The following is a 72,089-nucleotide window of genomic DNA, read 5'->3' on the forward strand; positions in this document are numbered from 1 at the left end:
ACATAGCTTTTGTTGTTCTTTATTATTGCCTACACAGTATTCTTCATGAAATGATTCAACAGAATGAACCCAAACCGTGTGTGTGTGTGTGTGTGTGTGTAAAATGGTCCCAAAAGAATAGATGATGGAAATGAAGAGGTTCAAGAATTGGTCCTTGTCATCCCCCCCCCAAAAAATGGATAAATAAAAGAGTAAACAGTCAAATTTGGAAGAGCCCAGCTCTGTGCCACAAATGACTTGCTGTGTAACAATGAAGCCCAAGGAGCCCCTAAAATCTAGAATTGTGGAACTTCTTTCCCTTTAGAATCCAAGAAAGATGGTTTGAGCCTCTACCTATATATAGGGTGAAATCTAGCAGCCAATGTGGTACATTTTCCAAGGAGGTACTCACATTCCCCGCTGTATCTGCTTTTCTATGGAACTTTCCATCAGTCTGCTGACCAGCTTGGATCCTGAGCATTGCTCTCAATCACTAGTGCTGAAACCACCTCCCACACCCCTCTGCCCTATGGTCATCTCCCCCAACCTGGTTGTTTTCCCACAACCCTCCCCCACCCCAGCTGTGTGGAGCAGGCTTTACTGACAGCTGGCTAGCTGGTAAAGGGGAAAGAGTTATAGCACAGCACAGCAAATGAAACCACTAAACACAACTTCTACCACAGGAAGTTTCTCCTTGATGTTCTTACCTGGGGTTCAGCAAGCAGGATTGGATAGGCCTATAAGTACTGCTCTAGGCTGACATCCGGGCTCCACCACTCACTAGCTATGGAACCTCATAATCCTCGTAATCCTCCCTGGGTCTACTGGTGGACTGTCTCCTAAGATTTTTGTGAGAATTAAATAAGATAATCTGTACAATCAGGCATCCATATGGCTGGTGTAGAGTGATTGCTCAATAAATGATAGCAGATAAGAGAATTGTTTGGGGTTATGTGCCCAAATTCCCCTTTCTCGACCTCTGATTAATAACCCTGCTGCATTGAAAACACACACACACACACACACACAGCAGAATCTTCAAGAATGAGTCTGGGCATTATTAGTTTCTTAAATTTCCTAGATGATTATAATATGTAGCCAGGTTGAAAATCATTGCTACAGACTCTTCAGTTCCACTTTTGGCTTTCCTAGACTACGAGTCACCTTTCTCCGGGCCTGGAAGAGAAATCCAAAATTTCCCATTTCCTCCCATTCTATTATAAGCTTATTGTTTTAACTCTCTCTGTCTTGCTCTTGCCCATCTAGGAAGTTCCCAGAGGGGCTTGGCTTTCTCACCATCAAAATATTCTTCTAGGTGAATATTCTATGGCCATAAAAATCAGGAGATTACATTTAGTTATTGTTTTTAAATGACCTTTTTTTTCACAATAGAAGTATTAGAGTTGTCTCCAAATTGGGTTATAGTATAAGTCACTGTATGTGTCCTTCCAGAGTGGAGCTCAAGGATTCAACCATAGGACACAAGAAGCTGAAAGCCACTAGAGCAAAACATGGCAATATGTTCAGAGTTCTTATAAAATATTCCTGCAGATCTTAAGGGGGTTTCATCCTTGCCTCCGTGCTAGAATCACCTGATGAGCTTTAAAACTGCCCCAAGCTGAGGGCCACCCCCAGAGATTCTAATTTCACGGGTCTGGGTGCCAGATGACTCCAGTGAGTAGCCACTGACTTCTGTGGTCTGCTTTTATCACTCTACTTTCCTCTCCTACCCCCAATCACTGAGTTATTTCTGTTTCCCAAACTGTCTCATTAAAAGAATTACCTATGCTTCTTAAAAATAGATTCCTGAGCCCCACTCCACGTTTACTGAATCAGATCTTCTTGCAAAATTTTTTGACAGATTCTTAGGTGAGTCTAACAGGCAAATGTGAGAAACATTACTTTAATCAAGTTATTTATTTTCCTTTATAAAATTTTAAAAATTGTACATATTTATGGAGAATAGGAAGATGCTGTTTAATCATCAAATCAGAATAATTAGTGTTTCCATCTCCTTAAGGCTTTATAATTTTGTTGGGAACCTTCACACTCCTGTATTCTAGTTCTTTATGAAATATACACTAAATCATTGCAAATTATAGTCACCCTCCTGTGCTGTACACACTAGAACTTATTTCTCTTATCTGTTTTTCACTATTTCCCAATCCCTCTCTATTTCTTCTTCCCCTACCCTTCCTATTCTCCAGTGACCACTATTCTATTTTCTAGTTCTATGAAATCAATAATACAAGTCAATTCATTTTCAGTTAAGATTAATTTATTTATTTAATAAATAATGAGTACAATGTGTGCCCTATATTATTTTAGGTGCTAGGACTACAGCAGAGAACAAGACAAAGTTCATGTTGAACTTTCATTATATCCTCATGTTGAGGATATAATGTCTAGGAGAAAACAAGAAATTTAATTTCAGATTGTGCAAGTACTGAATGACACTTATGAATAACAAATATAGTTTTACAGATATTAATAGGCTTTTGCTAGTCCAGACCAAAAATGATTCAGTACACCCCAGCCTACGACATGTGCTGGTGATATTTACAACTAAAGAAATGGAAGTGACATACAGAAAACAAAAGTGAGGTACAGCTAGATTGGTCACAAACTTGGCATTGGCCTTATTTGAACAAGGTTCAACAGCTGGCTGCCTATGATTGACTGAAACTCAGCTGCTGTGATTGGCTGACACTCAGCTTTCCATTACAAAGGCAAATTCCCAGTTTGTTTACATACTTACTTAAGTTGCAGTTATTTTTTTACCTAAGGACTCAACTCACGGAGGCCTCTTCAGGCCGAGCTTACTTTGATCTACTGTGTCATCAAGACTGTACAACATGGGCTGGAGATATAGTGTAGTGGTAGAGCACTTGCCTAAGAAGTGTGAGGCCTTTTGATCCCCAGCACAGCAAACAAACAAATAAACAAACAAACAAAACCCTATGTCAAAATAAGCCCAAAAAGTGATGGGTACGGGGGTTATTTTTAAAAGGGTAGCCAGGGAGGTCTAGTTCTGAGAAGCTGCATCTGAACGGAGAACTGGGTGATTTAAAAAAAAAAGAAAGAAAAAAATTGCTTACAAATTCCATTGCAACCATACTTATATAATTTTATTCTATATGGCTCATGTCTCCTAAATTAGATGGGATTTTCTTAAGGTCAGGGTCTGTCTTATATTTTTGTATTCTCCCATAGCAACCAGTGTAGTGCTTTGCACAAGCAAGAACTCAGTGACTCATACTAAAACACATTTCAACCTTAAATATAAGCATCTCTAAAGACTCGGCCAACAAAGGATCCAGCAAGTTACCTGCTTGCTAAGAAAAAGAAAATCCAGGAAAACAATGAGATACTCAGCCCCAAGGCTAGACTTTCTACTTGCCTCCAGTTATAGCAGATTCTTATCAGAAAGTCTTCAAGATATGCCAAGACTGGTCATCTGGAGAGTGACTCCATTCTGGTGAGATCAGGCACTGAACTCAGTACCAATTTCTGCTGGCTTACCATCCTGTGATGTAATTTCCTTTCTTTTGTCTTCCCCTACTTCTTACCAATGTCTTTGTGGACCTTCACCCCTATTTCTTAAAGGTAATCACCCCTATTTCTTAAAAGTTCTGCAGAAGGCCACTGGATCCTATGAAATCTCTTAAGGATAAAAGAAGAGTCTTCAATATACTGAAAAATTCTCAGAAGGTTTGGTGAAACCAGTTCAGGTCATCTAGGGAGGGTTTTTTACATTTCCAGTTGGGGACTCCTCTATCACTTTTAGGGAGGCTTTCCATTTCTTATAGCAATCCCTTTTCTTCGAATGCTTTCTCTGCATTAAAAACATTTTACAGTCAGAACTGGAAGGCCCACCCAGAAGATAACATCATGGTAGGGGAAATTCCTGAACAAGGAATATCCAGAGCAGTGTGTTTCAAACTAGCTGTACAACTGATTTGTTCTCTGATCTGGACAAGTTACATGATCCCTTTGAGCTTTTGGATCCATGATTATAAGATATGATGTTCCTTTCTCTGATAATATTAAAGTTACCAAAAGGAGAGAGCACTTTATTTTCTACTTTTTGTGGTTTTGGGGATCCAGCCCAGGGCCACACACATGCTGTGCAAGTGCTCTACCACTAAGCTACACTCTCAGTCCTGAGGGAACTTTAAAGCATGCTGATTACTTTATAGCATAATATTATCACATAAAAGTAATTCATCATGCTCTCGTGCTTGGTATGGTAGATATTTACATTCCTTTGGCCTCTCATTTCAGCATGAAACTTCAGAAGTAAGATTCTGCCAGACGCACATTCCCCCTTAGAGCGGTGCTTTTAATAGCCCTTCTTGCTTATCTTTGCTTTTCTTACTTTCTCCCCCTTCCCCCTGTACTTTGCTCACCCCCACCTTAGAGAAGTCCCCTAGTGGCATCCCCAGTGACTGTTCTGTTGGCTGAATTCCTCAAGCACTGCTGCCTTTTGGCCCATAGATTGTCATTTGGCCTCAGTCCATTGGCTCTAAGCATCTTCTGAGTTATTTATGTTCTGAACAAGGCCTACCTCTGCAACTGGAGTTTCCTTGAAGGCAGGGGTTGTGATTTACACCTCTTTGCATCCTCAGTTCAGGCAATGTATTTTCATTAACCATGACTTTTAAGGTTGATACGTATTAGTGTTCCCCCAAAATTCACATCTACCTGGAGCCTGCTAATGTGATTTTACTGCAGATATGATCAAGTTAAGATGAGGTCATGTTTAGGATGGGCCCTAAATCCAATGACTGGTATCCTTAAAGAAGAGAGAAATTTGGGGGCTGGGGCCGTAGCTCAGTGGTAGAGCACTCGCCTGGCATGTGTGGGACTCCAAGTTCAATCCTCAGCACCACATAAAAATAAAATAGTAAAATAAAGATGTTGTGCCCAACTATAAAAAAAATAAAAAGGAGAGAAATTTGGAGACGGAGAATTTCAGGAAAGAAGGCCATGGAACAGATCTGGAGTGATACTGCTGCAAGCCAAGGACTGTCAAGGATTGCAGGGAGCCAGGAAGAGGCAGAGGGGGGTTCTCCACTAGAGCCTTCAGAGGAGTCACAGCCTGCCAACAAATAAATTTCTGTTTAAATTTATTTTAATTTAAATTTAATTTATTTAATTTAAATTAAATAAATTTTTGTTTAGTCGCCTGATTTGTGGTAATTTGTTAGTGTAGTTCTAGGAAAGTAGTATAGGAATGCTGAGTACAGCAAACCTGCTTCAAGCATGGCAGACGCACAATTCAGCCTTTGGTGACCTACTTTCAGAAGCCCTGAGGAAGAGGTTGGGCCAAGGTTTCTAGGGAAGGAGGGGAGTAATTGAAGGCAATGAATGGAGAGGAGAGGAAAAGAGCTGGGTATGGTCTGTGTTTGAAACAATCCAAAATGAAGTACATGAACTCTAAGTTGAAGATGTTTTTAAGGTCCCATCACAGAAGTGGTTTACTCTAAGACAAATAGTTGATCTGAGAATTGAAGATAGGAGAGAAATTAAGTGAATAGCTATTCACTTTGTGATAATTTAAAATAATAAAACTGACCTACTTGGGAGGCAGTATGTGTGTGTTTCCTAGAATGCCTTGCTTGAGATAATTGAAGCTGATGATGGCTGATGATCCTTTCCAACCCGGGAGGCCTGGGTTCCCCCTCTATGGTTAAGAGCAGGATTACCATTCAGACCACCTCAGTTCTGAGTTCTGGCTCTGTCACTTACTGGCAAGTTATTTCTTCCCACTTGCCTCCATCTCTTCATTTGTAAAATCAGAATAAAAATAGCACATATACCCCATATAAAGCTTGAGATTGAAAGATTTAATCTGCATAAGTGGCTGCAAACAGCACACAGGATGGATAAATAGAAGCTTTGGTGGTTAGCAGCAGCAGCGGCGGCGGCGGCGGCGGCGGCGGGGCGGGGGCATCACCATCCTGTGCAGAGGAAGGAGACTCAGGAAAGGTAAATCATGTGAACTTTAATCGCTCCGCCAGAAAGAAAAGATCCCACTAGGAAAGAGAGGAGAGCTGGCTGTTTGCTTCAAAGCCTGCAAAATGGGTATAAAAACACTTGCACCCTGAGCAGGGTAACGTTTTTATCAGTCTCTGTTGATATGGGCAGACTCCAGGTACTGGGAGTAAAGGTTGGAATCCTACTTGAGGCTCTCTCTTTGGGAGTCGCTGGGTCCTGGGTCCTAGGTTCTGTCTGGCTCCCCACCAACAAGCCAGTATACTGCCGGCTTTCAGTCAATAACAAATGATGGAGAAAGAAATAAGCCAACTGGGATGGTCTAGCTTGCTGCGAGAGATTCCTTAAGCGCAGGAACAGCAAACACAACTAGCGCTTAACTTTACAGTTAGCATACTTGCAAAAACCCGCTACGAAGGACCCCTGAGACAGATCCTGCCAATTGGTTTAGTAGGGGTGTGCCTTCTTTAATGCAATTATTTAGTGAGCGGGAGTGGGGGCGGATATCGCGCCCTGAGGACTCGCCACCCTCAACCCGGCTTGAGGATAGAGGAAGTCTATTGGGCATGTAGGCACTGATTGAAAAACAACTTTGTAGCTTATTTATTGAGCAAAAGGCTCCACCTTCCCACGCTGCCGATAATACTCTGCCAGGCTGCGTAGGACATTCCTAGTCTTACCCATGAGAACAACGTGCCGACTGCCGCGGCTGGACGATTCCTGCAGTGCCCGGAGCCTCCCGGAGCCTGGCGTTCGCGGGGGAGCCGAGAGTCGCAGATGTGAGTCTGCTTTGTCACCGCCCTCTGAGCGACTTTGGGCAAGTCGCTTAGCTTTCCTGATCTCGGATTTCTTGTCTGCTTAATGCAGGGAAGGAACCAAACCTGGATGACGCTAGGGCAGCGGCAGAGAGCCGGGTGGCTCGGCCTGGGTGCGGCGAGCGCCTGCCGGAGCGGAGCGCGCAGCGGAACTTCTGTCCCAAGCGTGGCGCGGCGCGGCGCGGCGCAGGGACCCCGGAGTGCAGGGCGGGGAACTCCCTCTGCGGGAGCGCAGCGGCGGCGCTCCTCCTTTCTCTACACGTCACGGGGACTGCTCCGCGTTCTCCCATCCCGGGCCGAGGGAAAGCAACTGCCTGGCAGGGCGTGTGGCCGAGGTGGCGACCAAGGCGGAGGTCGCGAGTGGGCCGCCCCAACTCCCACCGGGTTGGCCTCCGCAGCTGCGGGGCCCCTCATTCGGGGCTCCCTGGGTCCCTTGCGTAAGTCGACTTGGCCACGCAGGCAAGAGAGGAACGCCCGGGGTTGGGGGTATCCCGTGGTGGTAGGCGCCGTGCCCCTTTTTCAGCCGCTGGGTGGCCGGGACACCTCGACCCTCTCCTCGCGACTTTCACTTTCCCCGAGGGAAAACTTGGGCGCCAAGTCCTTCTCGGGGATGGGGGTGGGGACGTCTGCCCGGGAGGGCCTCCTCGGGATCCCGGACTGAGCCCCCACTTGGCTTAACGCCAGGAGCCAGAGGGTCCCCAAAGGAAACTGGCGGGCTCGCAGAGTCGCGGGGCAAGCGGGCGACCCCGGTGTACACTTAGACGATGCCGCAACTCCAAGGCTCCGCGCGGCACCCTAGCCCGCGGCAGGACGCTGCAAAGTTCCCTGAGGCCCGCGCTGGGAAAGGGCAGCGGACGCGACTGGGCGCGGAGTAGGTCCTAGGAGACGGCCCGCGGCCGCAGCGCGCAGAGCCGAGCCGCGGGCGCGAGGGTACCGTTTTCCCAGTTCGCCCCGAGGGGTGAGAACACGCTTGTAACCCCGGATTTGCCTTAAGCCAGGATCCCTCTGTTTCGGCCCTTGCGGAGAGAGATCCATACGCGAGGAGCGTGAAGGAGTTGCTCCTGCAGCTTCTCTAAAGCCAAGGGGATTGGGGCGGAGGGGGTTCTCTTAAGTGTTCTTTGCGGGGTAGAGCTGCGGCCCGCGCTTCCCGGGCCGGGCCCTCCGCAAGGACAAGCTTCTGGCTTTTTAAGGTCAAGTTTTCCTGCCGCAGAGCCGGCGGGGATCATCCCCCTTCTAAATGCCGGTGCCTTCCCAGCCGGCTGGGAACCTGCAGAGATCTAAGCGGAGTTGACTTTACCGTCTTTACGTGGGCGGTGCGAGTGGGTGGGTATTGTTTTGTAAATGTTAGGAGCTAAGCTTTCCGGAGTGGAGATGCTGTGGGAAACTAGAAAACATCCTTTTGCTGACTAAACGGAGGGGTGATGTTAGCCCTGGAGCACACCCCCAACCCCTTTTTTCTTACCTTTAGAATTAAAGAGCAACAGACCAGAAGATTAAGGGAGTTGGGGATACTATTAATTCGTTTAGATCTCTCATGTGATTTGGAAGACATAGAAATCACCCTTTTTGATCTTACTTGCATAAAACATGCCCTTATTATTAAGCCATCTTTTAGCATGACATTCTAGAAACACAGTTCATTTTGGCAGCTATGGTTGATAGTGTCTTGAGGAAGAAAAATCTTTGAAAGTGAATTATTGCTAAGAACTGTTCCTATGTTGCACTTTCTAAGGATCCAATTCTGTGTGAACAATGACCAATTAAGATGTTGTTGAATTATCTTTCACTTGTATTAGGAGAGAAGGAATAGCCAAAGAATGGGATTGTGTGGCACCGAATTTTCACTCAGGAAAACTACAAGGAGAGTGTCCTTGAGAGACAAGTTTTTTACTCTTTTCTTTGGAAAGCAAGGTATATAGTGGTTTGCTAAATGTCACATCCGCACCGAGATAGATAGGGGTGAATGACATAATTGGGCAGTAAGTCAGAGGTGGTGCTGGATGGCTGAGGGGAGAGTGGTGAGAGAACCTGATGAAGCCAGGAGAGACCAGGCTGGCATCCGGTAGGGGTGGGGGTGGATGGTGGGTGGAGTCTTAGGACAGTTTCCCGTCTGAAAGTGTTCTAAAGAGATATGAATTCAGAACCCAACTCTGCTGCATGAGGAATGTATTTGAGGAACCCCTAAATAAACAGGGCTGAGTCAGGGTCTGAAAGGGTGAGGTGGAGGCAGGGATGACATAGTGACTAGACTCAAGACCAATTCTGAAATGATTTGGAAACAATTTTATGGAAGGTGTGAGTGTGGGGAGACTCCCTCTAAGCTTGGGTGCTGTTGTTTTCAGAAGCAGGGGGCACTGTTGGAGGAGCAGGTGCCAGGAGAAAAGCCAAGCGTGGTTTTGTTGGGTCTGAGCAGCTTTTCAAGGTTCCTGAATAGCAATGCTTCTCAAGAGGCAGGATGGAGCGGGCCCTGGCTGACTCTCCAAAACTGGTTGTCACCTGTGTCAGGAGTGGTGTTTGAAGCCTGGGGTGGGCAAGAGGGATGCTGACTGAGGACTGGCAGCTGCTCCCAGAGAGGTGAGACAGAGGGATGGCTTTTTTAAGATGAAGGAAACTTACACATATTTAAATGTGAATGGGCTGTAGCAAGTTGGAAGAAGTTGAACATACGGACTATCTGGAACCCTTGCCCCTTGAAGTATTAGGTAAAAAGCAATTTGATTGGGATGATATTTTAATATCAAGCTCACATAACATAAAGTGTCAGTGTCTTACAACATATGAAATATGTTTGAGCAATTTGAATTTTTACCTTCTAGATCATGCAGATTTAATGTTTAAGGGAAACACAGATGGTGTTCACACAACAGAGCTGCAGCATGGGTAGGAGCAAGGCCCCTGGAGCCAGACTTGGCCCTGTCACTCCATAGCTTGTAACCTGGCATAAGTTTCTTGGCCTGTCTGTCTCAGCTTCCAGGTCTCTGAAGTGGCAGACTTGTAAGGACCCCTGAGAGGTATATGCTGTGTACCTCCTTGTGGACAGATAAAAATTGCATAGGTGTCTCATCCATGCACAATATGTGCATCATGCCTGGCACATAGCAAGGTTTCAGTAAGCCCTGGTGCTACTGGCTTCGTTATGATGATGTCATTTCTGTGATGTCATATCTATCATTTCTAGACATAAAATTTCAGACCTGGAGAATTTTGAAACTTGGCCAAGACCATAGAGTCAAGAGTAGCAAGTTAAGACCAGGATCTCTTTGGCCTGACTCACAGGCAGGGGCACCATCCACCTAGCGTGTCAACAAGTGCCAGGTACTGGATCTGGTTCAAGATCAACTATAATAGGAGGATCCAGTCACTGCTCGCCAGAGTGCAGTGGAGCAAAGCAGACATCAGTGGCAACACTTACAGACTACCCAAGCAATTTAGAAATGTGTGTTTGGTATTAATTTGCATTGCTTTGCATGTCATCTTACATATGCATTTCCATATGCTGGTAAATTTCCCCAGTAGGAGCAAAGGCTGAAGTTTCAAGTATAGGAGAGAAAAGAAAATTAACCACGAATCAAATGCAGCTGTTTCACTCTTAATAGCCTCCTGGGAATGGTGGGCTTGGTGCTTTTAGGAAAAGTATTGGATCTGTGTTTACTGTTTTAGAAGATAGGGGAAGCCAGATATCATTTGATAAAAGCAGGTATATCTTAACATGTTGGGGAGCTTGATCTTCCAAACAAAACAGAAAAATACAAGAAAAGTAAAAGATGACCAGAGAAAACTTTCATATAAAAATGCCAGAAAATGAAGCAGAAGCAGAAAAAGAAGGCTTTATGAAGCCAAACTAATAAGAAACACTAAGGGTCAGCAGGTAATGGTTGAATTTCTGCTAAGCAGTATGAAAGTTTAGAACATAACTACAAGTATTTGAGCCTTTAAAACCAATCAATTCTCCCTAATTTGGACTTATTGGGAAATGGGCCATTGTATCTTAGTAAAATCTCATGAATGCAGAATATCCATAACCAAAGAAACAAAGTATGATTCTCTTACTTAGAGCAATGGTTCTTAAAGTGTGGTCCCTGGGCCAGCTAGCTGCAAAGTAGCACCTGAGGACTTATTAGAAATGTAGGTTCTGACCACTCAAATCTGCTGAAAGGAACCTCTGGAGTTGGGACCCAGCAATGTGTGTTTTAATAAGTTCTTTAGCTATTTGGAGCAGCAGTCATGCCTGGTTCTTTTTTTTTTTTTTTCACTTTTTCAGCTGTAACCTTAACTTTTCTTGTGTTGTGATCACCAGCTTCTTGCTGTGCCACTTGACTTCCATGCTTTGCTGATCTGGGAGATGGGAGATGGTTGAACGGAGACTCAAACCCATTGCTCAGCGCATCTGCTCAGAGCAGAGTACAGCAGGGTGGCTGATCCCTTCCCTTCCTTGGTCCAAGTCCTACCTGATGGGAGATGCTTTCTAAGATCCCTTCCTTTCAGCCTTAGCATTCTGCAGCTCTGTAGTCCCCAAGCTGTCCAGGGCCAAGAAGGTTTTGTTTCACTGCCTTTTTCTTCCTTTGGCAGCCTCATACCAAACAAACTGTGACTCATACCGAATGTACAGTCAGCCAAAACACTGAACCATCCTCTACAGATGCTCCTGTGAAGCCACATTTGTCCATCTAGTAGGCGTGCAGTTAATTTTCTGGACCTGGGAGTTTATCTCTTAAATTTCATCTTACTAGATCCAAGTCTGACACAATCTGTTTGGGTTCTATTTCTGTCCAATTCCCATATAAACTGATGTCCTCTTCTCCCTTGGACACTGAGATCCTGGCCAAAGAATTAATGATGATGTGAGTGTCTTTATTAGTAGCCACCTCATACCTAATGAGGCTCAAAACCATGGAAGCTTTTGCAGTCCTATGGGGACAGCACTGGAAGAATAATAGCTGTGTGCACCGGTGCCCGCCTGTAATCCTAGCAGCTTGGGAGGCTGAGGCAGGAGGATCATGAGTTCAAAGCCAGCCTCAACAACTTAGCAAGGCACTAAGCACTCAGTGAGACCCTGACTCTAAATAAAATATTAAAAAGAGGCTGGGGATATGGCTCAGTACGATTCTCTTACTTAGAGCAATGGTTCTTAAAGTGTGGTGATATGGCTGGGGATATGGCTCAGCACCCCTGGGTTCCATCCCCAGTACCAAAAAAAAGAAAGAATAGTCACAGTCCTGGCATCATTCCCATTTGAATTACTGTTGTTCTAAAGTACTCCCTCAGATGGTTTCCCTTTTTAGGCCCTTGTTCTGTAACTTCATTCCTGGTGTCTGTCACAGCACAGCCATCATGAGCATATTGTAAGTGAACTTGGAGATGGCTTCACGATCCCTGTATAAACCATCAGTTTGGAGTTTTATTTATTTATTTATTTTAAAATATTTAATTTTTAGTTGTAGTTGGACACAATACCTTTATTTTATTTATTTATTTTCATGTGGTGCTGAGGATCAAACCCAGGGCCTCGCACATGCTAGGCAAGCACTGTGTCGCTGAGCCACAACCCCAGCCCCTTGGAGTTTTATTTTTGTTTTTGATTTGTTTTGTAGGTGACATAGAGGTGAGTTTCAGCTTATTTATAGTCAGATTTAAAAGAATTCAGAAATCTAGGAAGCAAAAATTGTGCCTTTCTTTGTTTTACCTTAGCAGAAATTGTGCCTTTCTTTGTTTTACCTTCTAGAACTTGACTTTTATGCTAAAGTCTAGATTTAATCAAAAGACTCAAGTTTATCTGATTATTTTTTTAATCTACAATTTTGCTGATACAAAATTTTGCCCTAAGGAGCTGGAGATGTAGCTCAGTTGGTAGAGTGCTTGCTCACTTCACACGCACAAGGCCCTGGGTTCAATCCCCAGCACCACCAAAAAAAAAAAAATAGCCTTTAGAGGAACACAGTGACATAATATAATGACATAAGAGAAGTTTTAAAAGGCAAAAATCAGAACAACTTCATGGGGGCACTGCCTCATCATGGTTCTTATTCAGACCCCACCAGGCCTCCACCACATTAAAATTCTCACCTTAAGCCAAACTTCAGATTCCCCATATCTCAGCTTGTTTTCCTCCTGCAAGACACTACCAGGCCTCTTTTTTGGGGGGAGGGATAGAGCTGTTGTGCTGGTCCTTGAGCATGTTAAGCACATGCTCTACCACTGAGCTACACCCCCCACACACCAAACCTACTTGGATGACATGATCTCCCTTACCATGATAAACCAAACCAACCCCCCCAAAAGTGCCTGTAGATAGTAAAGTTCTCTGTAAACTCGAATCTCCCTTGTAAGGGAGACAGAATTTCCACTTGACCCTCTTAGGGTATTTTGTGTACCTGAGAATTAAGTTGACATAAGAAAGACCAATAGAGAAAAGCATACAAATGTATGAATCTTACATGACAGCAGAACCCTCATAAGGAAGTGAAGATCCAGAGACAGATGAATACTTACATTGTGAATTGGACAAAGAGTAATAAAATGAGACAAGGCCAGGGGCTGAAGCTCAATGTGGACTGGGTGGAGAAGTGACCAGCAAGGTAAGGTGAGTTTAACAGTAGTGCACATTTTCCTGAAAGGGCCTCAACTTTCTGTCCTCCTTGATAGAAATGATACTTGCTCATTTTGTACAGGAATTTCATCTCTTGCTTTTAAAAGAAAAAGTACAAAGCAGATGATCTTGCCCCTCTGCTTTTCAGGGGCCTTAAGTCAATATAGCATTATGTCAGAATGCCATATTTGAGGGCAGCATAGTCTTAACCCCTTCACTCTGTACTTTATGCTCTTTGGTTGCTTTTTATTCTCTCCTGTCATCTCTTGTTGGTTTTCTAGCTTTTGTTTCCTACTCTAGTTAGGGGGAAATAAACACGGTTGTCCCTTTAAGGAAGGGCTTCTGAGTTGTTCTCAGGCCTGTCCAATGAACCTTCAGCCCTGGTGGGTTTGACCTGTTGGCCCATTTCTTCTCTGGTTGTCTACAAGACCCAGCCAGCCAAGGACAGAGCAGCTGGTGCAGACAGCCACTGAGGATGGGCAGTTCTGCTGGGACAAGGAAGAACAACACCTAGCATAGCTCCTGTGCTCACTGAGGTTCCTTTTCCTTCTCCTCCTGTGTCACTGCAGCATATTTGGATATCTGTGTGTTTGCATTGACACCCCCATGTTCCATCTTAGAACATGGGGATGGCTGGCTCTGTGCAGCCCTCAGTAGCATCATCATCAAAAGATGAGACCGAGGGGCTGAGGATGTGGCTCAAGTGGTAGCGTGCTCGCCTAGCATGCGTGAGGCACTGGGTTCGATTCTCAGCACCACATAAAAACAAAATAAAGATATTGTGTCCACCTAAAACTAAAAAATAAATATTAAAAAAAAAGATTAGACCAAAAATGCACTAAGAGAAGGGTAGGGAGATTGTGGAGCTGAAGGATGTGGGACGAAGAAGAGATCCCAAGGAGAGAGGAACATGGAGTCAGCACCACGGCGAGAAGAACACGGAATAAAAGAGATGTTTCCAAGAACAGCTAGTGACTTGTGCTTTCAGAGAACTGTCTCTATATGAACAAATTCAAACAGAACAGAACAACTGGGATTTCTTTGGGTTGTGTTATCAGATCACCTAAGACCTCACTGTTATTTCTCCGTATTCCTCGAGGCAGGAGTTACTAATTGTATTCTCGCTTGAATCTAACACAGTACCTCCCTGGCCCACAATAAAGATTTGCTGGATGGGTGGACAGCCAATAGAAGGGAGACAGAAATAGGATTCATAAGAATATAAAAGGGGCTGGGGTATAGCTCAGTGATAGAGCACTTGCCTGATGTGGGAGGCCCTGGGTTTGATCCACAGCACTGGGAAGGTGGGGGATATATTACTCCAAAGAAGTGAAGGCAGAGATTTGAACAGATATTTGTATATCCACCTTCATAGCAGCATTATTCACAATAGCCAAAAGGTGAAAGCAATACAGGTGTCCACTGGCAGAAATGGATGCCCAAAATGTGGTTTATACATACAATGGAATATTATTCAGTCTTAAAAAGGGAGGGAAATTTTGGCATAGCTACAACACAAACGAGCCTTGAAGACTCATATATTTACTGTAATAAACCAGTCAAACATTGGACAAATACCATGTGACTCCTAGTAAATGAATTCCTAGGATGGTTCAATCCATGCAGGCAGAAAGTGGAATGGTGGCTGCCAAGGGCTAGAGAGGCATGAGCCAATGTTGGACAGGTACAGAAGTTCACTGGAAAAGATGAAAATGTGTGGATGGTTGGTGCTTATAGTTATGGAACATTTGTGCTTAATACCACAGGGTCCTTAACACTTAAAAATGGTTAAAGTAATCACTGCACTCTCCATGCATGTATGGAAATATCACACTGAACCCCATTAACCTATACAATTAATATGCATTAATAAATATTTCTTTAAAAATGGCTAAAGCGGAGCCAGGCACACCTATAAAATCAGCTACTCAAGAAGCTGAAACAAAGATTTCAAGTTTGAGGCGAGCCTAAGCAACTATTGAAACCCTGTCTCAAAACAAGAAATAATAATAAAAGGTGGAGCTCAGTGGTAGAGCTCTTGCCTAATGTGTGAAGCCCTGGGTTCCATCCTGGCACCACAAAAAAAGGCAAAAGTTCAAATGATAAATTTGGTTACATGTTTTATCACCATAATACAAAAAAAGAATACTTTTATGATCAACTAATTTATAAGTTTGGAACAATAAAAGTCATTTTTATAACCAAGAAGTGAAAATATAGATTAGAGAGCAAAGATGGCAATGACTCTAGACTTAGAACTGTGCCATCAAAAATATGTTGCCTGAATCCTGGTACTGAGAGGGACTTTCAAAAGGTTTTAATCTTGTCCACTCCTCATTATCCCCATAATTCCCTCTTAAAAGGCCTGGGGTTGTGGCTCAGCAGTAGAGCGCTCACCTAGCACGTGCGGTGGTTGACCCTGGGTTTGATCCTCAGCACCACAAAAAAAATAAAATAAAATAAATGAATAAAATAAAGATATTATGTCCAATTACAAACAAAAAATAAATATTCAAAAAAAAAAAAACTTTCTACTTTGAAAAAGTTCAAGCCTGCAGACAAGTTGTTTGTCCATCTGATTTCCTCCTCCTCCACCACAAGAAGTACGAAAGTTTTTGATGTGGCTTCAGCCCCAGTCTGCCTGATGGAACTCCATGGCTGTGGCCTCTCGGAGATGGTTTCTGGGTACAGGAGTGGGCGAGGCATGTTGAGCGTGAAGCCTGTGCTGGTTTGCGGAACAGCACCTGGTCCATGATACCCAGCTGGTTCCAATGCCTTTGATCCTGACCATCACGCAGCTCTGTGCTAGTCTGGTTTTTCTGCCAGAACATACCCAGCTCATTAGCTTGTTTAGTCATCCCAGTAACCACGTGAGTTGGTGCCCTGGTTGCTGTCACAGACAGAGACTAACTGGATCCATGGCATCTTGTTAATGGCAGACTTATTAATGTATGCAAAGGCTGAGCAGGAGGGTAAAACAGGAAGGTGAGTGTGTGGTGGTGAGAAGAGGCATGGAGTCAGGAAGAAGGGGTGCAAGGGAACATTCAGGAAATGGCTCAGAACTACTCCAGATTTTGGAGTATGTCTTGGATAGCTATATGATACTGACAACTTGGGAGGAAAAAAAAAAAAAACTAGTCCTAAAGTCTCCCTTACATAAGAAGCTCTCTAGAAGACACCCCACCTGCAAGGTGACCTTTGGAGATGATGTGACCTGGGACCAGAAACTTTACACAGAGGAGGTTTGCCATACCCTGAAGGGGCTTAACTGAGCATGGTGAGCCGACTGCAGTCTTTGCCAACTTCAGAGTTAATTTGGTAAATCTTGCAGACTGCCTTCCTTCAGATGTTTACCTAAAGCCTCCATCTGCCTCCAAATATAAATGGATGAGAAGTTCAGCATATTTGAGGCATATTTTTGCACTTGGCTATATACAGGATTATACTGTTGTACAAGTAGATACTTTAATCTGGTTTAAATTTAATTTTGCTCTTGGGTGTGTGAATGTGGTTAAGCATTACCCTTTCCCTGGGGCCATCTTTCAAAGTGCAAGTTGCCTAAACATAGAAGTGTTCATTTTTCTCATGTAGCAAGAATTCAGAGTGGGTGTTTGCTGCTGCCTATTCAGTGGCTTGAGGATTTGGGGACTGAGATCTCCAACAGTCTTTTGGTCTGAACCTCCTGGTTCCAAGATGGCTGCTACAACTCTCACCATCATGTTAGAGTTCTACCAGAAAAATGAAAGAGGGGGAGGAGGGGACAAAAATAGCATGCTTCCCACTTGAAAATCAAGCTCCTTTTAATAAAAACTATCTCAGATATCCCACATGATATTTCACTGATAGCTCCTCTACAGTGGAAGTTGAGGAAGAAACCTTTCACAGAGACATGCTTCTGCCACCAACAATGTAGCTCTCTTTGTAAAGAGAAAGGGGAGGACAGATGTTGGAGGGTCACTGGTGGTCCACCAGAGTCATACCTGCAGCTCTATTTCTGAACTCTATTTCACTAGTCTGTTCTGGCACTGGCCTGCACTGTTTTAAAGGCACCATCCATTAGAAAATCTGAGGTCTGGTGTTCCTTCTGCTTTCTGTGTAGCTGGTATGTACGCTGGCTGCTTAGTAAGCTAAGCAGTCACTGTGCTTGTTTATTCTGATCCCCTGCCTATTGAGACCCCGTTGTCAAGATGGGAACCACTGCTGGAATGCATCCTTGGAGGAGGTGCCAGATGCAGAGAGAGCTTCCTGCAGGCATTTCTAGATTGGACTTTCGGTAAGACAAAAATCACGGCTTTTGAAATTCCTATTTTTAGCAGAGTATTCCCAAGCAACTACAGATTTTTACTTCTTCTACCCCTTTCAGTTAATTTTGAATTCCTGGGTCTTAATTTTATTGTGTCTATATGCACACAAGTTTCTGAGGGCAGTATACACGTGTTAAACCAAGAAGCACAGACCTTTGGCTGAATGAGGAAGCCAAACCCAGAGTCACTGATCCTGAGGCTTTTTGTTAAGTTTGGAAGCATATTGGAGTCTCCAGCTGCACAGTGAAGTCTCCGCCATATTGGCAGAACCCAAACACAAACAAGCTGATGGGAAATGGAGTGTGTCTAATCCATTCACCAGCAGCTTGGCCTGGCCTCAAGCCATTCCTGACCTTGATACTGTTGATTCACGTTTATTCCTCTGCTGCCTCTGAATGTAGTGTTGAGGACATGAGATATATTACTCTAAAGGCACAGGTAGAAACCAGGTACCCGTGCCTTTTCAGCCGACTGCAGAGCCTTTGAGGAATTAATTTTGGCCAGGACAAAATACAGAGTTGGCCACATAAATGCTTTCACAGGTTTCTTTGGGGGGGGGGGGTTGGGAATCAAGCCCATAGACTCTGGGTAGGGAAAGTTACTTTATGTCTAATATAATAAACATCCATTTTAAAAAACAGATGTATTTTTTAATTCAGTTTTTCTCCTTTATTGGAGAAGAAGCCAAAACATTCTCAACCCACAATTTAAATTTAGAACACATAACATGTATTTTGGTTTTATGTTGTGCCCAAACTAACTGAAATGAGAAGGGTAGAGAAGGAAACCCTAGAAGGAATGAAACCTCTGTTTCATAAAGCTTGAGAAGCAAAGATCTAATCAATAAATTATCTCCTTTTTGATAACCCTTTATGCCTAAAAATGGGTAAACGTTGAATGTAAGCTCTCTTCATCAAGCTAAAATCTGAAAGCATAGGTGAAAGGAAAGTGACCACAACACTCGGAGCAACCAAAAGATCTTTATTGCAGCAGTGCAACAAAGAGAAAGGAAACAAGGAAAGAGAGAGAGAGAAAAGAGAAGAGATGAACAGGGAGAGAGCAAGAGCAAGAGAGAGACAGAGAGCGCGTGTAAGAAAGATAAAGAGCAGGAGAGAGAGAGAGCAAGAGAGAGAGCAAGAGAGAGAGGGAGAAAGGAAAAGCAAGAGAGAAAGCGCAAGAGAGAGAGGGGCCTGGCAGGAGGGAGTTTTTATAGCCCAAATCTAATGGGGCCTCTGGGTCTGCAAGCTGCCTTGTTGGCCCAAGGGGGGGTTAAGTGTTCAGCCTTAAGCAGGGTTGAATGTTCAGACTTGAGGCAAACAGGTGATAAAGGACCAGATAGAGGGGGGTTTGAGTGCGTGGGCTATCTTGCATCCAACATCTGTTCAGCCTGCCCAGCAGACAACAGAGTTCAGCCTGCTCTGCACCCAACAATAGGTATTTTTGAAATCTACCCTTCTTATTAAAAAAAAAAAAATCTCTATAGAGAAAAATTCAATGTTTTGCTCCACAATGAAGGTCACAAATTATTACAAAGTAAAAATGTTTCATTGGTTTCATTATCTCATTTTAGACTTCCGGCTAAAAGCCCTGACGGATAGTACGTTTTGTGTATTGGAATTGCTGCCAAATCCTTACTACTGCTTTGCTGGTTACAGGGTTCTTAGCTGTCCATGTGGCTTTGCCAGCTAAGATACACTAGCAGCTTTTGATGTTTGCCCTGTGGACAGATGAGATAGAGCCCAGAATCAAGTCGTTCTCTTCTAACCGGTGTGACTGTAAAAAGGCAATTGAACTTGGCACTTTCTTGCTAGGCTTTCGCAGCCTAGATTTCTTACAACCATGAGGGACCAACAGCTGGTCAACATGTCCTGATGTGGGTTGCTCATATCCCATGTAAACCTACACTCTGTGACTCTCCTCCAACCTGAGAGGTTCCAGTGAAGTTACAAGCAGGAAGCATTATAATCTAAAGAGGCAGGTAACAGTGACTTTCAGAACCACTATTCTTATCAAAGCCTCTGTTTCACAGTCTTGCAGATGAAGTAGTCCTTTATCCAAGGAAGGTCATGACCGTAGTCTTGGTTCTTGCAAACTGAAGCAAACTGCCTAAACAGAAAGCTATCAAATGAGACATGTTGTACAGGGACCTCAGACAGAGGCCCCCTTGGATGAGAGCCAGCCGGGAAAGTTTTACAGGACCTCTGATTTTTGGCAATGGAAGACTGCAAAAGCCCTGATGGGAAGTATGTTTTATATATTTGCATTGTTGCAAAATCCTTGCTACTGCTTTGCTGGTTATAGGGTCATTAAGATAACAGCAAACAGGGATCCACAATGAGCCATTACAGTTTTGCCACATCTGTAGAATTCCCCCCAAAAGATGTTGAACTTGGGGAGAAGCTCATAGCTTCTGCAATGCAGTGTTACAAACGCTCTTTAAGCTCTGCATAGAATGGGTTATCATTTAAAATTCTTTTGTTATAAGTCTTCCAAAAAATATTGAACATACTGGGGGAAAAAAACCACAACTCATGGTTAACTAGAAAACTATCTTCGTGACTCTCAAAATCCAAGACAGGTATATCTACATCATTCTGAAAATCCAATGAACAATTTTGAAACTTCAGTAAAAACCTTTGACAAAAAGGAATGTTGTCAAATAGTGAAAAACAATAATTAGAAGGTCAGCATAGAGGAATAATAAATGTTTTCGAAAAATAAAATGAACAACATGTTGACTCCTTTTTAGTTTTTCCGAGAAAACTTTCCTCTCACAGAGGTTTTCATACCTACTTAGTAGACAAATTTGTGGACCAAAATTGTCTTTTTTTCCTAAGTTCTTCACATGCACTGTATCATAGGACCTCTGTAATAGCACTATTAGATTGAAAAGCCATTCTCCCATTTCACACATGGGAATTAAAGACTTGCCCAAGATTAATGGTTTGCTGGGGTCGCTTGAGGAGTTTTGGATGGTAGAGCCCGGACTAGAATTCAGGTCTTCATTTGTTCCAGTGAGGAACTAACCCTGTGCCAGAATAGATAATGAGGTTGGAGTAGTGAGCAAGGCCTTCAAGGAACTTACGTGCCTGCGTGGCAATGGATAATAAAGAAGTAAAAATATGTCAAGTGCTTAGAAGAAAACCAGGAGTATGATAGACAGGAGAGTGATTTGGGTAGAGTGATCATCAGAGAGGACCTAAGGAAGACATTTCTCCTGAAACTTGAAGGTCCAGGGGGAACTGGTCTAGACTTGGGAACAGCAAGTGCAAAGATCCTGAGGCAAGGAAGAAGCTGATGTCCCAGGAACTCTTATAGGACTGGTGTTACCAAGAGCTTAAGAAAGAAAAAGAGTAGAATAAGATGAACTGGGGAGAAAGGCAAGCATGGGAGCTGCTGGGCTTTATGGTCATGGAAGGGATTTCCAATTTTATTTTACATGAAGTGAAATCTCAGTGAAGTGTTTTATGCATAGGAAGTGGGTCTAGGGAGAGGGGTTGTTCTAACGTATGAATTTTAAAAATCATTTTGGCTACAGTACAGAGAATGGAAAATGAGGGAGGACAGTTGGGAGATTGTTTTATACCCAGGCAAGGGTTGATGCTGGTTTGGATTAGGGTGGTTCCCACAGAGTAAAAAGAAGTGAGCGGATCTGAAGTACATTTTGGATGTAGAACCAAGAAGGTTCTACTACTGCCAAGGCATTGAAGAGGTGGTCTCAAGCTGCATTTAATAGTGAAGGCTCTGAAATTGGACCACAGTTGGAAATCTTGACCCCTAGCTATATGACCTAAGGTAAGTTATGTATCTCTATGACTCTGTTTCTCAATCTAAAAAAAAAATGAGGGAAATGATAGTATCTACCTAAGGAAAAGAATACGTCAGTCAGTGTAAATAATACTAACACTCAGCATAACCATTGTGAAAGGACAGGTATGTGTCCCCACACCAGCAATACAAAGACTTCTGTTGGCTTTGGTCAGAGTGGTCTTGTTGAAGGGGAGCAGGGAAGTAGGCTGGACCGAATGCCACCATAAGGAGCCTGGATAGGAGGGGTTAGGGATCCTTCCTTCTTCTGCTTGGTGGAGAGCAGTTAGACATACTGCTATGATCTAAAATTTATATGTTGAAACTTAATTGCCCATGTGATGATATTAAGAAGTGGAGCCCTTAGGAGATGATTAAGCATGAAGGGTGGAGCCAGTATGAATGGAATTAGTAACCTTATAGAAGAGGTATGAAGGAGCAGTTCACCCTGCTATCATTTTTCCCTTCTGCCTTCCACCATGTAAGGGCATAGCAACAAGGTGCCATCTTGGAGGCAGAGAGTGAGCCTTCATCAGACACGGATCTGAAACTTGATCTTGGACTTCTCAGCCTCTTGCACTGTGAGAAATAAATTACTATTATTTATAAATTACCCAATCTAAGTATTTTGTTCTAATAGTAGGAGTAGACTAAGACACACATTTAAGGGGGCCATATGTTCCCAGATCCCAGGAATGAAATGGGGTTAAATGAGGGTAGGCACTTTTGAAGGGAGAATTTGCTTAAAACTCCTTTTTTTTAGATTTTACTTCTAGACTTCTCCAGGCATTGTGGGTTTGTTAATTAAAGTTTTTGGTGAAGACTTAGAAAAGTGAATTCTATTATTTTTTTTTCCCCCATTGAAAAGTATGTTGCCTCTTTTAGACATTACGTACTCTCTAATAATTCACAGACCCAGTTTAGGGTAGGGCTCATTCACAGTAGAGTGTGAAATAGAAGGAGCAGGGCAGTGCCTATATAGGAAGACTGTCATTGAAAAGCAAACCAAAAGGGGAAAGGGGTGTTTTTATTACAAGCAGCCTGGAAATAGTGTTCTCCACAGTGTCGGTGCCAGACAACGGGTCACTGCTGAGCTTTATTTTCTTCTGCAGACTTTTCTGACTTCCTGATTTTTTTTTTAATGGAAGTGTTTACTTTTATAAAAAGTGTTTACTTTTATAAAAAGGCAAACCTTTTTCTCTTGTAGAAATTGTAGAAAGTATTAGGCAGTGCCCCAAGTAAGCACTGTTTATTGGGTGATTCTACATCATAATGATATTAAATTAGTATGGAAGCTGGGATGGAGGTAGTCAGGTACTACTCCTAAAATATTGAATTTATATTGAGACTTTTGGGGGAAATAGGAGGTAGACTGACAGATAGCAAGGGCTGGGGCTAGGGCTGGGCTCAGTGGGAGAGCTCTTGCCTTACATGCATGAGGCTCTGGGTTCCATCCCCAGCACAGCAAAGAAAAAAGTGTGAGGGTACCACTGAGCACAATGGCACATGCCTGTAATCCCAGTGGCTCAGGAGGCTGAGGCAGGAGGATCACAAGTTCAAAGCCAGCCTCAGCAATAGCAAGGTGCTAAACAACTCTGTGAGACCCTGTTTCTAAATAAAATAAAAAATAGGGCTGGGGATGTGGCTCAGTGGTTGAGTGTCCCCTGAGTTCAATCCCCAATATGGAAAAAAAAAAGTGTGAGGGTTGGGGGAAATGATAAGCCACGGGTCTGGACAGGATTTGCGAGGATGTATTTGCCATCAATGAGTAGGAGTAGCAGGGCAGTCTGGAGAGTGAGCTGGCGGGAGGACGAGGGCGCATTTACCAGGCAGTCATGGTCTGGATCTGTGCTGGAGCACTTTGCAGGCATTCCCTCCTTTAACACAGTTGTTTTACCTGTGGGGACAGATGTGCAAAGGCTGAGGGGATATGTCTGAGGTCCAGGTGCTAGGTAGGCCGTCCCTGAGCTGAATTGCAGGGCTTCCAAGGGCAAGCTAAGCCCTTGCCCCTTGGCCAGGACGTGTCATGGTGGGATGGTGTGTGGCCTCCTCTTTTGCTTGGCACCTGAGCAAGGTCTCAGCTCTGAGCAGCTTTGTCCTTCCTTTATCACCTCTTACTTTGATCCAAAGAGTGAAAGGCAGTCATTTTTTAACATTGCATAAAATTGTCTCGTGAATTCTTTTCTTTAAAACATAAGTTCAGCGGGTCCTGTGTACTGTATTGGAAAAGCCCCAAGACTGGAGACAGGCAAGCTGGGCTTGGGGGAAGTGAAGGGCCTCTTGGAAACACTGAGCCTCAGTCCTCTGGTGGCTGGGAATTAGTCTAATTCTCACTGTGGGACGCAAAATGAGCCCTCAGAGAGGTTAACTAGTTCAGTCAAAGATTTAACTACCAAGTGCCCCTCCAGGCACTGAAGCCCAGGTCTGGGGCATCCTGAAGCCCAGCTACCTTCTTCTCTCTCTCCCCAGGGTCCTGACCTGCCTGAGTCACTGTGTGCAATTCTTGGTTCCTAAACGGAGTCACGCTCAGAACTTCTCTCCTCAGTCTCCTTCCACAGTTCTTGATTTATCATTCCTTCTCCTCTTGGAGAGGAAGCCTCCTACTCCTTTACAGCCTGGGCTTTAAAGTGGCCAGCTTAAGAGTTTTTTGGAAAGCTGCAGATGACTGTAGCCATTTGGCCTGGATGCGGTGACTCATACTTAGTGCACTTAACCGTGGTGGATCTGTTTTCCTGCTGCTTCCTTAGAGGCTCCAATAGTGCCTGGGAGAGCTGGGGAGAAGCTGGTTTGAGGAAATGCTTCATGTAACATTCTTGTCGGGAACTTAGTGAGGAGTGTTTTTTATTGAATTGTTATGGAACTTCTTCCACCTGAACTATAGTCATTAAACCTTGCCAAGAAACCTTATTTCATTGTCACTAGGAACTTGTACCTATGTGGTGAGAAACTCCGCAGGTCACTCTTCCTTGTCTGCCTGGATAGGTGGGAGGGGAAATATCCCTTCTCCATGGGAAGTTATTTGCAATATAACTCTAAGAGTATTCCTTGCCAACAAAACACTTGCCTGCTTCCTGCCCTTAAGAGGAAAAGAGCCAGTCCCAAGGTGTTTGAAGAAGATGGCACTGCTAACCTGGTCTCCTAGGAAACCTGTGGCCAGCTTGAGGTCAGCCTTGGCCCCACCCACTCTGGTCAGACCTAGGTCAGGCCACAGGAGCTCCTACCATTCTACTCTGGAGGCCTCTGGAGTTCCTGTGACAGGTGGCCGGAAAGGGGGTGGGGCTGCTGATGGGCAGGTATCAGTCGTACCCACCTTCACCCTAGCAACTGGAGACCTCGAGGCCATGCTGCTTCCTGCTTTTTCCTGAAGAGCTCACTGGGAGGGACGGAGGGTGTTAAGCAGAAGCCCTTGGGGGTGGGAGAGCCAAGCTGAGGTTGGGGACCTTGGTTTTTTCTCTTACCTCCTGCTATGCGGGTCCTCTTGATTGGTGAGTTAGTGCCTCTCATACCCGTGATGACTTCTTAACCACCTGGGAAGAGGCCAAGTACCACTTCAAGATTTGACAGAAACTCTTTCATTCTAAAGGGCATTGTACCTCCATGTTTTTACTTCTTACTTGGGGAAGGAATGCTTTTATCTTAAAGGACTTTCTAGCCATGGTAAGCAGACAAAATGGTTTTATTTTGACTTGGGAGGGTAACATTGGAGGACAGCTCATTTAAAGAATTTCAAAGTCTGACCCAAAGGCTGACAAAATTTTCCCTTAGAGAGGCCTTTGTGAAAGTAGTTTAGAAAGCCAGGAGCCTGGGCTGTCCCTGTACCCTCCCCCTCTTGGAAATTCACTGTAGTCCCCTGCCTGGGAAAGCTCAGAGTTGACAGAGCTGGTTGGGACAGGATCCTGATAGCACCTCCCAACCCCTTTCCAGAGTTCCCTGCCACCTTCCCTCTCCCGGGCAGGCAGTCCTGTCCTGAGATGCCCTCTTTATTTTTGGAGGTCTAATCAGGATCTGAAAGTTGAACTAAGATAAATGTTCCTTTTGGCCTCAGGTGAATTGTTTGCATCTCTGAGGACCTCTTCATACATCTGGTTCTCTAGACCTCTGTCCAAAGAAGAGCAATTCCTCCACAAATATGCTAAGGCAGAAATGCAGAATATATAAAGACATAGTGCAGTTGGCTCTCCATATTTGTGGTTCCCTCATATTCAACCAAACCTGGGTCAAAAATATTTGGAAAAGAAAACTCTAGAAAGTTTTATAAAGCAAAACTTGAATTTGTGGTCCACCCAGTGCTATGACTGATTCACATGAATGGAGTGATGCATAGGGATTGTGAGAGGTGTTATAAGCAATCTAGAGATAATTTTTAAAAATTAAGGGGAAAAAGTAGACAGGAGATTATGGATCTGTTATATGCAAATGTGGTGGCTTTTCCTACCAGGGACTTGAGCACTTGAGGATTTTGATAGCCATAAGGTCCTGAAACCAATCCCCCAGAAGGCTAAGGAGTTTATCTTCCAATCTCTTTGGTAACCAACATCTCTCAAATTAGGTATAGTTCACACAGAATTTCAGAAAAATACCACCACTGTACACGTTTCCATTTCCTGATTTCTGTATTCTTTTAAGGGCAAGAATCTTGTTTTATTATCTTTGGGTCCAGCATTCTGCCAGGCATGTGGTAGCTACCTGTTTAAGTCAGCTTTTTCGCTGCTGTGACTGAAAGACCTGACCAGAACAATTGTAGAGGAGGAAAGGTTTATTTAGGGGCTCATGGTTTCAGAGGTCTCAGTCCATAGATAGCAGGCTTCATTCCTAGGAGCTTGAAGTGAGGCAGAACATCATGGTGGAAGAGTGTGGTGGAAGGAAGATGCTCACATGATAATCAGAAAGCAGAGAGGAGTGACTCCACTTGCCAGACACAAATATATATCCCAGAGGCACGCCCCCATGATACACATCCTCCAGCTATATCCTACCTGTCTTCAGTTATCACTCAGTTAACTCCTTCAGGGGGTTAATCCACTGATTGGGTTAAGGCTCTCATAATCCAATCATTTCTCTCTGAAACTTCTTGCATTGTCTCACACAGGAGCTTTTGGGGGACACCTCACATCCAAACCATAACAGCACCCAATAAATCTTGGATAAACTGAATTCTCTTAATTCTTAATATTAATTAATATCTACTGTTCCTTTTTCCTCTTACAGAATGAAGATATTCAAATGTTGTTTTAAATACACCGTACAACAGAAAGTTTTCATCCTGTTTTTAACCCTATGGCTGTTCTCCTTATTAAAGCTTCTAAATGTGAGAAGACTCCTCTTCCCTCAAAGAGGCATTTACTTAGTTGAGTACTCCTTAAGTACTTCACCTTTTGTAAGGAATAGATACACCCATGTTAAGGATGAAATCAGGTATGAAGTCAACTGTTCAGGTATCTATGAACAGGAGCCTTTGGAAATTGGCAAGAGTCTGGAAATAAGAAGGCAAGACATCATCGACTTGGAGGATGATGATGTTGTGGCATTGACCAGCGACTGTGACATCTATCAGACTCTGAGAAGGTACCATCAGAAGCTAGTTTCAAAGGAGGAGAAGGGCTTCCCAATAGCTTATTCTTTGGTTGTCCACAAAGATGCAATTATGGTTGAAAGGCTTATCCATGCTATATATAATCAGCATAATATTTACTGCATCCATTATGACCTTAAGTCAACTAACACCTTCAAAGTAGCCATGAACAATTTAGCTAAGTGCTTCTCCAATATTTTCATTGCTTCCAAATTAGAGGCTGTGGAATATGCCCACATTTCCAGACTCCAAGCCGACTTAAACTGCTTATCAGACCTTCTCAAGTCTTCGGTTCAATGGAAATATGTCATCAACTTGTGTGGGCAAGATTTTCCCCTGAAGTCAAATTTCGAATTAGTGTCAGAGTTGAAGAAACTCAATGGAGCCAATATGTTAGAGACGGTGAAACCCCCTAACAGTAAAATGGGAAGATTCATGTATCACCATGAGCTCCGTCAGGTGCCTTATGAATATGTGAAGCTACCAATAAGGACGAACATCTCCAAGGAAGCACCCCCTCATAACATTGAGATATTTGTTGGCAGTGCCTATTTTGTTTTAAGTCAAGCATTTGTTAAATATATTTTCAACAACTCCCTCATTAAAGACTTTTTTGCCTGGTCTAAAGATACCTATTCTCCTGATGAGCACTTTTGGGCTACCTTAATTCGGCTACCAGGGATACCTGGAGAGATTTCCAGATCAGCCCAGGATGTGTCTGACCTGCAGAGCAAGACCCGCCTTGTTAAGTGGAATTATTATGAAGGGTTTTTCTATCCCAGTTGTACTGGCTCCCACCTTCGCAGTGTGTGTATTTATGGAGCTGCAGAATTAAGGTGGCTTATAAAAGATGGACATTGGTTTGCTAATAAGTTTGATTCTAAGGTGGACCCTGTCTTGATTAAATGCTTGGCAGAAAAGCTTGAAGAACAACAGAGGGAAGGGATGACTTTGTCTTCAGAAAAGTTATTTATGGATAAAAAGCCCACAATCATATCAACATAGTAAAACCAAGATAAGAGGAGTTATTGGAGTTAATATGGAGTGATATACCATGCCAAGCCCAACGACATTGGAACTTAATCTTATCAGAGTTTGAAAGTCACCTAAAGTTCCATGCACTATAAGGAAAGCCACCTAGACTTTGATCACATGAGTTGAAGTTGATTTTTTTTAATGTTTGTTTTTGCTTGTAATCTCACTGAGCTAAATCAGAGAGCTTAAGCATTCAGACAGTCATCAAATATTTACTGAGCACCCAACTCTGCATCAGGTACATTTTTTTAGAAAACATTAAGGAATTAAATCCAAGTTGTAATGAGTTGCACAATGCCCTCAGGAAGCAATGGCCTACTCTCATCTCACGGCAACCTCAGTATCTTCATGTTCTCCCATAACAAGGATTCCACTGAAGAAGCTGCTGGAGTATGTGACAATCACATAAACCACCCATTTCAGGAGAGTGTATAAGCACAGTGACCAGCATCTGTTTGTCTCTTAGTTCAGATCCCTAAATGTTTCTTAACCATTCGAATATTAGGAGGAGAGATTCCACTACCTCAGAGACACTCAAAGAATCGTCTGATTGCTTGCTTGCCAAAGCATAATTTACCTTTTGGTGCCTCATGCGTTTAATTCAGGGCTGAGGGGACTCTGTTGGTCTGACATTTTTAGAGTATGAATGCCAGAGAAGAGGGTGGGGTGGGAGGTAGGGGGAACTGGGTCAGGTGGTGCCTGAAGAGGAACCAAAAAAAAGGGTTATTCAACTTTTGTATCATGTTACACAATGGCGTCATGAATGACTTCCTTTCCAGTTCAACTGTTTCTCCAAACACATTTGCTGATGAAAAAATAAGAACTGATTAACAGTTCAAAGTGTCACACACCAGGACCTTAAACCTACATCTTCCACTTCCTAGGTTATCATGATAGGTAAGCTCCTTTACAATGGAATGCTTCCAATGGAATTTGTACAATTTTGTTTAATGGAACTCTCAAATCACTACATTTTTCTTGAAAACATTAACATGGAATATGACAGTTTTCTAAATTAACTATTATGGTCATTTAGAATTTTTTTCTTCAACTGTTAAAGTAGAATGATAATGAAATTTAAAAATTATAAAAGCTCTAAGTTCATTTCAGTTTTCCTCTGAACTTAGATCCAAAGCAAAAAAAAAAAAAAAAAGCTAATTTTCCTAAGGACAGGAATATTTATTAATGCTGTTTTGTGAAGCCCACATCTGACAGAACTACTGTATAGATATAGTAATTGTAAGTGCTGGAACAGGGTCCTGAGACCAGGCTGTAACATTTTCACCTGTCTCTTGGAAAACTGTGAACCCAGGTAAAAATTTTTTTTTAATTTTTATGTTTTGATGTCAGCCCCACTAACAAAGATGTATTGTTAGTTGAATCCAAAATAAGAATGTTTAGGAAATTGAAGTGTTAAATTTTTTTTTAGATTTCCAAATTCTACATGTAAAATGCACTTAAAAAGTTCGTAACACTAACTGCCAAGTGGCATCATTTGTCTCTCCCTTTCTATTTTTTCTTTAATGCATTTTTCTACTGTGTGTTTATGTGTGTGAGACTTTCAGATTGCTTTATTCTTCAGAAAACAACCATTACCAAGCCCCTACTCTTAAAAATCTCTTACCGTTTTAGAGAGCTAAGTTCTGCAGAGGACCTGCACCAGTCAGTTAGTGGGCGAGACCCTGGACAAGAGGAGTCACTATGATCTCCCTGAGCCTCAGTCCTCCTGGTGTTTGCATTGAGCACTTGGACATTTCTCCGGGCTTCCTCACAAGGCCTTTGCGAGAATCAACTGAAATAGTATCTGAAGTGGTTTGAAAATGGGGACGAATTTTGAAGTATCAGAGAGTGCTAATAGTGTAAAGCAAACCATAGGTCCAACCTCATTGGGAGATCTGAACATTTACCTTTTCTGAAAAAATCTTTGAAATATAAAAAAAGGAGGCCATCATTGCAGGGACAGCTTCTGTCATCAAATCCAGAGCTGTGAAAAGCCTTGTCACCATGTTTGAGAGTTCTGGTGAAGACAATAGGATTAGCAAATTGGTCCAGTGGCATAGATTGGACGAAGAGGTAGAAATATTTTTCCTACCATCCAGGATTAAATATATGAGGCCCTGTTGAGATCTTGGTTTTTATGCCTGTGATCATCAAAATAGGTACAAATGCTGACAAATCCATGTCAACCTCGTAGGCCAGTGTCCTGCCCTATTCCCTGTTTTTTGGGAAATGTCCCAAGTGGCTCATCACTCTAAGGCTGTATTCTAAAGGACCGTGGAAAGATGAGGAGGCAGTGCCTTCTTTTCCCTTTGACACATTTCTCTGGACTTGGTTCCTAACGTTTCAGGGAGCTTGTGGCCTCACACTCTTGCCTTGGGGATCCTGCAGATTCCTTGTATGCCTTCCAACCTGATTCTTCCCTAAAACCTCTGGGTATGCTTCTCTTCCTGGTCTGGGAATGTTCTGCAGCCTGCGTTTTATAATTATTCTTTGTAAAGTATTTATTGACTCTAGACTCTTAAGTTACTTAGAGATGAGACTAAGAACTTGGAGTCGTAAATTATAGGTGGGTATTAGATAATATTAATAATGAAAAAGCTACCGAAATATATCTATATTATGTGAATAATCTACTGTAATATGTGTACTTCAAAACCAGTGTTGCTGCTATTTTAAATGTTTTACTTATTTTAAATGAAAAAAAAATATATATATATATATTTATATTATATTATATATATATTTATATATATATATATATATATATATATATATATAAAAATTTTGAAGATTTCTCTTGCCTTCCAGAATGTAAAGATATACTTACCTATTCATTTTTTGACATAGCTCATGGGGAATAAAAATGACAATCTGTTTAGGGAATATAAAGTGATTGTATCCTTATGTATGTTACAACTGCTTTTTTGTGTGTGTATGATGAAATAAGAGTTTTGATTTTTAAATTTTTTTTTATAAATTGGTCTCTAAATTTCCTTTGTTGTTGTTGTTTGCCATTTTAGAAATAAATTTCCCATTGTATAAGTTTTAAATTGATTGGTGTTTCATTTTTGTATTATTCTGGAGTGGATATTAATTTTCTGGTATTGTCAAACAAATGCCTGGAATTTATGTGCTTTCCCTTCACTGGTTATACTGGTTCCCCACAAATTCTTTCAGTTTATGGCACTTACCCAATATTTGAAGAGTAGAGCTTGTTATACTATAGCATAAAAGAAATTCAACATGTATATTACACACAGAATATAGGTACAGGAACTTAAGTTGTTTAATTTGGCAAAGTCTCCAAGAATCTTCCAAGGTTAACCTGTCTTCATTCTTCTGCAGATTGATTTCTCCTCTAAGATTAACCATGTAGGTAGATATTCTTATTTGCTCTATTACTTTACAGAAGTTAATTCTCAGTAGAATAGATTGAACATTATTTCTGCACCTTTAATCCCTGGCAAATCAAGACTTTCTGTCTTGAAAGGATTCCTGCCTTGATTATAATAAGCACATATATATTTATGGGAATATATATTGTATATATACATGTACAACATGGATACACCTGTGTCAGTGTCCTCAGTGTCCTCAGTATCCCCAGCTTGGCTGGTGGGGAAATATCCTTCCTAAAGCCATAATAGTCACCCACCTACCTGGGACACAAATGCAAGGAGTGTGGGTGCCATACTCACAAATCAGTCCATCTCAAGGTTAAGACTATTTTAGGAGTCTTCAACATAATAAAAATTAACATTTACTCAGCCTAAAATTAATTCTAGCTCTTGCCAAGTTGAACAATCATGCAAATTCACATAATTTCAGGAAGCATTTGACCTTCTTTTGGTGGTTGTGATGGAGGTGGGGTGGGTACACAGCAACACATTAAAGACCAATAGATTTAATTCCTACATAGGAAATTCTGTAATTTTTGTTCTCTTTGCTGTCTGAAAATCTACATCTAACTTAGGACAACTGGCTTATAGTTTCATAACACTGATTATGAGGAATCCCTGGCAAGAGAAAATGAAAAGAGGATTGTAAATTTGTTCCCACTACTGGCAAGATATTCCTATGTTAATAAATAACAGCTTGCCAGGCACGGTGGCTTACACCTGTAATCCCAGTTGCTCCAGAGACTGAGGAAGGAGGATAACAAATTCAAAGCCAGCCTTAGCAACAGTGAGGTACTAATCAACTCAGTGAGGCCCTGTCTCTAAATAAAATATGAAATAGAGCTGGAAATGTGACTCAGTGTTCAAGTGCCCCTGAGTTCAATCCCCAGTACCAAAAATAAATAAATAACAGCTTAAGTGTTCCTTCAGAGACATGATCAGAGTGGTAACTGACGTTGGCATGTGAACCCCACAGGAAAACCATTTGCCTGACCTCAACTATGGTTTTCTGGTAGAGCACCATAATCTTCCTTCTGGGGGCATCTGAGATTAAATCATGCAAAAGACAAAAAGCCAGAAAAGAATCTGAGGAAAAATTATGGTTGTTAGCCTATGTAAACTTATTTTACTGTTATTGCTGTTACTTCCTATAGAATAATAAAGGAAATTAAGCAGAAACAGTGTACAATTCTAGCATGCTGATAAAACCCATTACAGTTCTCTGAATGTTCTAATCTTATGCATGTACACATACACGTTTGATCTCTCTTTCCACTGCCAATGTATTTGCAATCACGTTTCTAAGTTTCTGCATGCTCTTTATGGCTCTGTAATGATCATCCCATAATTCACTCAGCCTTATCTTTATTGTAGGAAAGGATTATAAACTATGTAATTTGTTTGTTTGTTTGCTGTCATAAATAACAATGGTATAAACAGCTTTAAACAGACAGCATCTCCTACAATCCCAAGGAAAATGTTTCTTTTTATTTATTGATTTTCATATATATTACAAATCACCTTCTCTAAGAACTCTATAGGATACTTGGTTGATGTATATCAACCACAGCTTCTACTTATGTGAAACAATTTGTGTTTATTTATTCTGATAAATAGCCATTCTGAACCTCAAAGTAAGCAAAGACCTTTGCCTAAAGCAAGGATATAGACTTTCACCTAGTAGACCAAAGATAGTATTTTTAATGCCTGGCTAATAAAGAGCTATTTTGGAATAATGTTCTTCAAGGTTTAACTTTAATGATTGACTTCATTCCAGGAAGAATCTAGAGGCTGCTAGATCCTTCTAGTATCCATTCTTCCTAGCTTCCCAGTTTTATTCTGAGCAACGATATGACCAAGTGTTAGATTCCAGCTCCTTTTCATCTAAGGGTGGCAGAGGAGTTTTAAGCAGGTCACTGGGCATCTGAGCAGGCCTATGGAAGGTGGCTTACCTGGTTTGCTTTCCCTTACCTCCTTGACTTTTCCCTGATGCCTGGAACATTTGTAATAGCTGATATTGCAGCTGTCATTTAAAAATCATAAGCATGGAAGTTTTATGGCAGGGATACAGTAAAAATATGACTTTTGAACCATCCAAGACTATCTACCTCCAGTCTTTGTGATGGAAGAAAAAATTTGATATGTACTTTAAGCTACTTTTATCGCAGGTTTCTATTACAGCTGAACCTGATACCTGACTTATGCAATGTAGTCAACAGGATGCTGGCTCACATAGAACTTCCTAGGACAGTGGCCTTCAAACTTTAGTCTGTATCAGAATCACCTAGAGGGTGGAGTCTGAATTATAACCACTATGAGATCATCATACCTAACAAAAATGACAATACTTTAATATCAGTGTGTCCAGCTTCAAAACGTGGATCAAATGTACATCAGATATGTTTTTTGTGTTCACAGTTGTTTTTTATTTGTTTTGCTTTATTTTGTTTTGTTTTAAAATGGGGTCTCGCTATGTTGCCCAAGCTAGCCTCCAACTTGTGATCTTTCTGCCTCAGCCTCCTGCATAGCCAGGATTAGTCACATGCTGTGATGCCTGGCACCAGCATCCAAAAATACATTGTTTTGCTTTATTTTATTTTTTAAATGTTCTTACTCTCATTTAGCTTTTGTCACTTAGAAGGGAAAACATCCCTCAATTTAAAAGTCAGACAAATTGGGCCCTAGCTCTTTATGTTATATGATATACATATTACATTAAACAACATATATATGTATATTTATATGAATATATATAGTGTGAATATATATATGTGTGTGTGTGTGTGTGTGTGTATACTACATGAATACACCTGTGTCAGACATTACACTCTGTTTCACATGCTTTCTGCATTCACCCTTGTGAGGTGATAACCCCATCCTTATTTTGTAGATGAGGAAGTTTCCCAAGGAGCTCAGCCAATTTGCCCAAGGTCACCAGATAGTAAGTAGCAGAGCCGGAAATAGAATGAGGTCATTTGGTGGAGGTGGGAAAGAGGGTCAAAAACATCCTATCCTTAGCAACAAAGTACTGAGATCTGTAGGGAAGAAAGCAACCAGAACTTACAGAGGTACATGGTAAGCCAGGGTTGAGGGACTGTATCCATGTGACTCTGGGGAAGTCAGTATTTAGGACCACCTGTTGTACTTCTCTCTGCCTGAGACATTCCTGTCCAAGTCCACTAGGCCTCACTGTCGTGCTCTTCTTTCTCCCAACCTGGCTAGATCTCCTGTTTTCCTTCCACTTCCTTAACCCTGATATTCATTCCACTTGACCTCTTGCTTTAATTCTTGTTTGCCTGCTTCAAACTGCCACTCTTGGTGGTGGTTCAAGTATAGCATTTTTGACTCTATTGTGAACTTTGAAGCTCATGATCCCAGTACTGGTGTTTCAAGACCCTTTCTGGGTTAGATCTAATTCTCTCCATGGGAGACACATTACCGTGGGAGATCACAGTGGACCCCAGCTTTGCAGGCCTGGGGGCACTTTTGACTGATTGACATCTTATAGTCAACAGGATGCTGGCTCACATAGCACTTCCTTGGGAGCCATCTGCTTCATGGGGACAACTGCAATTGGAGGTATAGGAAGACCATCTGGTCAATGCTTCCAATCCTTCATGTGCACAGAAGTCAGCTGTGGATGTTGTTAAACTTCAGATTCTGATTGAGCAGATCTGGGAAGGGCCTAAGCTGCTTTTCTAATAAGCTTAGAGAAGGTGCCAGTGAATTAGAAAAATGAGATGGTGATTCTCTGCACCAGCTACACATTAGATCCCCTAGGGTGCTTTAATTAAGGTAGACCTGGGTACAAGGAGTTGTAGCAGCTCCCCTGGGGATTCTAATGAACAATCAGAGCTGAAAACTGCCATGTTGCAGGCAGAAACAGGAACTTGGCTGCCAGTTGGCTGAATCCCTGGCCAAGTGGAAGGTGTAGCGTGGCCATGGGGAAGTGGAAGTCCTGGCTCCCAACCCTCTTTGTTTCTTTGCTTTACCCTGCCTTTCCCCACTGTCCCTCACTTTTTCTCTCTCTCTTTCTGTATTCCCCCTGCCCACCCACCCCTTTCCTAATTTGTCTTCCAAACAAGAAAAGTTGAGCAAACTGGAAATTGACAGCTCTGAAAATTGAAGTCACAGGACAAACTGCCACTGTGAAAACTGGAAAAAACAAAACAAAAAAACAACAGGCAAATACAGAGAATCACCACTTCCCAGGAGTAGAATGGGAAACCCACATCTGGGGAGGGGGGGGTCAGATAGGAACACTTAAGCTGAAGTTGACAGATGGCTGAAGGCGTGGTGTGAGTGAAAGGGAGAGGTAAAAATTCCTGGGAGCTCAGACCGGAACCCCCACACATTTGCTGTTATCAGCAAAGAGCCGCACCAGGTTTTCAGAGTAAATCTTGGAGAAAATTGTACAGTGCTTCCAATAGAAGGAGGGGTGGAGGTAAGGTCTGGCTTCTAGGAAATAAGTGTGAAATAGATGTTGGATTCAAAAACAACCTTGAAAATGTGCAAGTGTGTCATTCAGCACCCTGTCATTGAAGAGTTGTCACATGCTAGGCACCACGCAAGGTGCTGGGGATTGAGCAAGGCGAGGCGTAAGTGCCAGCACCTTCTCCTCCAGGTCTAGGAGTGTGATGGATGGCAAAGGTCTAGGGTAGGGGTGTTTCTCCCCCTCCCCCCATTTTATTTTCCCTCCAGGAAACCTAATAAACCCCAGAGGCCCCTACGTTTTGGATTGTAAATACTAATTCTAGGAATCTAACTACTCTCCTTTTGAAGTGTAAACACCCCTGTTGAAGCCCAAGGCTAGAGATTTATCTCAGGCCCTGTGAGAAGAGCCAGTTCTTCCCCTTATCATGCTCTGCTTCTGTAAACTTGCTTCCTGCTAGTAACCCAGTGCACAGCCTTCTATCAGGTAGACTAGAAATTGATGGCACCAGATGGTAAATGTTGTGAGAAACTGGAGATGGGGGCTTAGAATGTGGAGCTTGATCTCCTCTGGTGTGAGATAAAATTTGAGTACTCCCACTCTCCATGCACAGAGTCCCATTTGCTGCTTCTTGATCTGATTCCTGAAAGAACAGGAAATGCAAATAAACAAATAACTGTGCCAGGGGCTGATGGCTGTGGCCCCTCACAGCTATGGCTTCTCCTTCCACAGTACTAGCACTCTCCTCTTAAGCTGAACCTACTCTTCCCAGGATAAAGATTATGACTCTGTCTTTCTTGCAAGGTAGGTGTACTCATGTGATAAAGCACTGGCCAACAAGATGTAGTAGAAGTTTTATGTGCAACTTTCTGAGAAATGACCTTAGAATGAGGGACATCCTAGTCCTAACCTCTGGTCTTTGCAAATGTAATGAAGTTAAGAACTTAGATGAGATCCTCCATCACATGAAGGGTAACAGCTCTCTTTTTCCCCTTTTCTCCTTTCTCCCAACTGGAAAGCAGATGGAATAGCTGGACCAAAGAAGGTATCTTGGAAAATGAAGCAGAAGTCCCAACCAACAGCCTGAATGCCTGATGAATTTAGAGTTGTCATACCAGCCTACATATATTAGCTTGAGGGAAAAATAATTTCTAACTCAGTGGAGCCGTGGCTATTTTGGGATTTCAGTCTCTTGCAGCAGAATCTTTTACTAACAAATATGCTTACTAACCGCAATAAAGTTATTTTCTTCTTACGCCTCTCATAAACATTTGAAACATAAAGCAATGCCTTAGACATGTTCTGTTTTAGTGTCATCCTTAAAATAGTCAGAAAGACCCTGTGTGATCTGACCCCTGCCTCCCTGTCCAGTTTCATCTTTTTTTTCTTCCCCTCACAAATCTGAATCTTTATTGTTCTGAAATAATAATGTTAAAAACATAACTTGATGGGCTGGGGTTATGGCTTGATGGTAAAGCTCTTGCCTAGCGTGTGTGAGGCACTGGGTTCAACCCTCAGCACCACATAAAAATTAGTAAATAAGCAAAATAAAGGTATAAAAAAACTTGAAACAAAAATGTCTATATTCAGTCTCAGAAGAGGTGTGGCACAATGTCTTTCCCATGTAATAAGGAAACTTCCTTTAAAAAAAAGTGGGGGTAGGGGGGGTGGAGTACTACAGAAGTCTTTTATATGAATGAAAATGTACCCTTTGGATTTTTTCCCCACATCTCATTACTTTGTATACATGAGGGAATCAAAAAGTTTGCATTTTCTTCACAATAGTTCTTGCTATGATGTTTGATGGACTGTTTGCCACTCCACAAATTCATCAAGAATGGGCCAAACACTAAGATGGGCATGAATTGTTCTGCTGAATTCTAATACATTGTATCACTGATCTTTGTTCACAACAGATACTTTGATTGTCCAGGTACTGGTAAAATATTGAAAAATGTGGCCATGTCCTCCCAAGCAGAAGGATTAATATAGATTTAGCAGTATCAATATCAAGTCTTCTCTGATTTTTATCCCTTGCAAAATCAAAGACATATCTGTATATATATTCTTTTTTATTATTATCCTTTTCTTTTTAAAAATTTTTTAATTTGTTTTAATTGGTTATACATGACAATGCATTTATGTACTTTGATATATCATACATAGATAGGATATAAATTCTCATTTTTCTGAGTGTATATGTTGTAGAATCATATTGGTCATGCAGTCACACATATATACATAAAGCAATAATTTCTGTTTCATTCTACTATCCTTCCTATCCCCACATGTCCTCCCCTCTCCTCCTCTCATTTCCCTCTACCTAATCTAAGGTAACTCTATTCTCTAGTGCCCCCCCACCCTTATTGTGAATTAGCATCCACTTATTAGAGAAAACATTCAGCCTTTGGTTTTTTGGCTTATTTCACTTAGCATGATATTCTCCAACTTCATCCATTTATTGGCAAATGCCATAATTTCATTCTTCTTTAAAGTTGAGTAATATCCCATTGAATATATATACCACATTTTCTTTACCCATTCCTCTATTGAAAGACACCTAGGTTGGTTCCATAGTTTAGCTATTGTGAATTGAGCTGCTATAAACATTGGTATGGCTGTGTCACTGTAGTATGCTGATTTTAAGTCCTTTGGGTATAAACCAAGGAGTGGGATAGCTGGGTCAAATGATGGTTCCATTCCAAGTTTTCTGAGGAATTTCCATACTGCTTTCCATAGTGGTTGCACCAATTTGCAGTCTCACCAACAATGTATGAGTGTGCCTTTTCCCCCCACATCCTCACTTACATTTATTTGCTTGTATTCTTGATGATTGCCATTCTGACTGGAGTGAGATGAAATCTAAGGGTAATTTTGATTTACATTTCTCTAATTGCTAGAGATGTTAAACATTTTTTCATATATTTGTTGATCGGTTCTTCTGTGAAGTGTCTGTTCAGTTCCTTAGCCCATTTATTAATTGGGTTATTTGTTTTTTTGGTGTTAAGTTTTTTCTGAGTTCTTTATATATCCTAGCAATTAATGCTTTATTGGAGGTGCATGTGGTAAAGATTTTCTCCTAATCTGTAGGCTCACTCCCTCACATTATTGATTGTTTCCTTTGTTAAGAGGAATATTTTTAATTTGAAAAAAGATAGCCTATTCAACAAACAGGACTGGCAAAACTGGAAATCCATAGATAACAAAATGAAATAAAACCCCTGTCTTTCACCCTGCATTAAAATCAACTCAATGTGGATCAAAGACTTAGACACTAGAACAGAGACCCTGCACCTAACAGAAGAAAAAGTAGGCCCAAATCTTTACCATGTCGCCTAGGATCTGGCTTCCTTAACAAGACTTCTAAAGCTCAAGAAGTAAAATCAAGAATCAATAAATGGGATATATGTATTCTTAAGTGATGAAATATCATTCAGCTGTGAGCGCAAAAAATCAAATTTGTTCTGTAACTTTCTGTGCAGTCACACTGTAATGAACTCATTCCTTTTAACCATTCATGCTTGGTTAAAAAAAAAAAAATCCCATGCTTTCAGCCTCCAATTCCTTCGCTAAAACTAATATGGTAATATTTTCAGGTTCCACATCAATGTCTTCACAAAATTTTTCCATTCCTTCTGGCCCTACAACTTCATCTGAACCTGCATACTCATAAAACCAAGCCAGGCACTTCTTGCTTGAAAAATGTGTCCCTCCTCTTTTCAGTCAGCAGGGGGCTGGGATCCACAATAGCTGGAGATTGTACACTTTTGAGGCCTCTGTCTTCCGCTACAGCCACTGCCACCCCAGAGGATTTTCTCTTCTTCATTGGGATCTTCTGCCCTCCCTGACAGAGTGGGCTGAGGGTGCCTGGGAAGAGGATCGCTGTCCACTGGAGGCCCTTTAGCGCTGGCACCCAGTTCCCAGAGACAGCAGCCACCTGAGGGCCAGCCCTCACCGGTGTCCTCCTTGTCTCTCGGGTGAGGACAAAGGTAACTCCTGGCTGCTCACCAGGAGGAGATCCAGTTTCCTATTAAGCTACCCTTTCTCACATAGGTGCTCTTGATGTACTGCAGCCTCCTGCATGCATTCTCTCATCTCACAAACACCTGTGAGGGCCTACTATGTGCTAGGCACTGAGCATACAGCAGCAAAAGTCAGTCATCAAAACTACCCTTAAAGCCAGGCTTTTCTGTTCCTTTTATGAGCCAATTTATTTGCCAACTCAGGGCCTTTGGCCCTGTGTCCCCCCTATCTAGGGCAGCCCTGTCCAACAGAAACTTCTGTCACAGTAGAAATGTTCTATATCCATTCTGGATAATATGGCAGCCCTGAGCCATGTACTCATGAGTACTTGAAATGTGGCTAGTGTGACTAAGCAATGAATTTTTATTTCATTCCACTTTAATTAATTTAGGTGGCCACATGTGGTTGTGCTCTACTCCCTACTCTAAATGGCCTACTCCTTGAGGTGGTTGTAGCATGTGCCATAAATTCTTGGACATGCCTCTGAGAGATGGGATCTTTATCTTCCTCTCTTGGATCTGGGTGGACTTGTGACAATGGTGGCAATGGCATTACAAAATTTCCAAGGCTGGGTGCCAGAAAGTCATGCAGCTCCTGCCTTGGTCTCTGGAAGGCTGTGCCCTTGGGACACTTGCTCTTGGGACGCTGTATTCAACCCAGCCACCATGTTGTGTGATGCTGATGCCCAAAGCGAACCCACATGTAGTTGCCTCCACAAGATATCACCACAACTTGATGGCTTTAAATAAGGGAAATGATCTCCTGCATTCTGGAGGCCAGAAATCTGCAATGGAAGTGTTGAGAGGGTTGTTTTCTTCTGGAGTCTCTGAAGGAGAATCTCTTTCCTATCTCTCTGTCTCCAGATGGTTGCTGGCAATCCTTGACCTTCCTTGTGAAGTGGATCAGAATGTGCCACCCTAAACATGCCACCTTGGCATAAGTTTGAGCTGAAGGCAATAGAGAAACAGCAAATGTAGGAAAAGATCTCTACCTCCCCCTTTCTGACTAAAGGCAGCCTATGAATGTCCCTTTGTGAAGGGGCCCCTGCCCCCTCCCAAGGGAAACAACAATCATCACTGAAGAATATGGCACTGGTCCACCTAAAAAAGCCTTTAAAAAATAAGCTTTATCTTCTGTAAGTGTCCTCCTTATATAAACTCTATTTTTTTCTTTCATCAATTTATCTTTTTATCAGTTTGATTTGCAGGCCTCAGCCCCTGAACCTAAGAGGGTATAGGAAGAGTTTTTTCTCTCCTATGTTTGGATTATGGACTTCAGTTTCAATCTCTGGCCTCATATTCCATCTACCTCATGTTTCTCCTCTATCTGCAGCTCCCTCTCTTTCCTCTTATGAGGATACCAGTTATTGGTTTTAGGGCCCAATATCTTTCCAGGATAACCTCATTTCAAAAACCTTATCTTGATTACATCTGCAAAGACCCTTTTTCCAAATAAAGATTTCATATTCATAGGTATCAGGGTTTTGGACTTGGACATATTTTTTGGAGTCACTATTCAGTCCCCTGTGGCACCAGACATGTGACCCCCCAGCTGTTGGAGTTATCCTGACATTCAAGTCCTGGATGAGACCCTCAACCTTGTAGAGCAGAGATAGGACATTCCCACCATGCCCTGTTTGAATTCCTGACCTACGGAATTTTTTAGCATAATAAAATGGTGTTGTCTTGTGCCACTAAGTTTAGAAAGGTTAACTATGCAGCAATAGATAACTGGAAATTCCTATTCATCCTCTAAGCCCCAGTTCCAATAATGAGTCCAGAAAGGCCTCCTAGACACCTGTGCCTGTGTGGTTTAAATTGTATTCCCTTCTTCTTGCTTTTCCTTTAGGGCACTTACCACAGTTTGGAATTACATAGGCAGTTTAGTGTTTTGTTTCATGTTTAAAAACATCAGTCTCCCCCACTGGACTTGAGTGTCTTGAGAGAAGGGACCCAGTTTGTTTCACTCGGCACTGTGTTCTGTGCAGGCCAGGTTCACAGTTAAGGTCCAGGAAAGATTTGCTGAGTGAATGAAATGCTGGGCTTTCTGTGACTGAGTCTACGACTGACACTTATTTCCTTGTCATCTGAACTGAGGCAGCTCCTGGAAAATGTTGCTTATTTTGCCATTTCGGCTCTTCACAGATTTAAATAGCTAGAATGCATCAAGTGGAAAGCAGGATTTTTACTTTGTAAAATGCAAACATTAGTTTTTGCTGTTTCGGTTACTTGCATGTGAGTTATTGCCATGGTATCCAATTGTGGTGAAAACGAGTGAATGAAAAACACAGAGCTGGTCATCGGCCCGGTGGTGAGATGCCTCTTCAACTTTTTAAAACTTATTTTTAGGTTTACAAAATGGACCTTAATGTGTCCTTGTACGTAAGTAAGCAACAATCTCAGGAAACTTCCATCTCTGCTATGAAAGTTTAATGACAAAGCCAAATGAATAGGCTCTCCTTGACATCTCGGCCAAAGTGCAACTTTTTCTAGAAAGTCCATTGGTATAAGTTCTCCTGTTATTTTTCTTGGAGCAGTAATGGAAATAGGATTTGAATTAAAAGGCAAAGCATGTTAAATAACACCAGAATTAGATAAAACAACCATTTGTATAAATTACCACAGGGATAGAGCATTATAAAAAATCAGGGAGGAGGTAGGAATCTTAATAAATACTGAATTCAAGGTGTGGGTGCTCTCTGTGTGACAGTCATACTAGTCACTGGGCTTGGTGGCTTGGTCCATGATGAGCAGAGGATTCCTGTCCCTCCCAAGGTGCATCCAACTTGCACACAGTAAGAATTTTAACATGAACTGCGAGACCCTGGGTGATCATTTCCCATGTTTGCTCAGATTCCGTATTTGGGTATGAAGCATCCACCAATCACAGAGCCAAACTAATGGCCTACGTTGTTTATTTCCCCTGCAAGCTGCTATGCTTTGGATCTGCAATATCCCCAAAGGGCCACGTGTTAAAAGTTTAGTCCCTACGTTGGCACTATTGGGAGGTGGAGTGAACTTCAAGAGTATGAGGTGTGTCCTAGTAGACATTAGCAGCATCCTGGAAGAGGATATTGGACCTTGGCCACTCCTCTTCCTCTTCCTCTTTCTTTCTTTTTTCTTCCCGTCCATCCATTCATCCATCCATGAGGTGAGCCACTTTGCTATACCACACACTCCTGCCATGATGTTCTGCCATGCCACAGGCCCAAAAGCAATGGGGCCAAATGACCATGAACTAAAACCTCTAAAACTATGAGACAAAATAAACCACCTGTCTTTTATAAATTGACTATCTCAGGTATATTGTTACAGTAATGAAAAGCTGGCTAATGCACATAACTATCTCCTTATCTAATTTGTGCACACCAATCCAATATTTCCCCTGCCCCAAATCACCCAGGGCCAGGTCCTAGACAAGCAGAGATAGCCACTATCACCCAAAGTCCCCTGACATCTTTCAAACTAGGCAATCCTAAGCCATCTCCCCTGCCATGCCTTGCTTTTCTCACAGAAGGCATTGTACCCTTGTTCCTGCCTCTGCCTCCTGAGTGCTTTCATATATGGCCAGGCATGACATGGTGTGCCCCCTCCTCTCAGGAACCATAAGTCATGGATTCTTTCAGAGGCTGTCACTCAGTCACCTCTATAAATTAAAATCCTGTGGGTCCATTTGAGACGAACCTGCCTTTTGGGCATTGTTGTGTTTACTGTTCTCTGTCCAGAAACTCTTCCCAGTATACCAAACCCTGTATTGACATGGTTTCTTCTTTCACTGCATCAAATTTGGCTCAAATGTCACTGCTCCTGACTATCCTATCTGACATAACAACCTCTCCTGCCTCTGAGGTCTCTGTGTCCTTTGGAATACTTTATTTTTCCTCGTAGTGCTCATCACCAGCTTCTTTTGTGTGATTTCCCATCCCACATAGTGTTAGAGTCTGTAAACAAGTCAAAATAACACCTGGCATTTTGCCAGGGGAATGTTAAAGTTCGTAAACAAGTCTGGATGGTGCCTGGCAAAATGTCAGAGGGAGTGGTTTGAGAAGTAACAAAACCGAGCCATTAGGTGTAGAGATTCCTGATTGGTTGACTGATGTATCTAGTTTATGCTAATTAGATAAGCTGTGTGGAATATATAAATACTGCTCCTGTCCTGCAATAAACGGCTTCCACTCCTGCTGTATCAAGTACACAAGTTATTCGTCACCCACCGGTTATTTTGCCCAGCCAGCCGGGCTGCGGCAACATAGCATAAGTTTCATTAAAACAAGGCAGGGATTTTGTTTTGTTTATTCAAGGTTTCTACCACTAAGAATAATCTTAACACATAGAAGATATAAAGTGTGTATTTCTAAAAGGAATAAACTCCATTTGTCCAGAGTACCTGAGCTTGTTAATAAGCACATGAATGGTCTGAATCTCCTTCAATTTTATAACTCCCAATGGCGCTGGAGTTCTGTGAGAAGCCAACCCTCTGGATCAATATGACATGAATTTCTAAAAGAGACTAAGTGCTTCAAAAACATCCTGGATAATCCAGGATAAAATCCCAGGCAAACAGGTTTGTGGAATCAATACTGGGGACTCCTGGGGATTAAGGAAAAGTGTGCAATCGCCATTCCTGAATTATCTGGCTATATGCCATTTCTCTGAACGTTTGCTTTGCAATGGGTTTTGGGCTCTGTGAGGCTGAGGAGTTAAAGAAAGTAATTTATCCCTACTCACAAACTATGCATGTCGTCTTATGATGTCAAAGTAGAGTCTGGGAAGCACTTTGTGAAGTGTTAGCACAGACACTGTTCACTGTGGGCAGGACGCTTTCCCTATGGATGGAGCCTGCATTATCTATCTCTGCTAGGGCAGCTCTCCAGTTGCAGCACAATTGATACCAGCAGCCTGCTTCTCCCAGCGATTGCAAGCATGCAAACACTTTCAAAGGAAAGCTGGATACCACCAGATTCTTGCAAAAAAATATCCCAGATCTGTTTGTCACCCAGGTGAAGACAATGCAATAATAATGTCTAGAAATACAGAGGTCTTATAAGAAGACAGGGAAGGGGAGGAGAAAAGAAGACACAGAATTGCTATTCATCATTGGTATGCCCAGTGCCTCTGTGGAAAAATCCCCAAATATCTTTCTGTACAGGGAGATTTGGAAGCTGATTAACTGTGGGCTTTCAGATGTTTTCCTTTCCCTAATCCAGACTCTATCATTTAGAAATAAAACCAGATGGATTTTTGTCTAGTCTCAGAGTTTAAACATATTATATAAAATTATTGAAATGAAGAAAGTTAGAGGAAAGAGTTTTGGAGAATAAGAATGTGCCTGTTTCCAGACTGTCCGGGCAGACAGCCCTTGTGTACATGGTGTCCAGGTGAAGTTCTGTGAACACAGCCACATCCATTGATGACATACTACCTGTACCCGCCTCGTGAGAGCAGAGCCTGTAGTCAACAGCTACCACAGAGGTAACCAATGAATGAAAACACTGAATATATGGTACTTCACAGAAAGGTGTGCTGGAGTCTGGTAGCTATTAAAGGAAAAGGGTGACCTCAGGCTGTCATGGTCTGATTTAAATATTTCTGAGAACTATATAATACTCTTCTTCACTTTGATTCCCTCTTTATTAGACAATCCTCTGACTGTTACTAGATTTCTCAAGTATGTTTCCCTAGTAAGAAGAGAATGTGGCCCCTAGTAAGAAGAGAATGTGGCTGGACGCAGGGGTGCACACCTGTAATCCCAGCAACTCAGGAGGCTGAGGCAGAGGATCGCGAGTTCAAAGCCAGCCTCAGCAAAAGCAAGGAGCTAAGCAACTCAGTTAGACCCTATCTCTAAATAAAATAAGAAAAAAGGGAAAAGCCTGGGAATGTGGCACCCCTGGGTTCAGTCTCTGGTACGAATAAGAAGGAGGAGGAAGGAGAAGGAGAAGGAGAAGGAGAAGAAGACAAGAAGAAAATGTATACACTTGGAAATAAGAATTTCTTATCCTCCCAACAGTTATATTTTTCACTGTAAATGGCCAAATTGACCTTCCAATACAGCCTGATAAATTCATGTAGGGTCCTCCAGTTGTCAGGGCTCCAGCGTTGCTTGATACTGAGCTGTCACTGATCCAGATGTGAAAGACTGTAAGACCATGCTCTGGACCTGGGTAGATCCTAGAATTGGAGCCCAGTAAGGCCCAATCTCACAAAGGGTTGCATTTGTATCTCATGTGAAATAAGGACTATCTGGTGTTTCTGAACTTAAATTTCTAGGCCTCTTCCCTTTAATATGTTTAAAAACTTTTATGGAAGCAATACATCTGTAACATTTTGAAAAACAAAAAATAGATACAGGATTTATAAAAAGTAACATTCCCCTCTCCAAAAGACCCTCCTGATCTCTATCTAGTTTGTACTACCCAGAAGAAATCATTTTCAACTCTTTTCACTAGTTTTTCACATTTGCCTTCAAAAATAACATGCTAAATAAAATTCCTTGGGGTACTATCATGTCGAGCAAATAATTATAGTTGTCCCTCAGGATCTGCAGATTAGTTCCAGGAACACTGTGGATACCCAAGTCTGCAGATGCTAAGCACCTTGTGCAAAATGGCGTGATGTTTGAACATAACCTACATATATCATCCTGTACAACTTAAAGCATCTATAGATTACGTATAATAGTACATTCAACGTGAATGCAGTATAAATAGCTGATATTATTGTTTAGAAAATAATTACAAGAAAAAATTCTGTTCAGTACAGACACAATTTTTTCTTCTCCCCCATTTTTTTAAAATCGGTGCATTATAATTATATATAATAATGACTTTTTTGTTACACATTTATACATGCACACAATATAACAATATAATTTGGCCAACATCCCTCCCCAGCACTCCTCCCCTTTACCCCTCCCATCCCTTTCCTCTATTTATCTCCCTTTGATTTTCATGAGATCCTTGCCCCACCACTTTCTTTTCCTTTTTTCTCTCTACTTCAACAAATGAGAGAAAACATACAATCCTTGACTGCCCGAGTTTGGCATACTTTGCTTAACATATGGTCTCAAGTCCCATCCATTTTCCTGCAAATGACATAATTTCATTCTTCTTTATAGTTGAATAAAACTCCATTGTGTATATGTACCACATTTTCTTTATCCATTAATCTGTTGATGGACATCTAGGGCAGTTCCATAGTTTGGCTATTGTGAATTGTGCTGCTATAAACATAGGTAAGTATGTATCACTGTAATATGATGATTTTAACTTTTCAGAATAATATACCAAAAGGTGGTATAGCTAGGTCACGTGGTAGGTAGTTCCATGCCTAGTCTTTTGAGGAACCTCCATATTGATTTCCCTAGTGGTTGTACTAATTTACGATCCCACCAACAGTGTAAAAATGTTCCTTTTTCTCCACATTCTTTTTAGTATTTATTATTGTTTCTATTCTTTTTTAATATTTATTTTTTTAGTTGTAGCTGGACACAATACCTTTATTTCACCTATTTATTTTTATGTGATGCTGAGGATCGAACCCAGGGTCTCGCACGTGCAAGGCAAGCACTCCACCGCTGAGCCACAACTTGAGCCCCTTATTGTTTGTATTCTTAATGGTTGTCATTCTGACTGCTGTGAGACGAAATCTCTGTCTTGATTTGCATTTCCATAATTGCTAATGATGTTGAACATTTTTTCATATATTTGTTGGCCATTTGTATTTCTATGTAATTCATTTGCCCATTTACTAATTGGGTTATTGTGGGGGTTGGTATTAAATTTTTTCAGTTCTTTATATATTTTAGATATTAATCCTCTGTCAGAAGAATAACTAGCAAAGATATTCTCCTGTAGATTCTTTCTTCACATTTTCAATTGTTTCCTTATCTGTGCAGAAACTTTAATGTGATGCCATCTCATTATTAACTGTTGGCATTATTTCCTGATCTTTAAGGGTCTTATTGAGAAAATCATCGCCTGTGCCTATATGTTGGAATGCTGACCCTACACTTTCTTCTAGGAGTTGCATAGTTTCTGGTCTAATTCCTAGGTTTTTTGATCCATTTGGAGCTGATTTTTGTGCAGGTTGAGAGATAATGGTTTAGTTTCATTCTTCCACATATGGATACCCAGTTTCTCCAGCACCATTTGTTAAAAAAGCTGTCTTTTCTCTAAGGTATGTTTTTGGCACCTTTCTCAAGGATCAGATACCTGTAGATGTGTGGGTTTGTCTCTGAGTATTCTGTTCTGTACTAATGGTCTATGTGTCTGGTTTTGTGCCAGTACCATGCGGTTTTTGTTATAGCTCTGTAGTATAATTTGAAGTCAGGTCTTGTGATGCCTCCAGCATTGCTTTTTCAGCTTAGAATTGCTTTGGCTCTTCTGGGTCTTTTAGTCTTCCAAATGAATTTTTGGACTGATTTTTCTAGTTCTGTGAAGAATGTCATTGGTATTTTGATGAGGATCATATTGAATGTATATTGCTTTTGGTAATATGGTTATTTTGACAATATTAATTCTGCTTATCAGTGAACATGGAAAGTCTTTCCATCTTGTGTCTTCTTAAATTTCTTTCTTCAGTATTCTATAGTTCTCATTGTAGAGATTAGATTTATTAGATTTATTGATTAGATTTATTCCTAGGGTTTTTTTTAAGCTATTGTGAATGGGATTGTTTTCCTGATTTCTTTCTCAGTGAATTCATTGTTGGTATATAGGAATGTTATTGATTTTTGTCTGTTAATTTTGAAACCTGCTATTTTGCTAAATTTGTTTATTAGCTCTAGTAGTCTATTGGTGAAGCTTTTTGGATCTTCTAAGTATAGGATCATATCTTTGGCAAACAATGATAATTTGACTTCTTTCATTCCTATTTTATCCCCTTTATTTCCTTCTCTTGCCTAAGTGCTCTGGCTAGAATTTCTCGTACTTTGTTAAATAGGAGTACTTTTATAAAAATTCTCTGAAAATTCTTGTATTGTATTACACATGAGATTTTGGGCAATATCTCAGCTCTAAACCATAACACATAGTCTCCGCCATTCTCTAGCCTGATGACTTGGCAATACAGTGCCCCTCCCTGTGATTCTGAGTTTGTAAAATAAGGGAGTGATCTAAATAGCTTCTCTGGATTTTTCTCAAGCTACAATTATTATATCGACACCAATGTTTACTGAAGTAAATATCCCCAGAGGGAAAAAGAAATATAATCTGCTTCTACATAAAAGTGACTCATAAGGACTGTGTCTGGCTCTCCTCCTGACATCTCCTGCATTGAAAGTGTCCTGAGAGTAGTGGTCACTTTGTACATATCCATGCTTATATAGGGTTGGCAAGAATACCAACTCCGTCTTTTCAGAGTAGCAGCTTGTGGTTAGGAAGTATGACCTTGTGTTCTTATGCTAGCTTCCAAGCCCTGGTATAGTATAGCCCAAGTGTTGCTTTATCTAAATCCTCAATCAAAACAAAAGATAATAACTGTATTTGGGTGAGGTCTCGTGGAGGTTCTCCAATGCTCCCCTCCCTGTGGCCTTAGCTAAAGCAAGGTCTGGAGCCAGAGGAAGAGCCAAATAGACTGGTCACATGGAGCCACATAGATGAGATGGAATCTACTGGGTTCAGCTATAATATTCTGATAATGTAGTATATGAAACAGACCATTTCCAGGATGTTATGGGCTGAACAGTGTTTCACAGAAGATATTTTGAAGGCCTTACCCCCAGTGCCTCAGAAGGTGACCTTAGAAAGAGGGGCATTGCCAATATAATTAGTTATGATAAGGTCCTACTGGACTAGTGTTGATCCTTAATCCAATACGACTGGTGTCTTTAGAAGAGAACACTGACAAAATACAAGGGAAGAGCACTATGTGAAAATAGAGATAGAGATGGGGGTGATGCAGCTGCAAAGAATGTCAAAGATGGTCCACAGCCTCCAGAAGCTAGAAAAGTCAAGGAATGACACTCAGAGTTTCAGAGGAAGCATGGTCCTGCAGGCACTTTGATTTCAGACTTCTAGCCTCCAGAATTGTGAAAAAAATATCTTTTGGGGGGTGGGGGGTGGGGTCTTACACTAGCTGGTTTGGATGTTTTACTTTGTTATGGCAGCTCTAGGAAAATAACACACTAGATATGCCTGCAAAGGGAGCCAAATAAAATGGAATTTGGCCAAATAAAATTTGAATTTGGCCATCAATAGTTATCACCTAGTTTAAAAGGCACCAACACTATAATCAGAGCATGCTGTATGTATGTATGGAAATGTCAGAGCAAATCCCATTAATTTGTCCAATGAGTATGATTGAATAATTATAATAATAAAAAAGGATCAATGCAATGTTTAAGCCAGTTGAACTTCAAACATAATTAAATGATTATCAGTATTTAAATCCTCAGACAGCCAGTGAGTGAAACGGAAAACTTCATATTCTAGATAAATCCCTGCCATCATTCCATCTATATTTAAAACACTGGTCTCTGTTTTGGGGGCTTCATTGACATTTTGTCAACAAAATTATTAAGAATTTATCATGTGCCAAGAACTGTGCTAGGTGCTGGGGATACAGAGATCAATAGGGAAATATATGGCCCCTTCTCCTTCCCGGAGTTCTCATGCTTGTGAGAATCACAGACATTAAACACTTTTTTTTTTTCAAATAGTAAATGTAAAAATTACAATCACTAAAAAGACAACAGAAAAGTTCAAGTGCTATTATTAGTATGTTAATGAGAAATCTGATCGGCCATGATCAGATCAGACCAGTCCACTCTTTTTTTTCCCAATTTTTAAAATTTGTTCTAATTAGTTATACAAGACAGTAGAATGCATTTTGACATCATACATAAATGGAGTATAACTTCTCATTTGTCTGGTTGTACTTGATTTACAGTTAGACAGGTCGTGTAATCATATAAGCACATAATGTCTGATTCATTCTATTATCATTCCTACCCCCATGCACCCTCCCTTCCCTTCACTCCAAATTACTTCTATTCTCCCCCATTGTGAATTAGCATTTGCATATTAGAGAAAACATTTGGCCTTTGGTTCTTTGGGATTGGTTTATTTTGATTAGCGTAATATTCTCCAGTTCCATCCATTTACCAGCAAATGTCATAATTTTATTCTTCTTTAAGGCTGAGTAATAATCCATTGTGTATATACACCACATTTTCTTTATCCATTCATCTGTTGAAGGGCACCTAGGTTGGTTGATTGTTTAGCTATTGTGAATTGTGCTGCTATAAACATTGATGTGGCTGTGTCACTGTAGTATGCTGATTTTAAATCCTTTGGGTATAAAACCTAGGCGTGGGATGACTGGGTCAAATGGTGGTTCCATTCCAAGTTTTCTGAGGAATTTCCATACTGCTTTCCATAGTGGTTGCACCAATTTGCAGTCTCACCAACAATGTATGAGTGTGCCTTTTTCCCCCACATCCTCACCTACATTTATTTGCTTGTATTCTTGATGACTGCCATTCTGACTGGAGTGAGATGGAATCTCAGTGTAGTTTTGGTTTGCATTTCTCTAATTGCTAGAGACGTTGAGCATTTTTTTAAATATATTTGTTGCAGATCAGCCCACTCTTGAAAAAGCAAACAAAACAAACAAAACCCACCCTGATTTATAGCCTTTGCTCTAACGATTCCACCATGACTGATTTCAAGTTATTCTTGTCAGTGAAGACAGAATTGGGACAAGATGGTCTCAAGAGGATAGATGTGGAATATAGTAAAGTAATTAGAATATGATGAGTTTTGAGTGTGTGTGACATTGGCTTCTAGTATATTGAATTGCAAGTGTATATTATTTAATATCCAATAATGCTGCAGTCCGGCTGCAGCAAAATAACTGGGGGGGTGACGAATAACTTGTGTACGTTGATACAGCAAGAGTGGAAGCCGTTTATTGCAGGACAGGAGCAGTATTTATACATTCCACACAGCTTATCTAATTAGCATAAACTAGATACATCAGTCAACCAATAAGGAATCTCCACACTTAATGGCTCGCTTTTGTTACTTCTCAAACCACTCCCTCTGACATTTTGCCAGGCACCATCCAGACTTGTTTACGAACTTTAACATTCCCCTGGCAAAATGCCAGGTGTTATTTTGACTTGTTTACAGACTCTAACACAATAATGGCTGTGTTTAACAGCTAGCTTGCAGAATTCCACCTCTCACAAGTTTGGAGCAAGTTTGGATCAGGAGGCTAGGGAAGGCCTTCCCAAGGAGGTGGAATGGAGCATGAAGGTAGGAATGATAGAACTTACAATGAAAGGTGAATTGGAATTAGCTAAGTACAGAAGAAGGGAGGATGATCAGGCAGGGACAATAGGGTTAAGCAGGTTCTGGATTAAAGAAAGCCTGGAGTCGTTGAGAAACCAGGGGCAAAGGAAGTGAGGGAATGTGTGGGAAAATGAGGGTAAAGAGAAAGAGAAGGACCAAACTCCGCTGGGCTTTGTAGTCCATGGGAGGATCTTGCACTTAATTTTTAATGCAATGGAAAACTATTGAAGATTTTAAGAAGGGGAGTCTTGATCTAACTTAGGTATTTGAAATATCATCTTCCTCTCTGCATGGGTTGAAATGACTTAAAAGCGGATGTAAAGGTAACGAAAGCACAAGAACCAAAGGGGGAAAATATAGATAAGTTGGACTTTGTAAAAATCACAACTTTTGCCTGGGCACAGAGGCGCTCACCTGTAATCCCAGCAGCTCAGGAGGCTGAGACAGGAGAATCGCAAATTCAAAGCCAGCCTCAGCAATGGCGAGGCGCTAAGCAAATCAGTGAGACCCTGTCTCTGATAAAATACAAAATTGGGCTGGGGATGTGGCTCAGTGGTTGAGTGCCCCTGAGTTCAATCTCTGGTACACCTTCTCTCCCCAAAAAAGAAAAGAAACCCTTTGTGCATCAAAAGGCACTACTGAGAGTAAAAAAAAAAAATTCACCAAATGGAGAAAACATTTTAAAATCATGTGTCTGGAAAGGTCTAGTATCCAGAAAATTTAAAGCATTCTTATAACCCAACAACCAGAGCAATCTAATCTAGAAATGGGCAAAGGGCTTGAATAGACATTTCAAAAAAATAAGTATATACAAATGGCAACAAAGAACATGAAAAGATTGTCAACATTATTAGTCACTAGGAAAAGAGAAATCAAAATCACAGCGAGATGCTACATGACCACGAGGATGGCTATAATTAAATAATAACAAGTAAGTGTAGTAAAGATGTAGAGAAATTGGAGTCCTCATACATTGCTGGTGTGAATGTAAAACTGTATAGCCTCTTTTTTTAAATATTTTTTTTTTAGTTATAGATGGGCACAATACCTTTGTTTTATTTATTTATTTTTATGTGGTGCTGAGGATCGAACCCAGGGCCTCACACGTGCCAGGCAAACGCTCTGCCACTGAGCCCCAACTCCACACCCCTATATAGTTTCTTTGGAAAAAATTTATCGTTCTTCAGTAAGTTAAGCGTAGATTGCATATGACCTAACAAACCTACACTTATATAAACCCCCCAAAATTTAAAACAGGTGCCCAAAAATTTGTTCATGCTTGTACTGCCCACAGCAGCACTTTTCAAAATTGCCAAAATGTAGAAACAATGCAAATGTCCCTCAGCTGACAAATGCATGAACAAAATGTGACATATCCATATTATTATCTGGGTATTGTGTTTGTCAGATTTCCATTGCTGTGACAAAATACCTGAGGTGAACAAATTAGGAGGAAAAGTTTATTTTTGCCCAGGATTTCAGAGGTTTCAGTCTCTGGTCACCTGGTTCTGTTGCTTTTGGGCTTGTGGTGAGGCAGATCATCACGGTAGAGAACATGTGTTAGAAAGCTGCTCACCTCATGACAGTTGGAAAGCAAAAATATTGGGGAGCTGGGACCTAATGTCCCTTTCAAGGGCATATCCCCAGTGACCTTACTTCCTTCATGAGGCCCCACCTCCTAAAGGTTCTATCACTTGCAATAGTGCCACAGGCTAGGAATCAACCCTTTAGCACATGGCCTTCAGGGAATATTCAAGATCCAAACTATGACAGCCACAGAGGAATTAAGGACTGATACTGCTATGGCATGAGGAACCTTGAAAATATGACACCAAAGAAGCCAGACACAAAAGGTCATGAATTGTATGATTTTATTTATATAAAATGTACAGAAGAGGCAATTACAAAGATAAAAAGCAAATTAGTGGATGCCTAGAGTTGGGAGTAGGGGAAGGAGCCAGTAGGAAATACTGCTTAATGCATGTGGCTTTTTATTTTGGGGGGATGAAAATATTCTAGAACTAGAGAGTTGCGATGTTTGCATAACGTTGTGTACTAAGCACCACAAAATTGTTCTCTTTACAAGGGTTAAATGTTAAATTCTATGTTAAACATATTGATAAAAAATACAAGTGAATGTACAGAGCCTGTTAGGAGATAATTGGTTGATGAACTCATGAGGACTTGGGAGTGGGGTGAAGACACCTTCGATTTTTGACAATAGCAACACATAGGTGGCTATGCCTTTACCAGAATAAGAACGTCTAAAGGTAGAAATGAAAAAATCTTGGGTTTCCTCTTGGACCTGTTGTGATTGAAATGCCTGAGGAATGTCTTAGCAGAATTTCAGGAACGCAGTCCCCCTGTCTTCTTGTTACCTCCCATCTCCAGGTGACTGCCACATCTCCAAAACCCCTGTACTTGTTCAGAAAAGAAGCTGTGGGCGTTTGGCGTAAGATAGCAGGGTAGAAAGTTTTCCCCAGAAAGATAGCAAATGTCTCATTCATCAGATAAGTGTCACATGGCCACGCCTCACTGCAAGGGAAGGCTGAGGAGTAATTTTGCTGAGCACTGTTAAAGATAAGGCTGGATACTAAAATAGAAAGGATGTTCTATTGCAATTGGAAAGAGAGTCCCATGTGAACTAACTCATCCTTGATTTGTACAGAAGTGGCTGCAAGTTTTCAAGGGAGGAAGAGAGAATGGTCAGAAGGGACTCAGTAGAGTTGGGATAAAAAATTCCAAAGAGCTGGTCAGTGTAAATGCTGAGTAGACCAGCTATGTCTGCTAGCTGCCAAGGTAGGATTCTGTCTTCCCTACCAGCAACTGGGACCCAAAAGTCTTCCTGATGATTATATTTTAAAATAATGGCTTTTAGGAGTTTAAAGATACTTCTGAATCATAGGGGGAAAAAACTATATATATGAAAGGACAAGTTCGTCGTCGGAGATTAAAATGCACACACACACAGATAGCAGTGACAAAGATGAAGCACTTTACTGCAAGCTGGTTCTAGCTTATATAGAAAGTGAGAGTCAGTTATCTTAAACCAGGAAGCTCCCAGGGCCAATCATAGTAAAGGCCAGGTCATCACCTACAGTGCACCCACGCCCACCCTGCATAAGATTCATGGGGGGCACGAACTGTCCACGAGTACAGAAGACGAGAGGGCCAATTAGAAGGTTTTCAAAACAACTTGTTATGCGCCCACTGGCAACTTGCCCGCCGTCATGTTTGAAAGGCCCGGGGAGTTCTCAGGGAGACTCCCAACAATATATATATATTAGAGTAAAGCTTCAGAATTGTAAACCAGCTCTGTCATTGGGGGTTGGTTATATGGCAGCCTTGAGCTTTCTCAGACCAGTAATTTGAGGGGGGCTAGTGTCATCATATGGATGTGATCTGAGCTATTAGAAACTATGCACGGTGTTTGTTCAAGACTCTTAATATGAAAAACAGGAAGGTGGAAATGCTGCAAGACTAAAGTTTTTATAGGCCAAGGTTGAGGTCTAGTCAAGACGAGGGCTCAGAGACGTACGGCTAGAGAGAGCTTCTGCCAACATACTGAAACCCCTAAACAAAAATGGGATTCTGCTTTATGAGGCAGAAGCCAGAAATGGATATTGGGTTGGTAAGTATCAGGGTCTTCCAAACCATGTACTTCATGTCATGAACAGCTCCACAGAATTTGTACAAGAAGGCTTGACAATAATATTAGGGAGATTCAATATCCTTTTAACTTGTCTTTGAGACTGAGTGACTTCATTTCCCTTCATCTTTCTTCATATTTAATTCATAGTTCTCAAAACTGTAATCATTTCAGTCAATTTTCCCCAGGTCATTTTGACTTTCTGATATCTTGTGTGAGCCCAGATTTAGGCTCATTTGTAAAGGGAGAGAGTAGAAATCAGCCTTCCTCAGCTGGGAAATTCTAAAAGGGAAGTGTGCTGGTGCTATGCTCCAGGAAAGCAAGGTAAAATAACCACACGGATGAGAATTTAGAGAAGTTCAAACTTTCTCTCTGAAGAATTGGTAATTGAGTCTGCTAAACAAACTGATAATAGGCAGATTAACAGGAGATAAAGCGCACAAGTGTGTTCACGTGCTTGTGTGCATGGAAGCCACACAAAATGAAATTCAAAGGCCAGATGGTTGAGGCTTGAATGCTCTTTTTATGAGACATTTGAGGGAGGATTGTAGGCAATCATGGAGTGGGGTGAAGGGTGTTAAAGACAGAGAATGAGGTTGGTCAATAGATAATAGCCTAGGGACAAAGTTCCTCTGGGCTCTAGGCGTGGTGTTTGATTTTCAGACTTTTCCTCTGTGATATGAATTTAACCTTCTCTAGTTAATGGAATTTCAGTAAAAGTTGAAGGCAACTGTGCTCCTGTTTGGCAGATGTGATCTTTAGGGATAAAGAAACTACAGAGAGAGGGCTGGGGTTGTGGCTCAAGGGCAGAGCACTTGCCTGGCATGTGTGAGGCACAGGGTTGGAGTCTCAGCACCATATATAAATAAATCAAATAAAGATCCATCAACAACTTTAAAAATGTATATTAAATTTAAAAAGAAAATATAGAGAGAGTCTTTCTCCATATTTTGCTCCTTTCAGGTAAAATTTGGGATATCATTTATTGAAGCCCAACAAGAGTTATGGCCTGACAAAGAGTCTTCGCCTGGCCAAACTTTAGTCAAGTGTCTAAAATTTCTGCCCTATCAGTGCACTTCTTTGAAAACTCCAGTTTTAGCAAACAACCCTGATAAATCAGTTAGTAAGAACCACTCATCCTTGATATCTAACTACTCCCCATGTCTGAGCGGGTTCTTCATCCTCTATTGTTCCCCAGGAGATGTCTGATCACACTATTTTGCCTTCAGCAAGAATCCTATTAGAAGACTGGGGTCGTAGCTCAGTGGTAGAGCACTTGCCTGGCATGTATGAAGCACTGGTTCCATCCTCAGCATCACATAAAAATAAATAAATAGAGTATAGGTATTATGTCCATCTATGACTGAAAATATTAAAAAATAAAAAAGTCATGGCTTAAAAATATCCTAGTAGATCTGTTTAGCCAGAATTCCTCTTAATAATTTTCTGTCCATTGAACCCCACTTTGTTCCATGGCTGTAAATTCCCATTTGCTCATAATATATTCTGAGTTGAATTCAATCTCTTCTCTACTGCAAGATCACATTCTGTTGGTGATACAAGATCCCAGTATCTATTGTGATGGTCCTGAAAAAATTCTTCCTTGTCATGTTTTGACAAGTATCATTGAATTTTTTTCCTTAGGAGTTCCTAACCTTGTCAAGCATGGTCACACGTGCCTATAATACCAGAAACTCAGGAGGCTAAGTCAGGAGGATGGAAAGTTTAAGGCCAGCCTCTGCAATTTAGTGAGACTCTGTCTCAAAAATAAAAACATAAGAAGAGTTAGGGATGTGCCTCCATGGTACAGCACCCCGGCATTCAATCTACAGTACTACAGAGAGAGAGAGAGAGAGAGAGAGAGAGAAGAGAATTTCCAACCTTTGACACATAGGATAATAGTAGTATGTAGAATGTACAATCAGGAAGGTTTCAGTGACCCATGACTTGATGATATTAACTTTCTTATTCTACCCATCTAGAATTTCATTGCTTGGTGTTACTCAAAGATGGGAACATTTCAGGAATAAAATAACCTTTCAGTTCCTCATGAGTAAGCCTAACCTAAAACAAATTTAATTTTCAGTTATAAAAAAAGACATGTCATTTAGAAAAAAAATGTCAACTAACTCAAAATGACTGAATTTTTGCACTTCACTTTTAACATGCAACACCCTAGGAAACATCAGGATTGCTATTCCAGGCACACACGTACACACATACGTAGTACTTTCTTAAAAAGGCAGATGTTAAGTAAGTTGTACATTGGAGGATCATTTAAGGCAAGCCGTGTCATTTTCTTTTACTTGCCTCAAGTGTTTAATGTTGGCTTTGTGGCTCTAAGAGAAAATATCCCCTTTCTCCTCTGTACCCTACAGCTCTGTTATCTCATTTATAAAACATACAAGAGTTTCTCTAGATAATTCCACTTGTAAGCATTAAATTTCACTCTGCATTTTTTTTTCTCTTTGCTATTTTAAGGAAATACAGTTTTGTAATTAAGAATTGAAAAAACAAACTGCAGGAGACATTGAAAAGAGCCCAGCTTTGGGAGTCAGTGCATAATGCAGTTCTCGTGCTGAAGTCTGGGCCAGTCCCTCTACTTTTCTGGGTTTCCTCCAGCTTTAACGGTCTGATGTGGGTTATGTAAGCAAGGTGTTAGACAGATGCAGTGAATTATTCTTCTAGCTGCAAGTTATAGCAAAATCGACTCACCAAGACATTAGTTAGAATCTTATTTCACCATCGGAAGATTCAGAAATAGTTTATTGATTTAGTGGTTCAACAATTTTAATGATAGCATCTTTTTTGTCTTCTTTCTAAAATATCTTTAAAGAGATATAATGCACAAAGAATAAACTCCATGTAAGTAAAGGATACAATCTGACATTTGTACATACCCAGAAACCAACACAACAATCAAGATAATGAGGATGGGGCTGCGGTTGTGGCTCAGTGGTAGAGCGCTCGCCTAGCATGGTTGAGGCACTGAATTCAATCCTCAGCACCACATAAATAAATAAATAAATAAATAAATAAATAAAGGTATTGTGTCCATCTACAACTAAAAAAAAATATTTAAAAAAAAGATAGTGAGGATGTTCCTTACCCCCCAGTCTCATTCCCTCTGTAATCCTTCCCTCCTATCTCTCATGGTTCCTGGGCAATCACTATTCTGCTTTCTGTCACTACAGATATGCCTTGACTTATAGGTTATATCCTGGCAAACCTTGTATAAGATGAAAATATTGTAAGTTGAAAATGTACTTAATACACCTAGCCTACTGATTACCATAGTTAGCAACATAGTCTACTGTACGTAGAATATCACTCTTTCCCTCTCCTGATCATGGGGCAGACTGGGAGCTGCAGCTTACTCTGCATATGGCCAATTCATATCATTCTGCACCACAGTAAAGTTGAAAATCCCTACTCAAGTCATGATAAGTCAGGAACCATCTGCATAGATCATAGTTTCCAGAATTTTTGTGTAAACAGAATCCCCAGCACATAAACAGCACGTACTCCTTTCTGTCCAGCTTCTTTCACTCAGCATAATGATTTTGAGATTTACCCATTTTGTGGGATGTATCAATAGTTTATCACTTTTCATTACGATGTAGTACTCAATTTTAGGGATATATTACAATTTGTCTGTCCACTTATTGAAGGACATTTGAATTATTTCCAGTTTTTCACTAATAAGCTGCTATGAACATTTGGGTAAAGTCTTTGTATGGATATATGTTTGCTTATTTTCTTTACTTTGGATAAATATCTACGATTAAGATGGCTGGATCACATGGCAAATAGATGTTTAATTTTTTTTTTTTGTAGTTGTAGATGGACAGAATGCTTTTATTTTATTTGTTTATTTTTATGTGGTACTAAGGATTGAACCCAGTGCCTCACACATGCTAGGTAAGCGCTCTGCCACTGAGCTACAGCCCCAGCCCTGTTAGAGTCTGTAAACAAGTCAGGATGGCACCTGGCAAATGTTAGAGTCTATAAACAAGTCTGGATGGCACCTGGCATTTTGCCAGAGGGAGTGGTTTGTGAAGTAACACCAGCGAGCCATTTAGTGTGGAGATTCCTTATTGGTTGACTGCTGTATCTAGTTTATGTTAATTAGATAAGCTGTGTGGAATGTATAAATACCCCTCCTGTCCTACAATAAATGGCTCCCACTCCTGCTGTATCAAGGTACACAAGTTGCTCGTCACCCCCCAGTTATTTTGCTGCAGCCGGACTGCGGCACAGCCCAAGATGTTTAATTTTTTTTTTTTAAAGAAAACTTCTAAACTATTGCCAATATGGGTCTATCATTTTACATCACCACTAGCAGTAAATAGGAGGTCCAGTTATTCTACATCCTTGCCAACATTGGGTATGATTCTTCTCCCTCCTTCTCCTTTTCTTCTTCCTTTTTTTAAAATTTCATCTATTCTGAAAGTTGTACAGTTTATCTTATTGTGATTTTAATTTGCATTTACCTAATAATGTTGAGCATCTCTTTATGTGCTTATTTTAGTATATTTTTTTGGTGACTGTCCAAACCTTTTCCTACTTTTTACTGGGTTGTTTGTATTTGGCTGTTGCCTATTATCAAGTTTTAAGAGTTAGGAATTCTTTTCTTAGACAAATATTATCTCCCAGTATGTAGCTATCTATTTTTAACTGTCTTTTTAAAAACACTTCTTTAAGCTAGGCGCTGTGGTGCATACCTATAGTCCAATGGCTGGGGACTCTTAGGCAGAAGGATTGCAAGATCAAAGCCAGCCTCAGTAACAGTGAGGCACTAAGCAATTCAGTAAGACCCTGTCTCTAAATAAAATATAAAAAAAGGGGTGGGGATGTGGCTCTGTGGTTCAGCACCACTGGGTTCAATCACCAATACTTAAAACAAAAACAAAAACAAAAAAATTTTAAAAACCACTTCTTTAATTTCAATTTTGATGGAATTCAACTTGTGCACATCATGCTTTTAGTGCTGTATCTAAGAAATCTTTGTGAGGTAAAGTTGTAAAAGCTTCCTACATCTTCTTTTAAAGGTTCTGTAGTTTTGGACTTAACATTCGTGTCTATAAATTTGAATTAAATTTTGTAGGTGGTGTGAAGAATGGGTTAGTCTCCACTTTTTAAAATAGGAATGTTGCAGTTATCCAGTATCATTTGTTTTCAATTGAATTACTTTTGCAGTTTCATGAAAAATCAGTTGTCTGTGTATGTGTATGCAGTCCATTCTGTTCCATTGATCTATTTGTCTAGCTTTGTTAATATCACCCTGTATTAATTATTAAAGTTTTGTAAGTCTTGAAATCAGATAATGGAAGATCCACATCCCCTACCCAGCTCTTCTTGGTCTTCTAAATCAATTAGAATTGATTTAGAAGTTTCTAAAAAAAAAAAACCTCCTGGGATTTTGGTGGAGATTGAATCATATGTATAGATTAGGGAAGAATGATGGTATATAAATATTGAGTCCTCAAATCCATGAACATAGTTTATCTGTCCGTTCATTTGTGTTTTTGAAAATCTTTTTCAATAATGTTTATAGCATATAGACATTCTACATTTTTGTTAGATTTATTCCTAAACATTTCACCCACACATATACACACATACACACACATTTTTTTAATACTGGGAATTGAACCCCAGGGGCACTTAGCCACTGAGCCACATCCTCAGCCCTTCATTAGATTTTTTTATTTTGAGACAGGGTCTGGCTGACTTGCTTATTGCATTGTTAAGTTGCTGAGGCTGGCTCTGGCTTGGAACTTGTGATTTTCCTGCTTCAGTCTCCCAAGCCACTGGGTTTATAGGCATGCACCACCATTTCACATCTCACATATTTTAAAACTGTTGTAATTGTTTTTCTAAATGTCAGTGTCTGATTATTTTGTGCTAGTGTATAGAAACACAGTTGATTTTTATACATTGTATACATTGTACATATAACCTATAACCTTAACAAATTCACTTATTAATTATAGTTGCTTTTTATAGATTCTGCTGATTTTCTACAGATTATACTATATGTCAATAGACAGCTTTACTTCTTTATTAACAATCTGAATTCTATTTATTTCTTTTTCTTATCTGATTGAACTGGCTAGAACCTCAAAGAAAATATTGAGAATAGTCATCCTTGTCTTGTTCCTGATCTTAATAAGAAAGCATCAGTCTTTCATTATAAGGTCTCATATTAGCTGTAAATTTTGGTAAAGACTTTTTATCAGATTATGGATATTTATTCCCCGTTTGCTGAGAGTGAATGATGAATTGTATCAAATACTTTTTCTGCATGTATTGAGATGGGCATATGGTGTTGCTTTAGGTTTAATCTGTCTGTTTGCAGAAGAATATTGATAGATTTTTCAGATGTTAAACCAACATTGCATTTCTATTATTTGTTTAGAATTTTTGCATTTATATTCATGTGGGAAGTTAGGCAATAGTTTTATTTTCCCACAATATCATTGTCTGGTTTTAGTCTCAGAGTAATATAGCTTCTTAGAATGGGTTGCAAAGTATTTTCACCTCTGATTTTTAGGGAAGAGATGATTTATTATTTTGTGCTTAAATGTCTGATAGAATTTGCAAATAAAGCAATCTGGTCCTTAAGTTTTATTTATGAAAACATGTTCAATTATAGTGTTCATTTCTTTAATAGATATACAACTATTAAGTTTATGTATTTTTTGAGTAAGCTTTGGCAATTTGTGTCATTCAAGGAATTTTTCATTCCATCTTAGCTATCAAATTTATTGGCATAAAATTATTCATAATATTTTATTATTATCCTTTAATATTTGCTGAACCTCTAGTGGTGTCACTTCTATCATTCCTGGTACTGGTAACTTGTGTCATTTTCTTCTTTTTCTTGATAAAATTTATTAATTATGTTGATCTTCCCAGAGAACTGGCTCTTTATTTCATTGATCTTCTTTATTGTTTTTCTTGTTTTCTATTTCATTGATTTCTGCTCTGACCCTTATTATGTCTAGTTTCCCCCCACCCTCCTTCTTATTTTAGGTTTTATTTGCCTTTTTCTCTGTGTGGCTTTTTGTTTTGTTTTTGACACTGGGGATTCATCCTAGAGGAGCCTTACCAGTGAGCTACCTACCCAGTCCTTTTTAAATTTTTTTATTTTGAGGGAGAGTCTGCACCACTGGGCCAACTTTTTTCTGCTTTTAATATCAAAATATGGAGGGAGAAGTGGCTTCCCTCTACCTTCTAGGTTCTTTTGGCTGGTTGTGAATTAAATTGACATGAGCTGGGCTTGGTGGAGCACACCTGTAATCCCAGTGGCAAAGAAGGCTGAGACAGGAGGATCTCGAGTTCAAAGCCAGCCTCAGCAAAAGCTTGGTGCTAAGCAACTCCGTGAAACCCTATCTCTAAATAAAATACAAAATAGGGCTGAGGATGTGTCTCAATGGTCGACTGCCCCTGAGTTCAATCCCTGGTATCAAAATAAATAACTTAATTAATTAATTAATTGGCATTAGACAGATTAAAACTATGTTAATTATCTGTTTGTGCACAGTTGTTCCACAAAAATATGAACCTCAAAGAAGGGCTGGATGATTAAATCTTAAGAAGCTTCCAGAGAAAGGAAAAGGAGCTTGGGGCTTCTGGAGGGTGAGGAAACAAGTCATGGGAGGGTAAGCGGAGGAAAGATAGGATGAATAAAGCTTATCTTTTTATGCAGATAATTCTCCCAGTTGACCAACTTATCCTCTTCCTCATGTACTTATGTAGATTTCCTTTATAGATATAATTTTCCTCTATAAAAGGGCAGTTAGCTTTTTGGAGCTACTCCTTTGTCTGCAGTTTCTCAAAATAACCTGCTCAGAATTTGCCAAACAAGTGTATTTTGGGGTGGGATATTCTGGTCTTCTACAGTCATATTTCAGGGTAGTGTTGAGACTGAATTTTTAGCCTCTGCTGCCGTAGTGTTGCGGCAGGCCCCAGCCACCTGCCGGTGTCTCCTTTCTGGATTTTTACCTCGTGAATTTGAAGAATGAAATCCACCGATGAGGAAGAGTGAGTGTGAAACAGTAGAGTTTATTCAAGTGAGGAAAAAAAGACAGCGCCTGCAGGATGAGGGGACCCAATAAGGGTTGCCACTTAAGTGTGCAAGTCTAGGGGATTGTATAGCCACTGGGTAGGGGCATGGGTCGGTATCTATGCTAATCAGGTCTTGGAAAAGTACCCACGCTATTGGTCAAAATCCATGCTAAACATGTCTGGGAAAAGTACCAATGCTATTGGTCAAAAATCTATGTTAAAAAGGGATTGGAAAAACGTTAAGGCTATTGATTATCCCTTGAGTCTGTAGCCTGGGACAGAGGAGTCCCACCTCTCTAGTCCCCTCACCTGGGACAGAGGAGTTGGCTGGAATGTTCAGAATGTTTCTACAGGTAAACCTGATGGAGTAGCCCTTACATTTAAAAAGTCTTCACTGGGGCCCATTACCTATCCTATCTTATTCAGGGTGTCTTGACCCCCAACAGAAGCTGAGACCTGAGATTTCCGACTATTGGCTTTAAGATCTTCTTTGCTAATATAAATGTTTTGTGCTATGGTTTTCCCTTCAAGTAATGTTTAAATGGCATGCCATCAAATTCAACATTTCATTTTTGTTTTTTAAATTTAAACTACTTTCTTATTTTTCTTTTAATTTCTTTGATCACAGTTATTTTAGTTTCCAAATATTTACAGGTTTTCCGGAGATCTTTCTGTTATTGATTTCTACTTTAATTCTATCATGGTCAGACAACATACGGTAATCCATTGGGAAGGTTCTTTTGCTGTCCTCTGTTAGTTTCTTCACCAGCATGTGCTGGCCAGTGTGTGGCTGAAACCCAAGGAGGATCCCCTTACAGATCTCTGTGCCTCTCTGGAAATCCCTCATCCTGTACTCTGTCCTGCAAACTCTCCTTGCCTTGGTCTCCTCAGATGCTTCTCTCCATCGTCTCACCTCAGGCAGTCCACTGAGCTCTGCCTGGATCTCCCCTCTTGCTCCATGGTCTGGAAAACTCAAGGCAATGCTGGAGCAACCATAGGGCTCACCATTTTTTCCTCCTGGCTTCTTTTGTACCATTATTCTTCATTACCTGATGTCACAGTGTCTTAATAATCTGTCGTTTCCTGTGTTTTGTCCTCTTTTATGTTCATTTTAAGCAGAAGGGTATCTGATCCCTGTTATTCTATCTTGGACAGAAACAGAAGTCCCTGGGGGAGCCTAGCATCTTAGCCTTTCTTTTGAACCTTTCCCTGAAGCTTAAGATCTAATACTCACAAAATGGCTGCTATATCACTAAGCATTCTATTTACATCTTATGCAAGACTTAATGCCAGCCATGCTTGTCTATATCATTACGTATTTATAATCTTTTCCAAAAATTTTATCAGTGAATTTACCCTTTTGGCCTGTGGACTGGTCATCCTTATTTGCAAGGGAATCTGGGAAAGCAGGACACAATGTTGTCATGATTAGCTTATTTTTTAAAAAAATTTTTATTTATAGTTGGACACAACACCTTTATTTCACTTATTTATTTTTTTTATGTGGTGGATCGAACCCAAGGTCTCACATGTGGGAGGCGAGCGCTCTACCGCTGAGCTACAACCCCAGCCCCGAGCTTATGTTTTAAGTATGATTTGTCATCAGACATAGTCCCAACCCAAAGAAGTGGAGGAGTAAAGGGTGGGGACATAGGACATTGGATATATAGCTAAGTATTTGCCACCGATGCAACCAACAGTGTCCTCTTGGGAAAGTAAAATCAGCTTCTCTCCCCTCCAGGGCCTCTGTACCTGCATGCAGTCCCTCTGGGCTGTTCTGATAACTGGCTGCTTTCTAGCCTTTGCATATCTGAGGAGAGTTCCTGTGTCCTAAAAAGCTAGGGATGACCTTCTCATGTCCTCTGACGGTTCTTACCTTGGGTGGGAAGATGGGCAAGCCTCTGAAGTTCTAGAACATCAAACCAAGGAGAAATAATCAATAAGCTACAAATTGTTTAAGCCTCTATGTTGAGATTTTCTTACTCTAAATAAAGTTAAACTAGGAAGTAGACATATCATCCAAGTGATATTTGCTTTACTAAACTTTAAAAGTCGTCCCAATAGATTTCTTAAAGCACATTTAAGAATCCACCCTTTGATTTATTCTGTTTGGTCCACTCAGAAATAATCAGAGAGTATGTATTAAGATCCTGTTCGATACACTCTACTGTCAAGTATATCTAAAAAGAAAAAAGAAAAAAAAAAAGATCCTGTTCATTTTTTTTTTTTTTGGTAGATGGACAGAATGCCTTTATTTGTTTATTTTTATGTGGTGCTAAGGATCAAACTCAGTGCCTCACATGTGCTAAGCAAGTGCTCTGCCATTGAATTACAGCCCAGCCCCTCCTGTTCGTTCTTGGTGTGCTTCCTTGTGATCATGGCAAAGGAGGTTTCAGGCAGATGGAGGGACATTCACAGGCTGCAGACCTGACTTTCGCCAAGGAGGTGTTTTCCATAGCCAGGGAGCATCTTTTTGTGCAAATGATTGGTAGTTCAAGTTTGGGCCACTGGTGGAACATTCAGCCAGGTTAACATTATAGAAGAGGAAAAAGCAATTACTTTTACACCAACATTTTAAAGTCCTAAGACTACTTTAGAGGTTTTAGGAAAAAGGAAAAATAGTTCCCTTATCATCACCTGTAAAGACAAACTTGACCCACTTCTCAATGTAGTCCAGTATACACACGTCAGGTGGAACGAGTCAAATGTTCTCTCGTCTCTGGATACTCAGACTAATTCTCCATGGGGCTATAAAATTTTTGTTTCATGAAATATTTGGATACATTATCAGCTGACTTCACTGCTTAGGCAAATGGGGATTGAGAAAAATCCCTGGGTCCGTAGTCTCCTGAGGGGTAGAAGGTTAAAGAGTCTGAGAATGGTCTGGCTGTGGAAGAGGATTAGGGGAGAGAGAACTAACTTGAAAGATAGTACCTGGCTAGATGAGAGGAAGGAAGAGATCAAAGGAGAACTGTCAGGCACCCCATGGATTGTTTCTTCTTCTGTTGGTAAGGATGGGTGAAGTTATGCTACAGAAACAACACTAATACCTCTGGAGCTTAACACAACAAGTTTTTTTTGTTGTTGTTGTTGTTTGTTTTATTTTTTTGTTTTTTTTTTTTTTTAATCATGCAACATCCCTTGTGGATAAAGATGGTTCTCTAGGGCTGTTGCTGCAAGATGACTGAGTGTCCAGGATGCTGTAAATTTTTGTGCCTGCCATCTCAGCATAAGGATTTCTCCATGATTATCTTAGTTAGGAGTAGAGGGGTTATGTGGGCAGAAAGAGCCTAGAGAATCACAAGGTCCCGGCTAGAAAATGTGTGTGTCATTACACTGACCATCATAACAGTCACATGGCTCTGTCCTACTGCAAGAGGACTAAGAAATGCAGTCTAGTCTTCTATATGCCTAGAACAGGAGAAGGGCCAGATATTGGAGAATATAATGATATCAAACATAATAATACTCTAAGCCAGGCATGATGGTGCAGGCCTGTAATCCTGGATGCTTGGGAGGCTGAGGCAAGAGGATAGCAAGTTCAAAGCCAGCCTCAGCAACCTAGTGAGGCCCTGTCTCTAAATAAAATATTTATAGGAAAAAATGGCTGGGGATATGGCCCAGTAGTTAAGCACACCTGAGTTCAATTCCTGGTACCAAAATAAATTAATTAAAATTACAAATAAATTTAAAAAACAAACATTCTACTCAGATTCATAAGACCTTTCTTAGGGAAGAATTCTATGCCAGGTTGTCCCTGCTCTTAGAATTTCTTTCTAGAAATTCTACAGTTCAGGGGAAACATTAGAAAAGATGCTAATGGACCTATTTTGAAGCTGCCTTTGCATAGCAAGGAACAATATTGACATAGATTGAATGTTTATTCCAGGCAGCTTGGGTAGATGCTGAGGGAGGCTATGTATAAATGAGCAAAATCCTTCAGTGCCACCTCTTTTCCCCTCCCCTGCCTTGTCATTTCCAGTGCCAGGGCTTCTTCTTAAGTGTTCTAAATATGACACAATAAGCGCATGTACCTAGAGTCCAAATGGACAGGCCACCAATGGGATACTAGTGCCTGGGAGCCTGAGGAAGCAGTGGCAGATGCCCACAAAACACTCCCTCCCTCCCACGTGGCACCTCTACCTGGACCAATATCTTGTTGCCACCTGTTTCCTATAAACGCCAGCAACTTTCACCCTGTAGAGCCAAGTCATGTGTCTTCTCAGAAAAGGAAACTGGAAAAGCAAAATCAATAAATTAGATTATACTGTGTGTCCTGGAGCTCATCTCCCATCAGGAACAAGATGACAAACTGGTATGTGAAGGAGAGGAGAGTCCAAGAGTAAGCACGGAGGAGATGGATGCGACGTTCTCAGTGGGAATACAACGCAAAGCAGGCAAGCCAATCAGTGAACTGGGAGGAAGGCAGACAGGAAGACACGGTCAAATGATTCACCTCCCCTGCACACTGGGAGGCTCTCATCAGCCTGGGGAATCAGAAATCAAAGCATATAAGGACCCACCGTAGTGAGAGTTTTGTTATTTGAAACAGCATCATCGGCCCTTCTGCCAAATATGCTAACCAGACGCTGGCTTGACACTTGAGTCTTCCCAAGGCTATCTCTGCCCCGTGCACCAATCTGTGCTACTTTACAGGCGTGCCTAATGAAAGTCAGCCACAAATGAATTTGTCCTCAGTGTTCCCTCTCCAGTCCCCATCAGCAGGTCTCCCCTCCCCTCTCTGCTCACTCCCTCAGGACAGCCATCTTTGATTAGGACGCCTTGTCTCAATAACTCCTCTTTGAGTTTGCCTTAGTTTCATTCCCTTAGCTTATTCTTTGTCATATAATACATCTGAAAATGATCCTGACAAGTGGATAACAATTAACAAGTATTCTGCCTTATGAGCAAATTAATTATTTCTATTCTTTATAAATTACCCAGTCTGTATAAGTTTTCTGTTCTCCTCTTTTGCTGTGCTGGAGATCCAGCCCAGACCCCTGAGCATGCGAGGCAAGCACTCTACCACTGAGCTCCGTGCCCTACGGGGTTCTTTCACAGCAACAGAAATATGGACTAAGAACCATTCTTTAGGACAAATGCCAATTTCGTCTCTTTAAAAAGAAGCAGAAACTTAAAGAACTTAAACACTCTAAAGACACAATCTTGTAGGTGGTTATAATCCTCCAAATCTATAGTTGTCATCTTCACACCTACCTCCATAACATCTCTTGAAAGATTTGGGTGATTCTTTTTCTTTTTTAAATATTTAACTTAGCTTTCATAGAAGTGACTCTCTTTCATGCTCACAGTTTCCCCATTTAAGCTGATATTTCTAAGGTGGCTATCTAAATTGGAATGCTTCCGTTATCTCAGTTTTGGCTGAGGCCCCCAAACTAAGAACAAATGGTATATTGTTCTCTTCTAAAGAGTGGGCCCATATTGTGCTAATAAAACTTGCTGAGTGGTACAGCTGAGGCTTTCTACCATTACTTTGCTTGTCACCAACTTCTAGGCCACACAAGAAAAAGGCAGAATGATTGGAGAAGGTTGATAGAAGGAATTTTCTTGATGCTGCGGTCAGGGAGATCTTCAGGGGAACTACTGGTCAAGCATAATGTGAGTCTCTGGAGTTGAAGTTCACCAGGATTGGAAGCTGGACTCTGCCTACAAAAGCTTGAAGACAAGAAGCTAACCCTGGCCACAGAAGCGGGAGACAGTGATATAGCAAGAGCAGTTGTACTTGTAACATCATTATGCTCCCACCAAGGTCAGTCAAGAATGGGTTTCCCATGGGCTAGAGCATGTCTTACCATGTTTCTTCCCTGCTCAAAAAAACTGCGTGGGAATAACCTCCCAAATAAAGCCAGGAGGCCCAGAGCAAAACATGTCCAAGCCAAGCCAAAGCAGCTAATAAATGATTCATTGGAATCCTGGAAGCCCAGGACTCTGGTTTCAAATCTAATGCCCTTAAAGGGTAGACTTTGGATAAGTGGCATCAGAACCAACTGGGTAGTTTGATGAAAATGCAGATTCCTGAGATCCTTGTCCAGATGACTCAATCAGACTCTCCAGGAAATCTGAATTTTGAATAAGCAATAAAGGTGATTCTAAGAATCAGTTACGTTTGTTAATTAGTTCACTATACTAATATGTGCAGAATAGGATAGCCAATAAACTGAGAAGAACCAATGGGTTCCTTGCTAAATCCAGTAACAATGAGTTCTTACCAACTCATTCTTACCAATGAGTTCTTCATTGGTTATCCAGTTCTGCATGTGTTAGTAGGCTTACTCTATACATCATTGCCATTTTAATTTGCTTGTATATATTATATTTCTCAAAATAAATTGTCTGTATTGTGGCTGCAAATCCTGAAGACCAGAGTGGGACACCAGTGGCAGGTGTTTATTTGAAAGACAGGTGACATGGACCTTGACTGCTTGGTAATACTTATTGTTAATGCATTTATACTCAGCAAGATGATACAGCCATGGCTAATGTTTCTTTACCACCTCTGTAGAGATGCTGAATCTACACCTAAATCATGAACTTGGTCACTTATGACAATTCTCCATAAATCCCAGCAAATGTCCCTGAACTCTTCCTGCTGACCTCTTCATGGGCACTCATCTTTCCCTTTCTCCAATGATTAGACCCTTCAAACAGGACAAGCTTGTGGCATACACACCCATCCTACCCAGACATCCACAGACCACAGATTTCAGGTGCAAAATGTTCAAGGCTGCAGAGGAAGCTCAAGGACTTAGGAAGGCTAAAGTAAGCATATGTGTTCAAACTAAAGAGAGTGGGTGTAAGTGAGAAGGGATGGTCATACATGCCCTCTGAGCTCTCAGATTGGGACAAATGTCACCAGATGTGTGTGGCATGTTGTGGGCTCTTAGTTCAGGCTGGTTAATTCCAGATGAAATGAATGACAACTTTCTTTGGATGAACTCAATAGATCTCCTGGGCACAGTGAAGGTCCCAGCAACTTCCTCTCTTTATGTCAGACCTGGGGTCCTCAACTCCTGTAAGACTAGGCTTTCTATGAAAGAGTAGGGTTCCAGAGGAGGCCAGCCTGCCAACAGACAGATCAGTTAGAATCAATTCAACAACTGGCTACAGAGGGCATGAGGGAATGTTTGGGCTGATGGACATGTTCTGAATTTTGAGGTGGTCACCCCACCATATCCATTTGTCAAAATGCAATAAACTTGCACTTGAAAAGAGTGAATTTTTGTGAATATAAATTATGCTTTAATAAAAATTACTTAACAAATGAATTAAAAACAATATGAAGGTTTATAAGATTTTAAAATAGAATGGATATAAAAATAAAGAGTATAGCAAATACTAAAAGATTATATTTTCTTATAAACTATTGCAACTTCAAAAGATTTTAATGATTTACATAAATATCAGAAAAAGATACTAGTGTAGAAAAGTATAATCATTCATTCTTATTTATTTTCTTTTTTGTTATTGTCTGTCTTGCTCACTAAATTTTTAGCTCTTCTGGTACATGGACCATGTTTATTTCTTTTTTAAAAAAAATTATTCTTAAGCTTTAGGTGGACACAATATCTTTATTTTACATTTATGTGGACACAATATCTTTATTGTGAGGATGGAACCAGGTGCCTTGTGCATGCTAGGGGAGCACTCTACCGCTGAGACAACCCCAGCCCCCATGTTTATTTCTTCACTGAAATGTCTTCTATCAGTTACTGTACTCACACACTATCTGAGCAGGCACAGAGTTTGATAAATATTGAATGGAATCATATGAAACTGAAGCTTTTATGAATAAAATTAGTTAAATATCAGAAATTTCCTGTGGATCCATCTAATGTTTGTTGAATCCATGAAATTTTTCCAATAAAACTTAGAGGGGCACACATAACGATTGTTTGGATGTAGCGCAGAAAGTACTGTTTCCTAGAGAAGTCATAGAAACACACTCCCCTCACCATACTTGTGTCTTGATCCACCACCAATACTACAAAACTTGCTTTTTTTCTATTTCTGACTTGTTTCACCCAGAACTTTCACAGACTGGAAGAGATTGCCAAGGATCCTTTTCTATGAGTTATTCTACCAGTGTCTCATATTACTGGAGTTTTA

At 40.9% G+C, this 72,089-nt stretch overlaps 1 protein-coding gene, 1 long non-coding RNA gene and 1 pseudogene across 3 annotated transcripts; 1 reads left to right on the top strand and 2 right to left on the bottom strand.

Annotated features, from left to right (window-relative positions):
• Positions 1 to 5,807: 5,807 nt before the first annotated feature.
• Positions 5,808 to 6,850, bottom strand: LOC125615804. The gene is made up of 2 exons (XR_007346394.1): positions 6,657 to 6,850; positions 5,808 to 6,055 (listed from the first exon to the last, which is right to left on the bottom strand). It is a non-coding gene; the product is annotated as an uncharacterized LOC125615804 (long non-coding RNA).
• Gcnt4 (glucosaminyl (N-acetyl) transferase 4) lies at positions 6,540 to 30,822 on the top strand. Of its 2 annotated transcripts, XM_015497787.2 has the most exons (3): positions 6,540 to 6,755; positions 6,844 to 7,228; positions 26,697 to 30,821. In XM_015497787.2, the coding sequence occupies exons 1-3, from the start codon at positions 6,659 to 6,661 to the stop codon at positions 28,063 to 28,065; spliced, it is 1,851 nt and encodes a 616-aa protein (XP_015353273.2). In that variant the 5' UTR covers positions 6,540 to 6,658; the 3' UTR covers positions 28,066 to 30,821. The 2 variants fall into 2 exon arrangements, with proteins under 2 accessions (XP_015353273.2, XP_048656090.1); XM_048800133.1 differs by lacking the exon at positions 6,844 to 7,228 and having other exon boundaries at positions 6,666 to 6,755; positions 26,697 to 30,822.
• A 6,894-nt stretch (positions 30,823 to 37,716) lies between these two features.
• LOC107152353 lies at positions 37,717 to 39,690 on the bottom strand (annotated as a pseudogene).
• Positions 39,691 to 72,089: the final 32,399 nt, after the last annotated feature.

The sequence above is a fragment of the Marmota marmota genome, unplaced genomic scaffold, assembly GCF_001458135.2.
Source record: "Marmota marmota marmota unplaced genomic scaffold, marMar, whole genome shotgun sequence".
NCBI classification, from domain to species: Eukaryota; Metazoa; Chordata; class Mammalia; order Rodentia; family Sciuridae; genus Marmota; species Marmota marmota.

Excerpts from the sequence above, each read along its gene's own strand:
- Gcnt4 (XM_015497787.2), top strand. The coding sequence starts at position 6,659 with ATGAGAACAACGTGCCGACTGCCGCGGCTGGACGATTCCTGCAGTGCC. Across the intron at positions 6,756-6,843 it reads GGGAGCCGAGAGTCGCAGAT|GGAAGGAACCAAACCTGGAT; the intron begins GTGAGTCTGCTT and ends TGCTTAATGCAG. Across the intron at positions 7,229-26,696 it reads GGGCTCCCTGGGTCCCTTGC|AATGAAGATATTCAAATGTT; the intron begins GTAAGTCGACTT and ends TTCCTCTTACAG.